At 35.1% G+C, this 72,089-nt stretch overlaps 2 protein-coding genes and 1 long non-coding RNA gene across 4 annotated transcripts; 2 read left to right on the top strand and 1 right to left on the bottom strand.

Moving 5' to 3' along the window:
* Positions 1 to 35,928: 35,928 nt before the first annotated feature.
* LOC145578085 (F-box protein CPR1-like) lies at positions 35,929 to 36,527 on the top strand. Its single transcript, XM_081635481.1, has 2 exons — positions 35,929 to 35,971; positions 36,025 to 36,527. Exons 1-2 carry the CDS (start codon positions 35,929 to 35,931, stop codon positions 36,525 to 36,527), a joined length of 546 nt encoding a protein of 181 aa, XP_081491607.1.
* A 19,332-nt stretch (positions 36,528 to 55,859) lies between these two features.
* On the top strand, positions 55,860 to 59,004 carry LOC145579256 (F-box protein CPR1-like). Its single transcript, XM_081636502.1, has 2 exons — positions 55,860 to 56,565; positions 58,489 to 59,004. Exons 1-2 carry the CDS (start codon positions 55,958 to 55,960, stop codon positions 58,511 to 58,513), a joined length of 633 nt encoding a protein of 210 aa, XP_081492628.1. The 5' UTR covers positions 55,860 to 55,957; the 3' UTR covers positions 58,514 to 59,004.
* A 3,261-nt stretch (positions 59,005 to 62,265) lies between these two features.
* LOC145579255 (uncharacterized) lies at positions 62,266 to 69,362 on the bottom strand. 2 transcript variants are annotated; one of them, XR_014099100.1, is made up of 7 exons: positions 69,231 to 69,362; positions 67,838 to 67,948; positions 66,138 to 66,207; positions 65,231 to 65,293; positions 63,703 to 63,814; positions 62,661 to 62,710; positions 62,266 to 62,519 (listed from the first exon to the last, which is right to left on the bottom strand). It is a non-coding gene; the product is annotated as an uncharacterized LOC145579255 (long non-coding RNA). The 2 variants fall into 2 exon arrangements; XR_014099099.1 differs by lacking the exon at positions 62,661 to 62,710.
* Between the last annotated feature and the right edge of the window lie 2,727 nt (positions 69,363 to 72,089).

Here is a 72,089-nt window from a genome sequence, read left to right as displayed (position 1 = left end):
ATGGTCAAATGTTTTGTAAATTATTTCCTGTTTACTACCGTAGCAATAGTCGATAAACTGCTTTGTAATATGTTTTTTGCTTGGCTAAAGCCGTTAATAAAAGTAATTAACGATCGATAATCTGAAATGCAGAACCATCCCCCACTTTCGATATGACATGCGAACAACCTAGCTAGCTGTAAACACTCATTCAAGTGAGGAGGGAGGTTGGATAACGAATGCACCTAAAGGCGAGTTGAAATGATGGTTTGATCCACTATCTTTAATTGGCCTGCAAAAGGTTGCAAGTATAATACCGGCAATATTTTGTCTTGCATAAGATCTCCAGACACTGAAAGTTTTTACAGTTAATGATTATTATCTGTAAAACTGGGGAGAATGATAGCAGTGATAGATCTTTTAAACAAAAAAAAAAAACAAATGACATCACAATACGAAACAAAGTTAAGGTAAAGAAAAAGCTTTGATAAGATCGACAACTATCACTCAAAAAAAGGCAAGGGTCAGATCGATTGTGCAAACATTATATGACAACAAAAATTACAGATTAAGTCTGATACAATAAAACACAAACACGGACATTGTTCAAACAGATAGCTGAGATAAAGAAAAAGACGACTCGCACGACGGATTTGGTGATGACTGCCTGCCCCATTAATTTTTTTTCAGCTCAACTTCCTTTTCGGGGATCTACTCAGAGTCGACTTGTTCCCCGCTGGCAGGCAAGAAGGGCGTCATCAATTTCCTCTTTCGACAGGTCTCGCGGATCCAAATTCGTCGTTACTTCAAAAGGAGGTGGCTCTTTAAAATACTCTCCCTCGTAGCTGGTAGGAGAGTGGTGCTTCTCGTCAGCATAGGCATCTTCAGCAGCCTGCCATCTTTCTGATTCCCACTCTTCGTCTTTGCACACACAACAATGTGCCGCTACCCACCCGTTGGTATAATGGTCTACCAGTTTGTTTCGGTACAGATTAGACCGCAAGAATCGGTCACTGCCCGAAACCTTATACCGGGCTTTTCACGCTGTGCTTCTTCCAGCCTCCCTTCCAGCTTTGCCCTGGCCTCCTTCTCTGCCTTCAAATTTCTCTCCAACTCAGCAATCCACTCTACGAGCTTCTCTTGATCGACAAGTTTTTTCTTTAGCTCTGAGTGATCAACAACTTGTTTTTTCAATACGGTCATGTCGAACTTGATCTTCTCACTCAATAACGGCAGCCTTGCGCTCATCATCAGCCTTTTTGATTTTTGTCTCAACTTGATCGGCGCACCGCTGGTAATACTTGTACATGTGCACGACCTCAACTGCTGAGTTGACGGTCTAAAAATAAAGAATAAAAATAGTAAATAAATATGGCAGTAATAAGTAACATGTATACACATAATAAAAGAAAAATAAAAATAAAAACTTAGCTGACGGGAAGAAGTTAACCGGACAATGTCTTAACCGAAGCATATCATTCATCATCTGACCGCATGGGGCTGCTATCCGATCAACTGGCATGTCTGCTGGAGTGGCCAAATCCTTAAGCATCCTCCATCCCATGATCCCACCAGTATTGGGGTCGTCGCAGATAATAGACTCCCCCCCGATTAACGTTAATACGGGGATGCCATGGCTCGCCTGCGAGACCGGCAGGAACCAACATCTCCTCACGCACTTCATCAGGGATCTTCACATGAGGAATTTCTATGAAATCACCTGTCAGCACCGAGATGAAAGCGTTTTGGCTGCTAGAGCCCCAACGTAGAGATGTCAAAGGCTGCCTCTCTTTTAAAGCCACTTTCTCTGTGGTAGCAGCCTTCTCAGCGGTAGCAGCAGTAACTACCTTTTTGGCACCGACAGTAGCTGAGTCGCGTAAAATGATGTTTAATTTCTAGGAAACAGGTGGTATCATCTTCCAGATTGACAACATGAGCGCTGTCTATCGAAACCTCTCTCGGTTTTCCTGCTTGCTGGTCTTTCTATTGCTGCTTAGCCTGCTCAACATCATCTTTTTTCTGCCTTTTCGATTGATCTCGGCCAGACAGCACACCTCCCCTTTTGGAAGCAGAACTGCCGCCCCTTTTGGTGGGAAGAGGCTTGGGCTGGACTCTGCAATGTTCGCTGGCCATCATATCGTGCTTCTTTCTCTTTTTTCCTTTCAATGTTGTAGTGCAATAAATCGGTAGAGTATCGTAGCTGCTCTTAGGGTTTGGAGGGCACTGATGCTTTATCCGGCCGTCAGGATACAACCCTAGCTTCTCAAAGTCTAATTTGTTGATACCTGTAGTCAGACAACATTGTAAGCTTTCGAGTGAGAAATAATAATACCAGAAACAACGACTGAGGCATACAGTGGGAACGGATTGAACAACGATGCGGCCAACAGCTATTTTAGAATAACTGAGTATACGTATAAAAAGAAAAGTAATATATAAAAAAAAAAGAGGAAGAGAAAAACAAAATCCGACATAAAAAAGGTCATACCAAATTCATCAGTCCAACAGAGACCGACATGAGACAGAGGGGTGTTTCCCAGAATATAATTATAGTTGGGAAGCCACACCCCCGGCACAGATTTGTTTTTCTTACCAGCGGTTACATATGTACAGTTAAAGAAGTTAAAAGCATACTCTTCCAGTTTACCTAACTTTCTACTTTTTATAGTGTCAAACATGCTATGGGAAGGTAGAAAACTCTACGAACCCTATAGTCGTCAGTAACACTTAGAAAATTAAACTGGTTCATCTATTTTTTACAACTTGTTACTTTCGGCCACACTATACACTTGCCAGGTGCTGTAAATATTGACCAGAATCCAGGCGATTGACTGTCCTTCTTAATCCAGCGTAACCTCCGAAACAGATTCAGTGTCAAAGGAAAATCCATAAATATCATTACCCAGACAAGAGATATCATGTTGCGTATAGTTGAAGGAGTTAGTTGCCCAACACACACGTTCCAAGCCTTGAGAATTTTCTCGACAAACGAGTGTAACGAAAACCTTAGCTCGAATTCAAAATGCTTGGCATATATAACAATATGGCCGGCAAAACAGTCAAGGGCAGTTTGTTCCTCTTCAGGTAACTTGAGATCATATCCTTTAGGCAAGTTGAAAAAATAATGCCCAATGTGACAATACTCCTTATCAATAGTAGTCTGGCGCCACTATGGATCGATAACGGTACCTACAACTTTGAAATCCTCTTTCAATCTAAGAGGTTCTTGGTATTTCGGATCATCCCCTTTCGAATCATACCCCTCGCCTAAACTTTCCTCTTTTATTACGCTACTGGCAGTAACGTTCCCCTGGTTAATCCTTATAACCCCTTCATTGACTTCAGTTTCCTCGTCATCACCACTCTCACCACTCCCATCTTTTTCCTGAGCATTACTGACACCGGGATCTTCTTCCTCGTTGGATCCCTCAAGGGATCTCTTAACAAATCGAATATCCTCGTCCCTGATATCGGACATCTCTTTTACCATCGGCTCTTTACTCTGCCGCCGCTCGAAGGCCCCGGCCGCTTCGGCCGCTTCCGGTTGGTAGCTAGTCAGTTTTTTTCTCGGCATTGATGTTGTTTTACGACCTATTTTGCCGAGATTAGAACTTGTAGACACCCAAATGTGTCTCCCCAAAACCAAACTCAGTGATGAATACTTTTCACGTCATTTGATTATCGAACGAGGTGAAAGTGTGAAAAGTCTAGTGATGAGGATGTTTTTATTAAAATATCTCTCTTTCTGTTTTTAAAAATATTTCTTTTTATACTCTATTTATGAAAACATCCAGTCTAGTTTAGTTTGGTTCATGATAAGGGTCCAATAATGGTGTAGTTGGATGGGACTTGAAAAGACCTTTCCAACGATATATTATAAGCCCAATTTCGATGAATAATGAGGAAGTTATGGCCAAAATACTAAATTGGGCTCAAACCGGATATTACCTACGGCCCAATGATCATGTGGAGGGTCCAAAGGTTTAATCCCATTCCTAAACTAATTAGGATTTAATTAGAACCTTCTATAAGATTCTAAAAGATCTTAATTATCCTTTTTGAAAAGATAAGATCATAGAATTTAAAATTGAATAAAACTTTCCTTTTTTAAGTCCTAATTCTATTCGAATTTAAAGATGTTCAAAGACAATCAGATATTATTTTCGTGCCTCATAATATTTATCCAAATCTTATATGGTTGGATAGATCTTGAAATTATCTTTCCAATGATATATTATAATTTTAATTTTGAGCTATAACGAAAAAGATATGAATGGAATACGAAACTGTATCCAAAACTAACACCCTCCCACTATTTCGACCATATATTTTTATCTACAAAATATTCTAATCTTTTTTTAATTGGGTTGGAAAGTAGACTTCAAGAGCTTTCCAACGACATATTATATGACTTTTTTGAATTTCTGGATCAAAAGATATGATAAAAACAAAATCCGCAAAAACTATCTTATATCGCTAAACGACAGGTTTGTCGCCTGGCGATAGAGAGGTGTTTTATTCCTTTTCGAACTCTGATTCATTTCTATAGATTCCAAACTATTTTCTTATAAATAGGGTCCCTGGACCTCCGTTTTTCAATAACCAGAATTCTCTAATTCTTCTCTTTTACTCTAGCTTCCTTCCCTTTGGACGCCACCATACTTAAGTGTATGATCACAGTGGGGCTCATGTGTAGGATGGCTTGAAATATTCCCTATAGTTTTTGGCGACTCCACTGGAGAGGATTTCTATTTTAATTCCTAAAATTTATTTTGGCAATGATTTAGAATGAGCGGATGAGACTCGAAAAGTTCTAAATATTTCATGTGCGTAATTTTGATTAACATTATTGTCATATGCATAAAAAAGGTTCTCATTGGAAAGACCATCCGTAATGAGTAAAAAACATTGAATTTTTACACGTAGGAAATTTGAGAAATATCTTTCACAACAAGAATCGAAATAATAATGCGAAACCTGGAAAATTCTAATAACACAGAAAGCTACTGAGTCATGTAGGAACTAGCGTCTAGAAACAGAGTGCGTCGCCTGAAAAATGGCCTCGTCGCTTGGCGACAACCTTTTCGTCTGGCAACGGAGTTAGTTTCTGGCGACAGACTCTGTTGTCTGGCGCCAAGTTCTTCCAATACCGAGCCAGAATTCTGCCTTCTTGTTTTGACAGGTTCTAGCACTATTGGCTCGATTCTACTTCCTAATTAAGTTTTTCTCTCTTTTCTGAAACCCATATGTGTTCTACATATGGACATAACCCTCTGGGAATTCATTCTCCATCTACCCAATCTAACGCTCCTGGCAACGAATGGTACATCCGAGATTGTTGAATTCACCAAACCATGAAAGCGAGTTTAACTCGCGGGGTCCCATCCACACGTGCCAACCCTTCCAAAATGGAAGAATTCCGCGCGGTGCATTCGGACTCATAAACATGGACCCTCTTTGACTAACCCATATCCTGAACTTTAGAGAACTAGAGCCATGGTTAGGTTGCAAACTCATTGCATCATATTGTGACTACTTGACTACTTGTGCATTATTTGCTATGCATACTCTATGTGTTTTTCCTAATCGTTTGTTTGACTTGTGATTAAGTCTAAATAAACTAACCAATGACTAAAGGACTTTGCTTAATTAATTGATTAATTAATTTGAGCAAATAAATATGTCTAAAATCGAGTCATAGTTCCTTTGAGTCAACCCGAATTTTTATTCCCGTGTACTGCACAAGCTTCAACTTGTTTGGTCATAGCCGGAGTTCTAGGAAGAACTGCGAGTTGTACAACCTATGGATCTGTAGCCCCGAGTTTTATCTTTAATTTGGTGTTGGTTTCGTCCCAATCAGAATCACAGATCAAAAGTTATGACTAAAATACCAAATCCTGTCCAGTTTAGTGCACCTACGTGAAGTTTTAGCTTAGTCTTTGTTTGAGTCTAGTTACATAGTCTAGTCACACGGTCATGAGACGAGTCTTGAACCTATCACTTACACTCACAAGTATTCACACACTTTGTACATACTCTTTTCACACCATGACCACGTCTTAGGTTCATGCATGAGTCGTCCTTTTCGTCATTTGAGTTGGGGTCCGTCCTATTTCAGAAATTTCTATAGCTTTCGACATTCTTTCACATCACTTCTCCATATATTAAATATCTTACACTTTTCTTTTTTCACACTTTCTACATTTATGCACCACTTTCATCTTACATGCTTCCTTCATACATCATTCATCTCATTACACTCTTTTCCCATCCATACATGTTGAGTCGAGTTTGAGTCATGTGATTGACAAACAAAAAGAAGGTAATGATGAAACAAATGCACAAGGCAAGCTTTTTACCAAGATTTCATGATTTCTTATTTTTTCAAACCCTTCCCCAATAAGTCTAGCATAGGCACCCTTCATCCTCCTTAGCTTTATTTTTTAGAGTTTGATTTCTACCCTTCACTTTTTAAATAAAATGAGCATTTCTTCTTCTTTCACATGATCATTATATTACATTGCACTAAAAAAAAAAAAAAATTCCATGTCGAACTAAGCATAAGGTATAGCAATGATTTGAGGCACCCCTTAAAGCCACATCAATCACCTTTCACCCTTCAAATATATAATCATTTCTTGATAAACCACTTTGAGCCTCACCTAACAATAGGCCTTTCTTTCTTTAACCCACATCTACCTAACATTGGGATGGGATAATGTGCAATTTATGCAATTTTCAAAGAATAAAAGCTTGAGTGATTATATAAAAATTTCAAAAGAATAAAGAAATAAAAGTGTACAAAAGGGCAAGTGTTCCAATGTCATTGACATGAACATGTCTTTGATATGAACACGTCTCAGATTGCGTCTCTTATCGAGTGCTCGGTACCATGCATGAGAAACATGAATGCCAAGTGAGTGATAAACCGCATGATCGGGATTGCCCACACTTATCCAAATAAAAAATGACAAAGCGAAAAAAAATAGAGAGAGCAAAAAATATAAAAGAAAAGAGTTCAAAAGTGAGGAAACCTCAAGCATACAAATACAAAGATTCAAAAGCAAGGTTGCACACCTTGGGGGCTTATCCAGGGTTTTGAATCTTTATCCCTTTCTTCTTCAACCTTTAGCCTAACCACGTTACAACCCTTAAAAGACCTCTTTGATATATAAACACACTTGTGCGAGGTTCGGTTAGAGCTACGTTCGGCCTGATTCCTAACGGATACGTAGGCAACCTCACATTGGGGTGCGGCCGTAATAAAAATGCATTCATATTTACATTCATAATTGATCATATCAAGGAATTTCCAATGCTCATCCTTTTCCATTTAGAGCTAGACTTGGGGGATTGATCCTTACATTATTAGCCTACCCAGCCTAAGAGTCATCACCATTTGACTCTTTTCAATATATTTTTCCACACACTTAGCCCTTGCGGCCTACCTTTAGTGTCACTATCACACACATCACAGATACATGACCAAATATACTTCCCTTAGGAACCCTTTGTCATGAAATCTTAACACAACATTGAAGCATACTTTGTCATAACAAAATCACTCATCACTCATCATTGCATCACAAAGTATGAAGTGCTTAGCCTCCATGCCTAAGTTACCCAAATACTTTCATCATTGAGTCAACAATTGAGATAACCTAGGATGATTTAATCCTTGCACCTTGAGAGATAGTATCAAACAACGTTTGACTAAGCTCATTCAACATGCACCATCAAAAACTTCTTCCTTTTTGCGTCTTTCTTTTTCGGGAGAAAGTCGGTACCCTCCACAAAAATGACGGAAATATTTATTTTTCTGCATTTCGAATCATGTACATATCAAGCTTCATGAGTCAACACTATGCACACACGAGTTACATGAAGTGAGTCATCATTAAGTCAAGTTTATACCTTGAGTCATGTCAAGTCAATGAGTCAAGCAACACTAAGTCTTAGGTCAACCCTAAAGAAAGATAAGCAAAGTCCTGTACTCCAAAATATAAATGCAGGTACATTTTAGTGAGCAAGAACATTCCCGGATTTTTTCAAAAAACCGCGAATGAAAACCTGACTTCAGCGTCAGACGACAAGGCTGTCGCCTGGCGACAAAATCTGTCACCTGACGATAGAGGGAGGATGCGGCGACAGCGGTTTTCAGCGTGCGCCGGAGCAGCAATGAGATACATGGCCCCATATTGGATTATGCGGACCTTATAAAGCAATTTCGGGTTCCTTGGTACGCCAGTTAACCCCTATAAGCAAATTGACATGGTTAGTAGTCGGCTCGATTACAATCGCAGTAAGTGATTGACCTGACGACGATCGTCTCACTTAGCTTAATCGCCTAAGTATTGGCTCATTACAAGCACCAAGGTATTGGTTCAAAAGCAAGCACTTATACGACAATTTTTCCAAGATTGGATTGTCATCCCCAACTGACAATATTTCCAAAAGTGGATTTTCGCGCATTCTTTTTATACGACAAATTTTCCAAGATTGGATTGTCATCTCTGGAAAAGTTTCCAAGCGTGGATCGTCGTGCTCCTGCTCTGTTTGGCAATTTTTCCATGATTGGATTGTCATACACATAGTTCCCTATGGCAAAATTTCCTACAGAATTGTTGTAGGTCTCTACTCATCATAAATTTCGGCAAAGGTTCCTCAACGTGGATTGTCATTCATTTTAGTAAGTGGCAAATTTTCCCAAAGTGGATTGTCGGTCGACTCTTTTTTGCAAATGTTTCAAGACGCGGATTGTCAATAGTGGCAATATTTTCCTAAAAGGATTGTAGCATAGCGTTGGCAAATTTCCAAGATGGATTGCTTTCAAGAGTTATATTCCAAGATGTGGATTGTCGATCGTAGCAAAGTTCTTATGATAGATTGTTACGAAGCATTGGCAACTTTTCCCAAAATTGGATTTTGGCAAATTTTCCGAGATACGGATTGTCACTTCATCGTAGCAACATTTCCAAGGATGGATTGTTACATGGCGTTGACAACTTTCCCTAAATCGGATTTTCATACATCATACAAGAGTCGTGTTGACAACTGTTCCTGAAGAAAAGAGGATTGTCATCACCCAAAGCATCAACAGCAAAATTCAAGCAGCATTGAGGATCAACAGGCATTGATTTTCGGTAATTTTCTTCGGAAATATTATCGCAACAACTAAGGATGGCTTCAGGCGAAGCAATCTTCGATCATGTTCCCTGGCTTGCGGAAGATGGTCACAAAGCGGTAGAAGATCGTTTTCAAGCGAAGCAATCTTCGATAGTATTCTCTGGCTTGCAGAAGACTATCACAGCGGAAATTGAAGGCAGCTTCAAGCGGAGTAGTCTTCAGGCGGTATCCCCTAGCTTGAGGAAGATCGTCACAACAAACCGGTTACCTCCAGAGACGTGTGCTCGACGGTGCAAGATACGCGTTTCTTAACTCTTTTATCTGTTTTAACTAACGCTAGTTTGCAGGTAACGCTAGTTTGCAGGTACAAGAATGATTTAGGATCACAGAACGTTTTGAATCATTCTCCGTCCCTATCGCTGCTTTGACTTTTGTTTTCGAAACTTGTGTTTCTCCAAACTCAGTCAAAGTGGGGGCTTCTGTAGACACCCAAATGTGTCTCCCCAAAACCAAACCCAGTGATGAATACTTTTCACGTCATTTTATTATCAAACGAGGTGAAAGTGTGAAAACTCTAGTGATGAGGATGTTTTTATTAAAATATCTCTCTTTCTGTTTTTGAAAATATTTCTTTTTATACTCTATTTATGAAAACGTCCAGTCCAGTTTAGTTTGGTCCATGATAAGGGTCCAATAATGCTGTAGTTGGATGGGGTTTGAAAAGACCTTTCCAACGATATATTATAGCCCAATTCCGATGAATAATGAGGAATTTATGGCCAAAATACTAAATTGGGCTCAAATCGGATCTTATGTACGCCCCAATGATCATGTGGAGGGTCCAAAGGTTTAATCCCATTCCTAAACTAATTAGGATTTAATTAGAACCTTCTATAAGATTCTAAAAGATCTTAATTATCCTTTTTGAAAAGATAAGATCATAGAATTTGAAATTGAAAAAAACTTTCCTATTTTAAGTCCTAATTCTATTCGAATTTAAAGATGTTCAAAGACAATCAGATCTTGAAATTATTTTTCCAATGATATATTATAATATTAATTCCGAGCTATAACGAAAAAGATATGAATGGAATACGAAACTTTATCCAAAACTGACACCCTCCCACTATTTCGGCCATATCTTTTTATCTACAAAAGATTTCAATCTGATTCTAATTGGGTTAGAAAGTAGACTTCAAGAGATTTCCAACGACATATTATATGACCTATTTGGACTTCTGGATCAAAAAATATGATAAAAACAAAATCCGCAAAAACTGTCTTGCATCGCCAAACGACACGTTTGTCGCCTGGCGACAAGCCCTGTCGTTGGCGACAGAGAGGTGTTTTATTCCTTTTTGAAATCTGATTTGTTTCTATCAATTCCGGACTATTTTCTTATAAATAGGGTCACTGGACCTTTGTTTTTCAATAATCAGAATTCTCTAATTCTTCTCTTTTACTCTAGCTTCCTTCCCTTTGGACGCCACCATACTTAAGTGTATGATCACAGTGGGGCTCAAGTGTAGGATGGCTTGAAATATTCCCTACAGATCTATATTCGTAGACGTAAATTTATGAGTTAACTTGATCACAGATGCTTATAGACTCAATGTCAACAATATCAACGTCTTTTAAAATACGAGAGAAAACAAGCTGACAAGACTTTCAGCTTCTTTCTCGAGTGATGAGGACAAGGGTGCAAATGGGTTAGCATCGCTGGCCTTACCCGCAGTCGAGTTTTTCACAGACTCTGGCATAAACTTAATGCACAAAACACAACAACAAACCCACCTTAAACAGTAAACACCGACTGACAAATTTAAAAAAGAAAATTCAAAAGTTAGGGTTTTTTACCTCTTGAAGATTAGACTTTTTCTTGGAGAATCTTAGAAAAATAAGATCTAAATCAACGAGAACACAGAATTGCTTCTTTGACTTGAGATTGTGAAGTCCGTTGTTGCAGAACAGGATCGCTAAAAGCAAGTTTTTGAGGAAGGGTTGGGGAAATATTTTGAAAACTAAATCGCAAATTATGAGAATTGCTCATTTCCAGGTATTTATATCTCAGTGAACAGTGTCGATTGATTTGACAGTTCCTGCATGTAAATCAACGGTTGGGAAAAAACGCCTTTTGGGCGACACTTATTCGATGATTGACGCGTGTCCCACCTATTTGGAAGGGTTGGCGCGAGTGGATGGGACCCCGCGAGTTAAACTCGCTTTCACGATTTGATGAATTCAACATACTCGGATGTACCCTTCGTTGCCAGGGGCGTTCAATTGGGTAGATGGAGTGTGAATTCCCGTTATGGCTAAACATGGGCAACGGGTCGTGTCGTGCCGCCGCGGGCCGTGCCTGGCCGTGCCGCGGTGGGGGGCGTGCCGTGCCGTGCCTAATTTTGGCATACCCCAGCCCACGGCACGACACGGCCCACGTGCCTGGCGGGCCGTGCCGTGCCGTGCCGGGCCGCGGGCCAAACCGTGCCACTTAATTTTATATAATTTTATTTAATTTTTCTTTTATTTTTTTAATAATAAATGTAAATAAAAAACGATATATATATTTTTTAGTACAACTTAATTTTATATAAATAATGTGATTAATTTATGTTTATGTTAATGTTAATATATTTTGTTTTGAACAACTTTATTTTAATTAAGGTTATATAAATTATTTATCTAATTATGTTTAAGTTTATATAAACAAGTAAAAACAATCTTATTAATTTAGCAAAAAACAACAATGCATATAATAAAAAAAAAAGTTATGAGTGCGATAATCTGAAAACACAAAAAATTGAAGAATAACTTATTTTATTATATACCGGTAGCCGATACGATAAATCGATAATACAAATAATTAATGATAATTAAAAATTGTATAATATTTGCTGAATAACTTCATTTATTATACGGAATACGAAGTTCGATAATACAAAAATTGTACAATAGTGTATAATGTAAATATGTAATAATGTAATTATTATTGTTCGTCTCTGTCTTCGTTTTCGTCTTCGTCTTCTTGTGGTTCAAGTTCATTGGCCAATTGAGTTGATTGAGAAGTATGAGAACTAAAAGAAGTCGACGTTCCTTCATCGTCGTCGTTTTGTGCATAAGTACGATCTTGAGAACGAGTTTCGGCATCCAACCAATCCTTGAAGCAAACACACATTTCAAGTGTTTCGGGTTTTAGTCTTGTTCTTGTATCGTCTAAAACCCGTCTCGACGCACTAAAAGCTCTTTCGGAGGCAACGGAGGAGACTTGGATAGCAAAAATATCACGAGCCATTGCCGACAAAATTGGATGTTTCATGGTTTGTGATTTCCACCAATCAAGGATGTCGAGGCCAAACTTCTCTTCATCGTCCATGCCTTTCATGAAGTCGTAACTTAGGTACATTTGCAACTCCGAAACATCGCTTTGTGTTCTCTTAGTTGATGATGATTCCGTACCTGAAAACTTGGACATCATGTTAGCAGCTTGTACAAATAAACCTTTGGTCCGTTTACTTATATTTTTGGATGTTTGAGAAGGGGAAAATCGAGACACGGTTCCATATTTACTTTCATAAACTCTATATAAAGAGAAAAACTCATTAGTCACCTTATTTTTAAAAGTTTCAACATCATCTTCAAAATTCATGTTACTATAATAAATATCAATTAATAAAAAAGTGCCTCATATTTTTGCCAAGGATCTAAAATAGAAGCAAAAATATAAATCATAGGAATATTAGTGTAATATTTACGCCATTTTTCCTCCATAGCTGGAAGATATCCATGATAATCATGTTGTGATCGGAGTTCGGCAAAAAGTTGTGCAAGTAAACATGCATTGCTAAGAAAAGAATAGGAACAAGGATTATATACAGAAGAAAAATAATGTGTCATACTATATAGTAATTGTAAAAACTGCATATATTTTTCACAATTAGCCCTATCATCTTCTAGTAAAGCACATTGTGGAAATTTCATATTATAAAAAAGTGTTAAATGAACCTTGTACTCGATTGCCCGACTCAACATTTCATAGGTGGAGTTCCACCTAATTGGACAATCCGGTGCTATTTTTATAGTCTTTATTATCCTTAGTTTCCTGCAAAAACCTTTCCATTCTTGATATCTCAAGTTAGAGCTATTAATAGACATAATAGCGTTCCTTATTTTGTGATAAAATGGACCAATTGCTTGTATTCCATCCTTCACACACAAGTTAAGAACATGACAAATGTATCTAATATGAAGTGCTTCTCCATCTAATACTAAATCGGTCAATTGGGGTTTAACCAAATTCGCACTATATGTCATAGAAGTTGCATTATCGAAAGTCATAGACATGATTTTATTCCTAAGACTATATGCATCAATGGCTTCCATTAAATGATGAGAAATGTTAAGACCGGTATGAGAGTATTCAAGCATTTTAAAACGAATGATGCGTTTTTGTAAAAACCAATCATTATCCAAACAATGACAAGTAACACATAAATAGTGAAGTCCGTATCCACTATCCCATGCATCGGCGGTTAAAGAAACTCTACTAGGAAGATTAGCCAATTCATTTACTAATTTCAATTTATACTCTTGATAATTCTTCATGGCAGTAGATCGAACGGTTTTTCGGGAGATTTTTTTGTGTTTGGGTTGTAGTGCTCGGTTAATGTAGTTATTAAAGGCATCATTTTCGGCGAAAATAAAAGGTTGTTCGGCATGTACAATCATTCTCCCAAATTCATCACTATCTCTCTCATAACTGTAAATGAAGCCTTGTGGATGGAATTGAGAAATTTTGGGTTGGGTTGGATCAATAGATGGTCCACCACATCTTTTTGAATGTCTACTAAGGTATCCCGTCCCTCCCTTGGTATCGGCCGAGAAAATTTTACTACAAGTCCGACACCGGGCTTTGGTTCCATTTTTACTCAATTGATAATGTGCCCAAACTTCACTCTTTCGGTTGGTTTGAGAAAATTCCTCTTCGGTACACCACTCTAATATGTTAGGATTTTGGGTGTTAGGCATTTGGGTGGATTGTTCACTCGACCCGGAGGCTTGTGTTTGGCTACCTTGGTTACTAGGAATAGAAAATTCATGTCGTGATCCGTATAAATGAGGTGAGAATTGGGTTTGTTGAAATCCCGAACTAGGCATAGTCCAAGGAGCCATATCATCCATTTATTCGTGCCCTTCCGTGGTTTGGGGATGAAAGAAAGGGGTGGAAGTGTTTGGAAAGGGCATGTTAGGGGAGTGAAAGGGCATGTTAGGGGAGGGAAAGGTGTTTGTGGGGGTATTGAAGTGTTTGAGTTTGGTGATTCCCTACGTTTTGACTTGGCTTTTCTAGAGAAGGAGAAACTGTTCGGGTTTGATTCCATGATATTTAATAATAATAACAACAACAATAATAATACAAATAACAAATTAACAATAAAAATAATAATAACAATTAACAACAATAATAATAACAAATAGCAATAAGAATTAGTAAGTAGTTTTTATATAAATTAAGTTTTCAAAAATAATTATAATAATAGTAGATTACTTAGGTCAATGAGATCCCATTTAGGAGAGGTTAGGAACGACGTTGTCCTGAGCCCAAGTCCCGCCTTAGACAGATTTCACTAACAATCTTAATTATCCACAATAAAAATAGAAAGTAGTTTTTATATAATTAAGTTGTTCCAACTTCCAAGAAAACAATAATAACAACAACAATAACAATAATAATAATAATAATAATAATAACAATAATAACAACAACAATAACAATAATAATAATAATAACAAATTAAAATAAAGTTGAGTTAGATCTTACAATGACGCTTCAACTGCTTTCCCAAATTTATAATTTCCCGAACTTATAATTTCCCGAGTGTAAATATAAGAATTTTTTTTTTTTGTAGTAGACTAATAATAGAGAGTAGGAATTTTTTTTCTTTGCACAAAAGAGAAAGAGAGTAAGATTGTAGGAATTAGAGGATAAGAAAATTAGAGAATAAGAGAGAAGAAATGAGTTGATGAATTGTGAAAATATTGGAGGAAGAAATGGGGCATTTATAGGGATTTTGGGTGGGAAAAATGGCCAAAAACTAGCCATTTTATAGTCGTTTTAGAGCTGTTGGAAAACGGCTACTTGCAACGGCTAGTTAGCACGGGCCGTGCCGTGCCGGGCCGTGCCCCTGGCGGGCCTCGTGCCGTGCCGTGCAGTGCCCGGGCGTGCCACGTGCCGTGCCGCCCCACGTGCCGGGCATCGTGCCGCCCGCCGTGCCCCGTGCCATGCCCGTGCCAAATCTTGAATTTGTGTTCACGGCACGACCCATGTCCCACAGGTGGGCCGCCGTGCCGGCGTCGTGCCAGGCCCTTGCCGCCCGCGTGCCGGCACGGCCTGTGCTCACCTTTAGTTATGGCCATATATAAAACACATATGGGTTCAGAAAAAAGGAAAAAACTTAATCAGGAAGTAAAACCGAGCAAACAGTACTAGAAACTAGTTGAAACAAGAAGGTAGATTTCTGGCTCGGTATTGTAAGAATTCAACGTGAGATAACAGTGCATGTCGCCAGACGATGGCACCGTCGCCAGATGACAATTACTGTCGCCAGGCGATAGAGCCATCGCTTAGCGATGGTGCTGTTTTCTCAGCGCTAATTCCTACATGCCTCGGTAGCAACCTGTTTTTGAATTTTCCAGTTTTTCGCAGCGTTATTTCGACTTTAGTTGTGAAAGATATTTCCTTAATTTCCTACGTGTAAAAATCCTATGTTTTTGACGCATTATGGATGGTCTTTCCAATGCGGATCTTTTTATGCATATGCCAATAATGTTAATAAAAATTACGCACATGAAATACTTAGAACTTTTCGAGTCTCATCCACTCATTCTAAATTATTGCCAAAATAAATTTTAGGAATTAAAATAGCAATCCTCCCTATTGGAGTCGCCAAAAAACTGTAGGGAATATTTCAAGCATCCCACACTTGAGCTCCACTGTGATCATACACTTAAGCATGGTGGCGCCCAAAGGGAAGGAAGTTAAAGTAAAAGAGTCGCCAACAAGTTTTAGGAACTCGTAAAGCGTTCACAGGGTGAAGGTTACACCCCTTAACGATCCAGGAGATCGTTTAATCTTGCCGTTGTTGATGTTGTGGTCGTGCTTCGTCGCCGTTGATGTTCACTTGTCTCTGAACAAAAGAGCTTATTTTTGAGGAATGTTCACTCGTCTCTGAACAATGGAGCTTTTAGAGGGATGTTCACTCGTCTCTGAACAATGGAGCTTTTGGAGGGATGTTCACTCGTCTCTGAACAATGGAGCTTTTAGAGGGTTGTTCACTCGTCTCTGAACAAAAGAGCTTTAATAGGATTCCCACGCGTCTCTTAGCAAAAAAGCTTGAAAAGAAATGTCCACGCGTCTCTGAACAAAGAGATTTGAATGATATGCCCACGTGTCTCTGAGAAAAAGACCTTTTTGATATGTCCACGCATCTCTGAACAAAAGAGTTTAAATAGGATGCCCATGCATCTCTGTGCAAAAGAGCTTGATAGAAATGTTCACGCGTCTCTGAACAAAAGAGTTTTGATACTTGAATGTTTGTTGAGATCGTCCGATTGGCTGCGAATAGGAGCTTTGCTGAATGGTTGTATCCTATAAAAATCAAAAGATTGCCAAAAGACTTTGCTGGTGTTTTTCTTAGGATTGACCTAAGGTGATTGACTGATTTGAGGTTGACTCAATGTGTTTTGACACGTGTGTGACCCTTGTGTAACTTAATGTGTTTTGACACATGTGTTAGACTCAATTCAAGGTGACATGACTCAATGTACATGACTCGTGTGTGCATTATACTGTGATTGTGTGACTCGAAAAATGTAAAAAACTAAAAAATTTCCGTCATTTTTTGTGGAGGGTACCGACTTTCTCCCAAAAAAGAAAGACACAAAAAAGGAAGAAGTGAAGTGTTTGAGTGTTTATGGTGCATGCTGAATGAGTTTAGCCAAATGTATGGATTGATGTTGTATCTCATAGTGCAAGGATTAATTCACCTTAGGCTATCACGATTGTTGACTTGACGATGAAAGTATTTGGGTAGATTAGGCACGAAGGCTAAGTACTTCATACATTGTAATGCAATAAGAATTATGATAATGAGTGATCTTGATATGACAAGGCATGCTTCAACGTTGTGTTAAGATTTCGTGACAAATGGTTCCTAAAGGTAGGATTATTTGTCTATGTATCTGTGATGTGTGTGAAAGTGACACTAAAACTAGGCTGCAAAGGCTAAGTGTATGGAATTTTTTTTTGAAAAGAGTCAAATAATAGTGACTCTTAGGCTAGGTAAGCTAATAATGTAGGAATCAAGCCCCCAATTCTAGCTCTAAGTGGATAGGGATGGGCATAGGAGATCCCTTGATATGATCATGCATGAATGAATACATTTTTATTACGGCCGCACCTCAATGTGAGGTTGCCTACGTATCCGTTAGGAATCAGGCCGAACGTAGCTCTAACCGAACCTCGCACAAGTGTGTGTATACCTCAAACAGGTCTTTTAAGGGTTGTAACGTGGTTAGGCTAAAGGTTTGACAAAGAAGGGGATAAAGGCTCAAGACCCTAGATAAGCCCCCAAGGTGTGCAACCTTGCTTTTGAAATCTTTATATTTTTATGCTTAAAGTTTCTCATTTTTGTTTATTTTTTTTCTCTCTTTTTGCTTTTGCATTTTTTATTTTGAACCTTTTTTGATAAGTGTGGGAAATCCTGATCATGTGGTCTATAACTCACTTGGCATTCATGTTTCTTAGAAACGGTACCGAGCACTCGATAAGAGACGCAATCTGAGACGTGTTCTTATCAAAGACATGTTCATGTCAATGACATTGGAACACTTGCCCTTTTGTGCACTTTTATTATTTTTTGCTTTTTGCTATTTGAATCTTTTAAAATCACTTAACCTTTTATTCTTTGAAAATTGCATAAATTGCACACTATCCCATCCCAAGGTTAGGTAGATGTGGGTTGGAAAAATAAAGGTCTATCGTTAGACGAGGCTCAAAGTGGTTTATCAAGAAACGATTTTATATTTGAAGGGTGAAAGGTGATATGATATGGCTACAAGGGGTGCCTCAAATCATTGGTATACCTTGTGCTTAGTTCGACATGGATTTTTTTTTTTTTAATTTTTTTTTTATGCAATGCGATAATCATATGCAAGAAAAGAAATGCTCATTTTATTAAAAGGAAAAACCTACAAAATAAGATCCAAGAAAAATAAAAGGTGCCTATGCTAGACTTATTGGAAAAAGGATGAATAAAAGAAATAGAAAAGGAGGTCACGTAATCTTGTCGTTGAAGCTCGTCTCGTGTCTTGTGCCTTATCATCACTTGGTCTTCTTGCCGGCTGGAGGTATATTGGATGGCCTCCCTTAGCTTCCAACAGCTCTCAATAGTATGACCCCTACCTTGATGGTATTTGCAGTGTGCATTGAGGTTCCAGCTAGCCGTCCTCCTTTCGACTGGTGGATCTTCAAATGGTCCAATAGGAGTTATGAGAGCTTTAGCATGAAGGCGATCGGATGTTGTGTCATAACTTATGCCAATAGGTGTGAAGTTTCTCTTTTGCCCTCATTTGTTCATGGCAAGGATCTCATCCAAGTTAAACGTCCTAATGTTGTTTGAGTGGGCAGTTTTGGAAGAAGAAGGATTGTCGTTCTTCTTTTCTTTCCAGCCACTGTTATTATTGTTACTATTCTTGGCCTACCTGTTTCTCAAAGGAACATGAAGGTGATTTGAATCAATGAGATCCTTGAGAGTAAAACACTTTTCGGTGATGTGACCATGGCCTCTATGATATTTGCAATAAGAGTTTGGATCCCAATTGGGAGATCGTTTCTCAGGCGGTGGATCTCGACTGGGGCCAACGGGATGAATGACACCTTGATCGTGAAGATAGTCAAAAGTTTCATCATAAGTCATTTCTATTGGTGTGTATTTTTCAATGGTCCGTTTTACCCGTGGCTTAGGAGCATTGAGTTTTTTATTAAATCCTTGGTGAGAATTTTGTTCGATAACCATCATCCGATTTGTTAGTTCTTCTACCACATTCAAAAGCATGGTAATGACATCTTGCAATTTTCGAACGTCTTCTTTTAGACTTGACAAATATTCCCCGGTATTATCTAAGAAGATTCTTTCATCCTCCTCAATCATGGCCACTTCATCAATAGAGGTTATATAAGCTATCTCGATCATGGGCTCACCTACAGGTGTGATAAGGAGTGAAGGATCGAAGGATGTTCGATCTTCTGCGATGGCTAGAGTCTCGGAAGTTTTATTGTCATCGATCAGGTCTTGAATATTTTCTTTGAGTTTCCAACACTCCTCAGTGTCGTGACCCTTTCCTTGGTAATACTTGCAGTGTTTATCAGGATCCCACTTAGGTGGCCTAGCTTCTAAAACCGGGTCTTTGATGGGTCCTATAGACATGACTAGTCCTTTGTGATGTAGTTTTTCGAAAGCTGCCTCATAACTCATACCGAGTGGAGTGAACACTCTTTTCGACCTTTGGACTCGTTGTTAGAGGTGTTTGTAACATGTACTTCATTAATGGGGGAGGAATAAAAAGGATGGTCGTTCTTCCTTCCTTTCACATTATTATCTTTCAAAAGATCGTCTTCAATGTCAATGCCTATATTATACACAACCTTGAAAGTATTCAAGTTGTGTTGGTATTTTAAGTGCTTTGCATATTTTTCTTGAAGATTCTTGATGAACATCCTTACAGACTCTTTTTCAGTATGAACCTTAACCATATTAGCAGAAACTTCCCTCCATTTGTTGAAGAAAGAAGTGAACCCTTCGTTTTCTTTTTGTTTTAGCATCTCAAGTTGTCTATGATTTGTTTCATCTTGAATGTTGCACTTGTATCTATCAATGAAAGCGTTTACAATGGCATCCCAACTAGAGGTTTTCTCTTTATCAAGGAAAAAGAACCATTGTTGATAAATTGTTTCGAGTGATAAAGAAAACAGTGAATGAAAGATTTTCCTATCTATCCCCTTAATGTTCATTATTGTCTCGAAAACTCTTAAGTGAAAGTAAGGATTGTCTGTTGCCTTGAATTTAGGGATGTCATTGGCATTGAATTTCTGCGAAAGAAGTTCCTTATCCACTGAGACCCTTTGGGAGGTAATGCCCTGCAATCTATAATCATTGGATATTTTGCTCAAACTTTCTTGCATAAGCTCCATTTTTTGTTGCTTCACAGGGTCCTTGATTTGAAGAGCCATAACCTTCATCAATTCAGTTAAGTTGGCCACGTCCTTCCTGAGTTCATTGACGTCATCCTGAGACGCCATTATCTTCTTAGCTTTTCTCTTCCGACTAATTGGTTTGTCAAAAAGTAGTACTTGAACAAAGGTGTTGTCCTTGATTAAGCGCCCTTCTCTCCTTGACCAAGTGCTGTGGAAAGGAAAATTGGGGATATTTACTGTTAATTATTTGACTTAAACTCTATTCAACATGCAATAGATGGAAGGAGGTTGGAAGAATGAAGATTGTGATATGGAGAAAGCGTGTAGAGAATGGAAAGATGATGTAGATGAAGAGATATGAAAGAATTAGGAATAGAATGTATCCCCAACTCAAATGACGGAAAAAATCGACTCATGGATGAACCTAAGACATGATCATGATGACATATGCACAGAGTGTGTGCTAAGGCTAGTGAGTGTAGGTGACATGTTTGACTCGTGTCATGACTATGGGACTAGACTTAATTAAGGACTAAGCTAAGACTTCACGTATGTGCACTAAACTGGACAGGCTGTAGTATTTTAGTCATAACTTTTGATCTGTGACTACGAATTGGACGATACCAATTCCAAATGAAAGATAAAACTCGGGGCTACAGATCCATAGGTTGTACGATTCGTAACTCTTTCTAGAACTCTGACTATGACAAAAACTAGTTGACATTTGTGCAGTATATGGAAATAAAAATCCGGGTTGACTCAAAGGAACTATGACTCAATTTTAGACATATTTATTAGCTCAAATTAATTAATAAATTAATTAAGCAAAGTCTTTTAATCCTTGATTAGTTTATTTAAGCATATTCATAATTACAAGTCAAATCAAACGGTTAGTTTAATCACATGTAGGTTATGTACAAGCAAATAATGCACAAGTAGTCAAATAGTCACAACATGATGTGATGAGTTTGCAAGCTAACCATGACTCTAGTTCTCTAAAGCTCAGGATATGGGTTAGTCAAAAGGGGTCCATGGTTATGAGTCCAGATGCACCGCGAGGAAGCCTTACCTTTAGAAGGGTTGGCGCGAGTGGATGGGACCCCGCGAGTTAAACTCGCTTCCATGGTTTGGTGAATTCAAAAAACTCGAATGTACCTTTCGTTGCCAAGAGCGTTCGATTGGGTAGATGGAGTGTGAATTTCCAGAGGGTTATGGCCATATGTAGAACACACAGGGGTTTAGAAAAAAGGAAAAAACTCAATTAGGAAGTAAAACCGAGCAAACAGTATTAGAAACTAGTTGAAACAAGAAGGTAGATTTCTGGCTCGGTATTGGAAGAATTCAGCGTGAGATAACAGTGCCTGTCGCCAAATGATGGCATCGTCGCCAGACGACAATTACTGTCGCCAGGCGACAGAGCCATCGCTTGGCGATGGCGCTGTTTTCTCAGCGCTAATTTCTACATGCCTCGGCAGCTTTCTGTTTTTGAATTTTTCGGTTTTTCGCAGCGTTATTTCGACTTTAGTTGTGAAAGATATTTCCCTAATTTCCTACGTGTAAAAATCCTATGTTTTTGACGCATTACGGATGGTTTTTCCAATGCGGATCTTTTTATGCATATGCCAATAATGTTAATAATAATTACGCACATGAAATACTTAGAACTTTTCGAGTCTCATCCACTCATTCTAAATTATTGCCAAAATAAATTTTAAGAATTAAAATAGAAATCCTCCCCAGTGGAGTCGCCAAAAAAATGTAGGGAATATTTCAAGCATCCCACACTTGAGCCCTACTGTGATCATACACTTAAGCATGGTGCCGTCCAAAGGGAAGGAAGTTAGAGTAAAAGAGTCGCCAACAAGTTTTAGGAACCTGTAAAGCGTTCACAGGGTGAAGGTTACACCCCCTTAACGATCCAGGAGATCGTTAACTCTAATAGGTCTGGAACCATGACTGGAAGTTCGGGGATGAAGGTACAAATCCAACCTAAAAGAGATTGAACCTGCCCTTAAATAGGCCTCTACTTTATTCTTCTCGTATTCATCTGCGCTTTCTGGCTAACATACAATCAATAGCTTAACCCTAAACCTGTTTAATCTATGTTGGTTGAATATTAATGCACAAACAAAACTATTATTGGGGATCACTTGAATTATAATCATATTAACCTAAACAAGATTATTAATTATCTTATTAAGCGTGATTACAAGTAAAAATTCCCTTTAAATCTGCAAGAGAGGGCGTGATCAAGCAATAACAATAAATAAATATAATATCAAGCAACATAATAACAATCATCATCATAATAATAATCTCAATAAAGCATAATAATATCAGCAAGATTCTAGGCATGATACTAACAAGATTAATAACAAACCCTAGCATGTCACTAAGCATTAAAGATCAATTAGCCTTAACATGACACTAACATGATATTAGGAAAGAAATAGGAAGCATCATAATAATATACATGATATTAGAAATTTTGTTATCCCTAAACATGATACTAGGAAGCAACAAAAACATCCTAACATGATACTAAGAATCAACAAAATAATCTAAGCATGATTTCTATATCAAAAGATCAATAAAGCAATTAAATTACTTACTTCGATGCCTCGTATCTCTTTCTAATAACAAAATACACACGTTAGTAATTTCAAGGAAAATATAAACAAGCAATTAAATTAAATAATTGAAATAGAGATTTGGGACCAAACCCTCAGAAATTATCAACCTTTCACATCTAAAGCGAAGGCAACTTCGAACTTGGCTAGGTGTGTCTAGAACTAATGAATGTGGAATTTTGTGAGAAGGAAGGTTAGAAAAAGAATAGAGAGAGAGAGAAAGCTTCTAGCTTTTAGAAAGAGAATAGAGAGAGAGAATGGTTGATGATGAAAACAGAGGAGATACGACCCCTATTTATATAAAAAATAGCTCGGAATCAAATCAAGTCCCATTAGGATTAAAATACCTCCTGTCGCCAACGACAGGATTTAGCGCCAGGCGACAACTTTCAGCGCCAGATGACAGCTGTTAGCGCCAGGCGACGGATTTGTTATCTCGCGCTAAGTCAAAATTAAACGCACTTTGTACGTAGAATCATCTTCTTAATATGATTAAACAGTTAATTTCGTGTTAAGCAGATTAAAATCATATTTGTGCCAAATCACATATTTTATTCAAATAAAACTCTTTAAAATATAATTATCACTCCTAATCTCATTAGAATTAAAAAGAACCTTCTAAATATTTGTAGAAGATTAAAATCAATCCTAATAACTTTAGGAATAATAATTAATAGGCTATCTTCTAGATCACTGGACCACATATAAAATTCATTTCGAACCCAATTTAATTTAAGCCATAACTTCCTCATTATTCATCGGAATTAGGCTTATAATATATCGTTGGAAAGCTCTTTTCCATCCCAATCCAACTACACTATTATTGGACCTTTATCATGGACCAAACTAAATTGGACTGGATATTTTTATTAATAGAGTAAGAAAAGAAATGTTTTCAAAAATAGAAAGAAAGATATTTTAATAAAGACAACCACATCACTAGACTTTTCACACTTTAACTTCGTTCGATAATCAAATGACGTGAAAGGTATACATCTCTGGGTTTGGTTTTGGGGAGACACCTTTGGGTGCAGTGTCTACATCTTCCAATAAATACCCAAGCATATTTTCATTATAAGATACAATCTCTCTCTCTCTCTCTAGAAATATTTTCTTACTTTCTCATTTATCTTTCTCCTCAGATTACTAACTTTAGCATCGGAGCAGTTATCCCCGGATAATCCCCCGGGTTAGCTAATTTGTGCTGACTGTGTAGGTGCTTAATTGGACGGTAAACCTTTACCAACCCTCAAGAACTTACGGTATTCCAATTTCTTATAGTAGGACTTATACGTACTTTGGTGTAAAATAATTATGATCTCCATTAGAATTTAAAAGTATAGAAAGCAGATGACATTATTGTACATTCCCTCAGCTCACCATAGTAGTCTAATTTTTTTCTTGAAGCTAAAATCATTTGAAGATTCAGTATGGAATATGTTCAGAATCTTTTTTTAATTTGATTTTGTGTGTGTTTTTCTGCCATCTTTTGGATTCAGATTTCAGAACTAGGCAGTTTTATACTTTGTATTTTGTATTTTTGTAATTTTGCTTCTAGAAAAAGCATTGCTATCATTATGTAATACATTTTTTTTTAATGGAAGTAATAAACGTTCTGAACCTCTCCCTTATTTTCTTCAGAACTGTTGATTAATTTCTGTCTAAGGAGTTCAAGCTGAGGCTATGAACCTATCGAAGACGCTACTGCTGGGACTTTGTTCATGACTTTAATGTAAGTATGAAGTCTTCTCGCAAGCATTAATTTGACTTTTCACTTCGCGTAACTACTCCATTATCATTTGACATCAACTGTATGTGTTATGCCCTTAAGTTTGAAAAGAATAATATGAGTTTTTGGACTAATGTTGGCTGAATGTTAAACAGAGAATCTGAATTTTTATCTTTTTTATCGACCTGTTTATGAAGAATGTGTATTCACGGGCCAGCCAAACATAGACCTTCAGCCTTTTCTCTCCTTTTTTGGTAATAAACGTTCAACCTAGATGATCAAATGATTTTCATTGATGCTTCTTTGAACAATATTGCAATTGGCTAAGCAGGACGATAATTTAGCTTAATTTGCTGAAGAATGAAAAAGGCTTTAGGTACTTAATTTTATTTAAAATTATATTAGTTGCTCAGTATGTTCAATTGATGTATTAATCAAAGTATGTGCACATTCAATTTACAACTAATATTAGTTCACATATGATAAATAGAACACATCCAAAAGATTGATTATTCGTATATTAAAAGCATATTTGAAGTACCTGAGAATGTAAGGGACAAACAAAGCATCACAGCACATCCATCGAATCAGAAAATTAAAATAGAATGACTTCACCGCAAATTTAAATAATACCTAACCTAATTTTTGAACTGTCCACTTGTAATGAAGAATTTGAGTCATAAATATCTGAATTAGATCTTGTAATGATGAATTTAAGTTGTAATAGGGTGGATATTTCTTCATGCATCTGGATTTTAATGGTTTGAACATTGTTTTTTTTACTGAAGCTAGTGATCAACTGATCATTGATGTGGCATTTTGGTTTTAATCACGAGTTTCTGTCATTGCCAAATTCATTTTAAATGCTGCATAGTTCATTCAGAATCTCACTTAGGATTTTGTTACACTTTCTTTCATTATCATTAATCTGCACATCTAGAAATCCTTTTGTTATTGAAATCTTTGCAAATATAAAATCCGTCTTTTGATTACTTCGCATTTAATTTTTGTAAATTATGTTCCCTTAAGCAGAAGTAGCTTCGTCAAAGTTGGAAATTTTGACACTTCTAGTTGAAATTCTAATTTTTTAGTACTGAATCAAGTTCTCTTCTCTGATTATCTATATCTACATGTAAATGTGCAGCTTACAAGCTACTATGCATATCTAACTGATGAAGAGAAGAAGAAAGCTCAAGAGAGAGCTAATGCATTGGATCACGGCCTTGGCAACTTGAGCTTCAAACTTCATAAAACTGATACTGAAGATAAAACACTCAATTCCTGGAAAAGTGAAGGAATATGATCTTGATGAAGAAGTTTAGGTTTCTGTGTTTTGCTTTTTGTGCATGCTTGTTGAAAAAAGCTGTTCACCACGCTGCTTGCTCTTGCTGTTAGAAGAAGCTCTACTGGTAGTTTGATCATATGGAAACCCATCAAGTTGTGAAGGCTTCCCTTATTCTACAGTGTTTGGTTTCTTTCTGTCTTTGGTTTAATTAAGTAGGATGTTGAGACAGACTGGCTGACTTGTAGTTTGATCCAAATTCATTATTTCCATCATTTTGTGTTGAAAAAAATGCAGGAGATATGCAACAAGTCTATGATAAATAGCTGGACTAGACCCTATAAAATGAACATTTACGATGTGTTTGGATAGAAGGAAATAGAGGAAAAGGAAGGAAAATAGGGTATGGATATTTTTCATTTGGATAACAAATAAGGAAGGGAAATTGGAGGGGAGAGAAATGGAGGGATTAAATTGAAAGAAATTAATCCCTTCAACAATGAATAGATTTGGAAGGAAGACTCCTCTTTCTTTCCTCCCCTCCTCTTCCTCTTCCTCTTCCCCTCCCCTCCCTTCTTTTTTTTCCCCTTTAAGCACACTGTTATTAAATAAAAAAAAATGAACGTGTAGGATATTAAAAATGAAAATGCTTATCATACAATTATGAAAATGAAAATGAACATTCAATTTGAAATGTTCATTTTATATGTACTAAGTTTTCATTCTATATTATAAATCCTTTTTGAATTATCTAGAGTCGAACAAAGTCTTTACAAAAATTGATATTTTGAAAAATTCAATAATCATTTTCAAAAAATATACTTGTATGTTCAAATTCAAATAATGTCATGTTCATATTTATTAATGTGTTCATTAAAACCATTAAAACCGTTCACAAGTTCATTTACAAAATTCGTTCATACTTACAAATTCAAAGAGGTTTTAGGTTGGAAATTCAAATTTATTTCTTCTCTTTTTTGTAATAGTGGAGATTTTGCTAAATCTTTTCTTTTTATATAATCTGTAATTGTAGTTATAACTGTCAAATTATGAGAAGAGAGAAAGAGGATGAGTTACTTAAGACGTGTTCGACAATAGATTTTATTTAGTGGTTTGACCAAGACAAGCCACTACTTTTTTTTTGAAATAAAATTGATTCATAAATAAAAGTCATATGACATATACAAAGAGATTTAGACCTAACAAATACATAATAATTGAATCAAATAAAAACATCTTGTAAGCAAAACTACGATCGTTGTTGCAAATTGTACATTATTCATACTCTTTTTCATATCGATGTGATTTACAACCTTCTTCGGTGAGGAGGTCTATCGATCTGTTGTAGCCGTGAAGAAAATTTGTCTGATTCGCTATATTGTAATAAAAAAAATTAACCTTTTTTTCGATCACGCTCAAAGTTTTACCCATGAAACAACTCTATACCTATTCATGAAAAAAAACTGAGAAGAAAAACCCGGTTTTTCGAAGGAGCCAAAATCCTTCTAAAGAAGAAGAAAAATCATACCTTTCGAGGGAGGAAAATGTTCCTATTAGAAGAGGAAGAGTTATTATAAATCTAAAAAAAAAAAAAAAAAGGAGAAAAAACACGTAAAAAAACATCGATTGGGGCTTTCTACCGGTAAAAACCAATGGAATCCCCTCCAAAATTCAACAATGGAGACTAGGGTTTTAGAGACAAGAAAGAAAGGCTAGGATTTTAGACAAGCCACTACTTAATAAAAAAATATATGAGTATATGGCAATGTAGTGGCTAAGTTTGTGTTTAGTGATGGAAGCATCTTTTATTAAAAACTAGAAATACTAGCTTTTGAAATTAAAGGTTGTGTTGAAAATTTAATATATAGTTTTTTAATTAGTCAACCGCTACTTTACCAGACACTCATACCTTAATTATATATCTTCATAACCAGTAGCTAGTTGACAACTAAATTACCTTTACGGCTACATAACTATTATCACAGCTAATAACTACCTTCACGGCTATATTTTGCCGAACAAGCCCCTAGCGTGTAGAAGAAAAATAATTTGCAACATACGAAGAAAAATGGTTATAATTTTTCATCATTTCATCATAAAATGAATGATAAAGAATAAATTGCAGCAAAAAAAATACACCAATTATATTGTTTCCTATATGTATAGTTATAGAGTGTTGATTGATAAGTATTATAATCATAAATAAGTCAAGGAATAATAAACATATGTAATGTTTACTTGATATTTGCATTTCTTAAACCCTATTCTATTCAGCTAAAAAAAAAAATAACATTTTGTAAAAATAAGTTCAGTTTTGTATAAATAAGTTATGTTCAATAAAAATGGTTTTAGTTTAGTAAAAATAATTTTAGTACAACAGAAATAAGATGAAGTGATGAACATGACCTAATAGTCAAGATTTTTGTGAAAAGATATATGTGAAATCTTTTTATCTTAAATACACTTAGTGGAATGTATTAATATGGAGTATATAATATATAAAAGTAATATAATTTTTAAAAAAGATATATTTCTCTAATTTATAGTATTTTATTTTAAAAATTAAGAACACACCAGGATATAACATGTGTTATTACTGATAAGTCTTTTAATATACTCTGTATATGCACTACTAAAGTTCGGTGAAATTGCAACCATTTTTTTACGACCGTCATTAAAACGGTTGCAAAATATGAAATTTGCGACAGATTTTTACACAATCGAAAAGTTGCGACTATTTTTAGGCTATAAAACGGTCACAAAGGTGTTTGAACAATTTAATAATAATTCTAAATAAAAAAAAACCTATTGTGACCGTTTAAAATGGTCATAAATAGCGTAATTTGCGACCGCTTTTTAGCGGTCGCAAAATAGTTTTTTTTAAAAAAACAAAAAAAAAGGATATAAAACGGTACACATACACCCAACTCTAATCTTAATTCTCACGCACGCCTCTTTTTCTTCTCTTTCCCCTCTTTTCTCTCTTTTCTCACGCCTCTTTTTCTTCTCTTTCCTTTCTCTTCCTTCTCACGCACCTCCATCTCTGTTATTTCCCTTCTCTTTTCTATTTCTTTCTTCTCACGCACCTCCATCTTCACCGGCATTTCTTCGTCAACTAATTTTTCCGAGGCCTCGCTTCTCCATCTTTCAGTTTTGTTTTTTTTCTTCTTTCTTTCTATGTTTTGTTCAGATTTTGGTCCAGCATGGTATTCATGGTCAAATTCGACCATAAAAATTCCAGATCTAGAGTTTTTATGGTTGAATTTGACTATATAAACCCAAATAGGAAGCAATATTTGGTAAGGTACTAAGGTATGTTGTTTATCTGATTTTTTTTGTTTGTTTTTATTTGTTTTCGATTTTTGTAGTTTTATTTCGATTTTTGTTCATATTTTTTAAAAAAAAAAAATTCGAATTTTGTTGATTTTAGGTTTGATGATTTTGAGTTTTCGTTGGTTTTGTTCAAATTTTAAGGGTGGGTTAAGGATGTTTTTGTTGATTTTTTTTTGTCAAATTTCCTTGTTCATTTATTTTTTTGTTTGAGGAATTTCTTTATAGTGTTTTTTTTGTTTATTTTGTTTGAATTTTGTTTTCATTAATTTTGAGTTCTCGTTGGTTTTGTTCGAATTTGTATAGTGGGTTTGAATTTCGTTAATTTAGTTCGAATTTCAACTTTTTGGTTAATGGTTGGTTTCGGTGGACGACGGCGGAGATTTTAAGGGTGGGTGGTGGATGGTGGTGGTGGTGGGTAGAGTTTTTTTTAGGGTGAAAGGGCGGTGGGGTAGAGGTTTTAGTGGGAAGTGGTAGTAGGGCAGGGCTGGGCGGTACAGGCTGTGATGTACAGTCGTTCTATTTTTTTTATTTTTTTTAAACATTTAGCGACCGCTTTAGGCCATCGCAATTTATTAAATTTGTGAGCGCTCCTTATCCAGTCGCAATTACTAAATTTTGCGACCGTTTTACTACCGGTCGTTGAAAATAAATAAAATGGTCGCAATATAATCTATGACCGTCATTCAGTCATAATTATGTTTTTTTGCAACCATGTAAATTACGACCACCATGTTACAACTGTCGATGGTCGCAAATACTTTTAGCGACCGTTTTCACTATTTTCAGCGACCGTTTGTGGCGGTCGCAAAAACCTTAATTTTTAGTTGTGATGAAGGAAGGGATATTTGCTCGTTGGGCAAACACCCTATAGTCAAAATACCTAACTAACCACTAACCTAAGCATAATGGTAAGTAAGGGTCATTCTTCCATAGGGACTAAGGGGAATCACCGACAAGTGTTTATTATAATAAGCTAGACCGAATCAAGGATTTGAAGTTTATGGACTAACTAGTTTAGACTAAAGAAATGAAAAAAGAAAGAAGTGCTAGAGATAAATTGGGTTCAACACCAACCAAACCAAATAATTGATAACTATGGTAAATCATGAACATACATGGGTGAAAGAATGGGAACTCAATGTTTCCTTCTTTCAAAGCACAACACTAAGAATATTTAAACCAAACTCAACTAACAAGATAGGCCAACCCAAGTATTAACGATGGAAAGTAGACTACTAACTCGGGTTTGTCTTTCGATCGGTCAAAGATAGCATTAAGGCACAAGTAATTTGAATTTCTCACCTAATTATCTCAACTAAAACTACTACATCATCTAAACAAGGAACCGTAATCAAGATAGAACTTTGGTCCAATCATACAAGAAAAGACTCACAACCAAACTTCATCTTTCAATGCAAGTATAGAAGTGAATACATGAGCAGTAAGTGACCATCCAACTACACATGCAATTAACCAATTCTTTAAAAATCAAACATCAACCCAAAATTGTGTCCAAAAAAAAAAAAAATCAACCCAAAATGAACATGCAAGCACTATTGTCAATCAACCCATGCCTTGGTTGGGTCTTCACCCAACCCCTAGCTAAGTAACTACTCACAAATCATGGACAAGAGTAACATTCTAACATTAAGCATGCAAGAACAATGAACAAGGATTAAGAGAAAATTAAGATTCACACAGCCATACAAAAAACATAAAATTAAGAACAGAAGAGAGTAAGAGATTACTACTTAAAGCTTCAAAGTTAAGGAGTAATGTTGAAATTGAGAGAATAAAGGCTGAAATTATCTTATAAGACGTAGAAAACAAGGAAAAAACCCGTCTCCATGTCTTCACGGACGTGCCAAAGGTTGCACGGACGTGCAAACCTGTTAAAAAAAAAAAAGCAATAGCTACGATCTGACCTTGCACGGACGTGCCACTTTTTGGCACGAACGTGCAGGGCCTTGCACGGACGTGCCACTTTTTGGCACGGAAGTGCAGCCCTTTTCTGGCGAAATAACTTCGTTTTGGAAGGTCATAACTGTTAGTTGAGATGAACACTACAAGAGGGGGGGTGAATTGTATGTGAGTTCCTATTGACTACTTTTGCGGAATATAAAAAGAACATAAAAGAAACTTGCAATGCACACAGAATTTTACGAGGAAACCTTCCAGGGCCCAATTGGAAGTAAAACCTCGACCCTCTAAAGGATTTCCAACACCAAACCAATCCACTATAATAGGGAAAACATACAAGTTACAACCTATTATACTCAAACCTTTACTCACAAGTTCAAGACTGAACTTGCTACACAGTAGAACCCTATTCTACCCAACCTAAGTCCCTAAATTAGATTCACTCGTACTCCCTGAGTACTAGAACTCAGCTTCAATCTCGAAGCTTATAAAACTGTATGCAAAGATATAAATCACTCACCTAAGAACCCAACCAATACAAACAATTGACCTCTAGTATATGAAAGGAAAGCTACACATGAAATCCGAAACTAATATGACAAAATATGGACTTGGCAAACTTACACAATTAAGCACTCTTCGAATTCTTCACGCATAAACTCACAAAAGAAATGTGAACTGTGAATTCTACTATTTATACAAGACTAGCTCATATAGAAAGTAGGGTTTTACAAAAGGTAGAAATGTAATCTTACCATGACTCATAAAACACGGTTTGTGAAAATCTTTTAGAAGAAAATCTCTTTAGAAAACTTATCAAAGATAAATTATGAAAAGAATAATATTTTTTACTATAACCGGATTTTATGAAATAAAATCTTTTTAGTGAGTCTTTTCATAAAACTTATCCTTTTTAATCTTTCCTAATTTAAGCTTGCCAAGCTTTTGTCACATTTCTAATGGATTTCATATATAAACCTACCAATCATATTTACAGCAACACTAAAGAATAGAAACTTAACAAAACTAAATTGCCTCGTCAAATATTATATTCCAGGTCGTCAATTATTATATTCCAGGATACTTGGTCTTCACGCAATCCAGGACTAAGTTCCTGTTGTCATTTGTTTTCCAGCTCTTAATAGGAACTTCGCAGGCCAAGTTCTTGTGAAACTTGTTGTCTTCAACGCAGACCAAGTTAAGCTTCTCAACTTGTTGTCTTCAAGTTCCCGTTAGGGAACTCAGTTAGTTCTTGTAAGAGAACTCTTCTTCTATCTTCTTTAACTTTTCTTGGAATCTCCTCGAGTCTTCATAGTTAGGTTACTCTTCCACTTCCAAAGTCCACTTCCTCTGTTCTAATCACAACACTTAGAGAATTCTTATTAGTTGAAGTTTGCTCTTTTTGTTCATCATCATCAAAACTCTTAAGCTTCAACGATAACTTCTTCATTTCTCATCAGAATAAGGCATGTGACCAGTCGTTGGAAAGCTCTTGAGATGAACTTTAATCTCCATTTGAATCACTTCAAAATATTGATTAAAACAAAAAAAGTTATAGTCATTTGAGGTTGACCTTAATGCAAAAATCCTTCCAAAAACCCTTCCAAATGCTCTTATTTAATTTCACTCTTGGACTCTTTTCCTTGCTTCTTTCATTCTTCCATGGCTCCCTTATTTCCTCTTCTTGCCTCCAACTTCTTTTCTTCTTTATCTAAAATCTTAAAAGTGACATCTTTACCTAAATATGCACAAATACTAGCAATCCCGTGAAGCATAGTATTCACAAAAAATGCATAAAATAGAGTAATTAGTGAAATAAGACATTGATTTCTCACAATTCTAAGGCTCAAAACCACTCTAAAATCATACAAAATTACAAGCTATCAGTATACAACTTAGTTATTGATTGGTATGTAAGCATCATCTTCCTTCATAAGCAAGGAACAACATATTTAGGTTTCGTTTGTTTTGACGGTAAATGTATTCTAAGAAAATGATTTTCGCATTTTCTATTGTTTGGTTAATAAATGATGGAAAACATGTTTAATTTCCCAAAGTTGGAAAAAAGTTCTTCCAAGAGTTGTTTTCTTTTTCAAATGAAGGTATGTCACATTTTCCTCCTTATTCCTTACGTCTCATATCTCTCCTCTCATCCATCCTTCCACCTATATTTCCCCTTCCTCTATAATTTTTCTTGTAAGGATACAAACATTGTGTTTTCCTAAAACACTAGTTTCCAAAGAGAATTAGTTTCTCAAAAAAGTGTTTTCTGTTAAAACAAACGAATCCCTGATTGGAATTGACTTTCCCACGAATGAATAGAACAAAATAAAAAAAGTACACAAATTCTTATATGTGGCTGGCCACATGGTGTAGCCAACCATAATAAGGTTAGTGTTATTGAGGTTACCTGATGAGTATTCAGGGGTTACTTTATTAGTGTTATAAGGGTTACTTGGTCGATGTTTTAGGGGTTACTTTATTCTTTTACAAGCGGCCACACGGTGTGGCCAGCCGCACACAAGACGTGCTGAAACAAGTAACAACTAACAAATTTTTTGGGATGTTTGTTCGATTTTCAGTTTGGATTTAGGCCAAACCCAATTCAATCCAAAATATAATTCGGTTTTCAATTTTCAAATCCGATCCGATTCGAATTTCTCCCCCAATCCAAGGCCAATTGACCAAATAGGTAAATAAAAAAGACTCTTAGTGACAATTTGGTAAAAAAAATTAACTCAGGCAACAATTTGGTAAAAAAAGTTAACCCTAAGCGACAATTTAGTAAATCAAATTATCTCAGGCGACATTTAACCCAAAAAATATAAAAATTTCCGACAAATTACTCGCGAATACTTAAATTAGTTCGTTTTTTATGGTTTTTTTTTTTTTGTACCAACCCTTTTTATGGAAATAATAATTTCAAGAAAAAAAAACTTGTTAAGTATCAATTTTCACTTAAGTTTCATACCTTTTACTAATGAAATGTTTTTAAAAAGGGGTTGGAAATAAATTTGGTGTCGGAATTTAGCAAAATAAAAAGGAGATAGCATTTTAATTTAGAATTTTAAAAGGGAAAAATAAATTTAATAACACAAAAACAAATTAAATTAGGATTTTTAAAGAGTTTGTCGAAAAAAAAATTAGATTTATTGGTCTTAATGTCACCGGAGTTTATTATTTTTACCAAATTGTCGCATATGGTTAGCTTTTTTTACCATATTGTCGCTAAGGGTATTTTTTATTTACCAATTTGGTCAATTGGCCCCCAATCTAATCCCAAATAAAATTCGGTTATTTGGATCCCATTTGAAAATCCGAATTTAATACATCTAATTTTAAAGCCTATGCAATTATAAAATAAAAATGCAATCATAAAAATTAGATTTGTTCAAGTCTTAATATTAATACAAGTATTCAAAATCATGATTAACAATAAATAGTTCAACATTAATTCATTATTTATCTTCAAAATAGTCAACATCAAGTCAATCATTTATTTATTTTTTATTATAAGTATTTGGGTAATTTAAAAGCCTAATCATGAAATAGAGTAGTTCATATTCATACCAACTTAATTATACAATTTGATTTTCAATTTTATTTGGTTTCAATTAGGGGTTAAATCAATCTAAACCGAAAATCCAATCCAATTCAATTTTTGTAAAAGTTCATATCTAATCTAAATTAATAATTTGGTTTGGATTGGATTTCAGTTTTAATCCGAAGAATTATGGACCTAGAAAAAGGGTTTTAAAGAAATTAGATTATTTTCCGTTTTAAAGGGCTATAGTTTTGTGATTTTATGATACTTGTATTGTATGAAATACGTATGCTTGCTGTAACCGCGGTCATAAACCCGCTAAAGCTTGAGCTGAAGCAACAATGGCAGAATTCCCAACTGAGATAATCTGTTTTTAGTGATATGCTTATATATTAAGGGACGGATTTAATGTGAGTATGTTGAGAAATGACTACCACATTATTTTAGTGATATATAATATGATTGGCTTATTTTTTTTTCACCTTATAAAATGGTCACAATTAATCTTATTATATCTACAATGCAAATATATTTTTTGAAATTTTCAATCTAATATAAAATAAATTTTTTTTTCGAGAAACTATAAAACAAGAATAAAAATTAAATAAATGAAACTAAAAAATTGATAAATCAAAAAAATGTTGATAATAGTATTTTATACCTAAAGTAAAGTAATATAATTATCAAGAAAAAATATATCAATTATGAACTCTATAATCATGAAAACATTATGGTAGTCATATTTCAAATAAAAATTGATATATTTTGAGGGTTGGAATACTTAGAAATACCACTAAGAGCAACTTCAATGGTTATAGCTAGGGACTTGCTTGCAATTTTCAAAATTTTCTAACTATTAGCTTGACCATTGGAGTTAAAAATTACAATTAGCTTGTTTAAGCTAATTTGCTTGAGAAAAAAGTTTCCAAAATTTTTGGAAATTAACAAATTAAAATAATTAAATTTATAGCTAATTGAGAAAATCAAGCTTATTTAATTAACAAGCTAGTAGCTAACCATTGGAGTACAAAATAGCTACAAAGACAATTACCTAAAAATCATATGTGGCATGGCAAGCTAATTTACAATTAGCTTACCACTGAAGATGCTCTAATAAAGCTCAAGTCTATAGTTGTAATGATAAATCCTGGAGATGTATTGAAGGAATTCCGTACTATCTGTATTACGGTTATTATCATGGTGTTCTTGTTAATGAGGGTTTACACTATGTAGTTACTCAGGAGTCGCATTCTAAGCGTCTGTTTATTGCTAGGTTTGATCTTCGGACTGAGTGTTTCTCGCTTATTGAATGTCCGAATTTTATGAGTTTGTTATTGATTGAGTTAGGTGGGTGTTTATGTCTGATGATTAATTCGTGTCGCTTCAATGGTAATTTGTTGGATGAATTCGATAATAGGGTGCTTGTAAATGCTGAATTGTGGGTAATGAAGGAGTATGGAAACAAAGAGTCTTGGGTTAAGTTGTTTTGTATTTCACAGCCGAGGATTGTTGGGATTCGTAAATGTGCTAGGGCTCTTGTTTACTCTAAAGATGGTAGACGAATTTTGATTGAGATAGACGGTTTGGAGTATGGTTGGTACGATTTGGAGTCCGAAAGTGTTGAAAGAATTACAGCTCATGGACTACCAATTCAAGGTTTCACAGCAATTACTCTTTTGGGAAGCCTTGTTTTGCTTGAAGAGAAGATGGTTATTGAAAGGAAAAACAAGAAGTAAGCAGGCTGTTTAACTATATTGCTTTTATTTCTGTATGTCCAATTTCCAAATGCACTTTTATTTTTGACATAATGAATTTTAATCCTGTTTTTTCAATTGCTTATTCTGGATTGTTGCTTGGATTGTTTGGTTCATGGTTGCTATGCAGGGGGAATTACTATAGACTTAGGGCCTGTTCTCATATGTTTATTTTCAGTTCAGTTCAGCTCTAATCAGTTCAGTTCAGTTCAGCTCTAATCAATTCAGTTCAGCTCTAATCAGTTCAGTTCAGTTCAGCTCTAATCAGTTCAGTTTAGTTCAGTTCATTTTATGTCTAATGATATTGCTAATGATATAAAGCCAAATTTCATTCTTTTAAGCTCTTAATACAACAACGACAATAATAATAATAATAATAATAATAATAATAATAATAATAATAATAATAATAAATTAATAATAATAATTAATAATAACATTGTATTAATTAGAATTATAAAGAGAGTGTTATACAGTTGGGGGGGGGGGGGGGGGTTGGCTCTGTTTAATTTCGTTCCAGCTTTTTTTTTTTAATTGTGATAATTTTTTACTAAGTGTTTTGTGTTCTTTTGTCATAATAATATTTTATTTTTTAATTTTAATTAAATAGTATATGTTTTTTAAAATACTTTGGGGTTTCATGTTTTTAATATATTTTCCATAAATACTTTAATTATATAGTATATTTTTCTTTAATATTTTAATATGTATATTTGTACATACACATACGTATAATAATAAATAATCAAAGATCACTAATCCGTAGTTAAAATTCACTAATTAATAAGTTTAGTTTAGTTCAGTTCAGCTCAGCTCAGTTCAGTTCAGCTCAATTCAGTTCAGTTCAATTCAGTTCAGTTCAGCTGAGTTCAGTCAATGAGAACAGGCCCTTAGAGTGATACCTTAATGCCTGTAGCCCAAATCTTTGCTAGGTGATAGTCATAGTATATTTGAGTGGATTATGTTTTGTTCATTTATAATATTGTTGTAATTTGCAAGCTTTCAATTTCTTATGTAGTATTATGATTTACGTGACTGACTATATTATCATTATCTCCATTAGAATTCACAAGTTTAAAAAGTAGATCACATTATTGTACATCCCCTCATCTCACCATAGTAGTTTAATTTTTTTCTTGAAGCTATATAATCATTTGAAGTTTTAATATGGAGTATGTTCAGAAATCTTTTTATAATTTGAGTTGTGTGTGTTTTTCTGCCATCATTTTTTTTTTTTACAAGGCCATCATTAGAGTTTAATATGGAGTATGTTTAGAATCTTTTTATTGTACATATCCCCTCATCTCACCATAGTAGTTTTATAGGCAGTTTTATACTTTGATTTTTTTGTAATTTTGCTTCTAGAGAAAGTATTGCTATCATTTTGGAATACATTGTTTATGGAAGTAATGAACGTTCTGAATGTCTCCCTTATTTCCTACAGATCTGTTGTTGATAAATTTCTGTCTAAGTGGTTCAAGCTGAGGATATGAACCTATCGAAGACGCTACTGCTGGGACTTTGTTCATGACTTTAATGTAAGTATGAAGTCTTCTTGCAAGCATTGATTTGTATAAACCTTCAATCTAGATGATCAAATGATCTTTCATTTATGCTTCTTTTTATCAATATTGCAATTGGCTAATGCTTATAAGTTCCATGGAACCCTTTCTGTCCTCCTTTCCTTGGGGCAGGGCAGGACGATAATTTGGCTAAAGAATTAAAAAGGCTTTGGTACTTAGTTTTATTTAAATGATTCTTAGTTGCTCAGTATGTTGAATTGATGTATTAATTAAAGTATGAGACCATTCTCGTTTAATAAATTCAAATAAGTTCCAATACGGGTTAAGTAATGCTGTGCACATTCAATTTACAACTTATATTAGTTTGCATAAGGTAAATAGACTGCATACAAAAGATTTATTCGTAAATCGAAAGCATATTTGAAGTGCATGTGATTTTGTGAATGTACATCCACCTTATCAGAAAATTAAAATAGAATTACTTCACTGCAAATTTATATGGAAAATTTGTCAAGAATAAGTCAATCTTTGCTTGGTTAGCTCAAAATAAACCAACCTTTCGATAACTCAGAATAAGTCGACTTTTATAATATATTTTCTCAAAATGAGTGAAAACCTGTTAGTTTAGAAAGTAACCAGTTGTTAAGGTAAAAACGATACGTGTCAATATGTCGTTGGTTTTTTTATAAAAAAGTTAATTAAGATTTATTTTTTGATTAATTATTAAAAATTAAAACTTTTTTTCAATTAACAATTAAATAATATAATAAATAAACAAAAAAATCTCAGCCACCCACTGCTAACCCACCCACTGCCAGAGGCCGGCGACTACCTCTCCCTCGGCGCTGGAGACCCCACCCCCTCCATTTCCCCATTCAACCATTCCCACTTCCCCCAGCTCCATTCCCTGATTAGTCCTTCCTCCCTAATTCGACAACCCTAGTAGTCCCTATTCCTGTCATACCCCTTTCCCTTCTCACCGTTTCGCAACCCTATCCATCTGGTTCAGTCAAATTTCACAGGTTTGTGGGTAGTCAAGTGGGTTTTCGAGGTTGTTACAAGGTAGGGATAAGGGTTTCAACGGTGGTGGATCTAAGGCTCACCATCCACAGTGAGGGTTTTCGACAACGGTTTTGGTAAGGTTTTCGTGTCAAGGCGGGGAAGCGACAATGGGAAAAAGGGAGGGGTGGGGTCGCCCGGCGCCGAGGGAGGAGGGAGGTGACCTGCCACCGACTGCTGGCAAGGGGGGCTGGCAGTGTGTGTCGGGAAGGGGTGGCTTGGGATTTTTTTAAAAAAATTTTAAAAGTCTTTATATAGTAATTATAAGTATAATGTTTAATTATAGTTACACATTTAATTAAAATCAATAAATTATTGTTAATCAAATCAATGACCTGTTTGGTAGGTTGTAGGTCATTTGACCTATTAAAATAAAATACCCCTTAAAAGTTGACTTATTTTGATTTAATCGAAAAGTTGGCTTATTTTGAGTTAACCATGCAAAGGTTGGCTTTTTTTTGACAAATTTTCTAATTTATACACTCTGTAATACCTAACCAAATTTGAGTTGTAATAGGGTGTTATATTTCTTCATGCATCTGAATTTGGTTTCGATTATTTTTTTTCCAGATAGTTGAAGCTAGTGATCATTGCTGTGGGCATTTTGGTCTTAAACATGAGTTTCTGTCTTTGCCAAATTCATCTTGAATGCTGCATAGTTCATTCAGAATCTCACTTTGGACTTTGTTACACTAGCTTACATTATTATTAATCTGCACCTCTAGAAATTCTTTTGTTATTGAAAGCTTTGCAAATATTAAATCCGCCTTTTAATTATTATTACTACTATTTTTTTTAATTTGTATTCCCTTAAGTAGTGTTAGCTTTGTAAGAGTTGGAAATTTTGACACTTCTACTCTCATTCTTGGATTAGTCAGTAGTTAAAATTCTAATTTGATACTGAATCAAGTTCTCTTATCTGGTTATCTATATCTACATGTAATTTGCAGCTTACAAGCCACTATGCACATCTAACTGATGAAGAAAAGAAAAAAGCTCAAGAGAGAGCTCATGCATTGGATCACGGCCTTGGCAACTTGAGCTTTTAACTTTATAAAACTGATACCGAATATAAGACATATCCTGAGAAAAGTGATGGAATATGAATATATGATCTTGATGAAGAAGTTTAGCTTTCTGTGCATTTTGCATTTTGTGCATGTTTGTTGAAAAAAGCTGTTCACCGCGCTGCTTGCTCTTGCTGTTTAGAAGAGGCTCTATGGGTAGTTTGATCATAGGGAAACCCATTGAGTTGTGAAGGCTTCCCTTGTTCTGCAGTGTTTGGTTTTGTGCTGTCTTTTGTTTAAGTAGGATGTTGACCGACTGACTTGTAACAATAAGTTTGATCCAAATTTATTATTTAAATCATTTTGTGTTGAAAAGAATGTATGATCAGGCCCTCTAATCCCAGAAAGTCCAGGCTTTTTTTTTTTCTTAAATCATGGAGGTATGCAATAAGTCTATGATAAATAGCTGGACTAGATCCTATAAAATGAACATTTACGATGTGTTTGGATAGAAGGAAATGGAGGGAAAGGAAGGGAAGGGAAACAGGGAATGAGGTATCTTTCATTTGGATAACAAATAAGTAATGAAGGGAATTGGAGGGGAGAGAAATAGAGGGATTAAATTGAAAGAAATTGATCTCTCCAATACTTGAGAGATTTGGAAGGAAAACTCCTCTTTCTTCCTTCCCCTCCATCCCCCAACCCCTCCCCTCCTCTTCCCTTCTTTTCCTTCCCCTTTCTTTATCTAAGCACACTGTTAGTAATAAAAAATGAATCGATTAAAAATTAACGTTTAGGATATTAAAAATGAAAATGAACATGTACATTCAATTTGAAATGACCATGTTATATGTACTAAGTTTTTATTTTATATTATAAACCCTTTTTGAATTATCTAGAGTCGAACATAGTCTTTTAAAAAAAATTGATATTTTGAAATTTTCAATGTTCATTTTTTAAAATATATGTTCAAATTCAAATAATGTCATGTTTATATTTATTGATTGATGTGTTCATTAAAACCATTCACCAATTCATTTACAAACTTCGTTCATACTTGCAATTTGCAAATTCATAAAGGTTTTGGGTTGGAAATTCAGATTTATTTCTTCTCTTTTTTGCAATAGTGGAGATTTAGCTAAGTTTTTTCTTTTTATATAATCTATAATTGTAGTTATAACTGTTAAATTATCAAGAGAGAGAAAGAGGGGGAGTTACTTAAGACGTGTTCAGCAATAGCTTTTATTTAGTGGTTTGACCCGAACAAGCCACTACTTAATAAATTTTTATTTTTTTTAAAAAAAAAAAGTATGAGTATTTGGCAATGTAATGGCTAAGGTTGTGTTTAGTGGTGGATGTAGTTTTATCAAAAACTAGAAATACTACCTTTTGAACTTAGAGGTAGCTTTTGAAAATTTAATATATAGTTTTAGGAAAAAAAATACAGATTTTTATTTGTAACAGTTAGTCAACCGTTACTTTATCAAACATTCATACATTAAATATATATCTTCACATCCTGTAGCTAGTTAACAACTAATATTACCTTTTCGGCTACACAACTAATAGCTGCATTCACATCTATATTTTGTCGAACAAACCCCTAGCATGTTGAAGAGAAATAATTTACAATGCACGGTGGAAAATGGTTATAACTTTTCATCAATTCATCACAGAACGAATGATATAGAAAAAAACTGCAACAAAGTTGTGAAATATATATTAACTAGTGTGTTGACCCAGGCGTTGCCCTGGGATGTTGATAGTTTATTATTATTATTATTATTATTATTATTATTATTATTATTATTATTATTAAGTGTTTTAATTTTTTAGTATTAATAATTTAGAACATAATGTTAAAATATTAAAAGGAATTGAAAGATTATTATGAGTTTCATTTGATTTTAGTTTGGATGTTTTTTTTTATTCTACATTTATATACATTTATGTGGATTCAATAAAACATAAATTATTGCTAGTTAAGATGGCAAGGCGTGTGGTATATGTTCCATGAGGTTAGGGGTTCAAACCTCTTTCTATGCATTTTTAGTTAACATTGCTTTGAAATATTAAATCGTGACGTGGCACAATGCCATTGATAATTGAGTGATAATGTGGCACGATGTCATTGATTATTGAGTGGTGGCGTGACACACGTGGCGCATAAACGTTTTTAGGAACGCTTTTTAATATATAAAGTATAGATGTATGTCCATTATACCTATTTAACCTATTGAACTTTATTACCTCCCTTTGTAACCCTCCTTGTAACTCCCTTAACCTTATTACATCCCTTTAATTTGTAACTCTTCTCATAATGATGGCTTCTTATTGTTCATTAAAAAGTTACAATTTCAACGTGCATATATATATGTTGTATTGAAAATGGAATGGACAATGAATATTCACACTACATTTTCATCTTTTATTCTTTTTTTTCCTCTATTTTATAACAAGATTTAGCTAAATTTTTTCTTTTTATACACTTCTTGCGTTTCTTATTAGTTGACCTGTTTCATTTTGACACGTATATTAAAGAGTGGTAGAGAAAAGGAAAAGACTCATATACCCTTACCCAACCTTATGCTACCTACCCTTCTCCTTGCCAAATAACTGAACCAATGGCCAAGTCCCACAACCGTACCACCCCTAGCTTTCGTTTAACCTACTGCCACCGCTGTTATCAACTCCGACTACACAGCTTCGGCGCTGTTGATGCTTACTTTCTCTCTTCTTTGAACCTCCTCGTGTTTGGCGTGCTCCTAGGTAAAGCTCCTGGAAATACATCTACTCCTACTCTTTGTCCTATTGGTGGCGCTTCATCTCCGCCACAACCAGATCAAAAGCCACCGAGTCATATGGTGGTGGTGTCGTAAATCAAATTCTTAGACAATCACGGTGCTCATACAAAGTTTAATTTTAGGCAACGTGAAGGTGAAATTAATTAGACCAGCAGACAGCGTTGATTGCTCCTTATATGATGCCGATTGCAATGGTCTTCATGGTGATTGTGTGAGTCATCATTAGTTAGAGAGTGGGAAAGGAGAGAGAAACTGAGATGTTATCCGTGGTGAATTGGTTATGTCATAAGGGCATGAGGCCCATGACAGAGGAGAGAGAGAGGAAGGGTAATGAAGGAGAGAGATTGGGTATATTGTAGGGAGGAAAGTAAAGCAAAGTAAGGGTTAAATTGTAATTTAACATTACAAAGTTTTCCCTAAAAGGAAATATGTAAACTAAAAAAAACTTTCCAAAAAGGAATACGTGTCAACTAAGAAAAACAGAAGTAGTAGTATGTAATTGTAGTAATAACTGGCAAATTATGAAGAGAGAGAAAGAGGGGGAGTTACTTAAGACGTGTTCAGCAGTAGCTTTTATTTAGTGGATTGACCCAGATAAGCCACTACTTAATAATTTTTTTTTTTTAAAAAAAGGTATGAGTATTTGGCAATGTAGTGGCTAAGGTTGTGTTTAGTGGTAGATGTAGTTTTTATCAGAAACTAGAAATACTAGCTTTTGAAGTTAGAGGTAGCTTTTGAAAATTTAATATATAGCTTTAGGAAAAAGATACAGATTTTTATTTGTAACAGTTAGTCAACTGTTACTTTATCGAACATTCATACCTTAACTATATATTTTCACACCCAATAGCTAGTTAACAACTAATATTACCTTCACAGCTTTACAACTAATAGCTACATTCACATCTATATTTTGTCGAACAAACCCCTAGGCGTGTTGAAGAGTAAAAATTTGCAATGCACGATGAAAAATGGCTATAACTTTTCATCATTTCATCACAAAATGAATGATAAAGAAAAAACATCGGCGAAAAAAAAAATACTAACTATACTACTATATATATATATATATATATATATATATATATATATATATATATATATATATATATATATATATATATATATATATATATATGTAGTTATAGAGTATTGATTGAAAATTATTAGGTAAATTCTCTTTGGTAACACTACAGTATTTATTTTTCTCAATGATAAATTGCAAAAAACTTATTACCTTTAGTAAAATTTAATTAGTTATAATTTTTCAATGATAAACTTAATGAAACAATTTAGTTAACTCTTAACCATAGTTAGGTTTTTTTTTTCTTTTTTACATTTAAATTATTTTAAAAATAATTTTTTTTAAAGTCACCCCTTTTCCCCACCAAACTGCCATCACTCTCCCGCCCTAACCCAGCTCCTTCCCTTGTCGGCCTCCTCCGCCCGTGTCAAGACGGCCTTTCTGCCGTGCCGGCCTCCCTGCCGCGCACACTCCACTACCCCGTCCCCTTGAATCACGACCCCCCTTCCCCAAAACCTCGTAGCAAGCACTTCGATGACGAAGCCGGAGAACACTGCCATAGCAACAACTAACTCCTACCTCGATCGTCTATTTTTGTCTTCTTGCTTGACAGCGAATCCTCCGCTCTCTTTGTCCCTTAATTTCCCTTCATCTCCTCCAATTAGGGTTAAAACTTAACGCCAATTTTGCCATTATTAATATTTGAAGGAGAAATTGCATAAATTAAATAACAAATCATTCAAAATTGCAGAAGAAATTAGGCTTTTGGATGGTCAAATTAGGGAGGTTTCAAGCCAAATTTAGGAATTTCGTTTGAGGAGGAGAGATTGATCAAGGATTTGAGGGATTGTTTGGGGAGGGGGTACAGTGGTGGTTCAGGGGGAAAGAGAGGTGTGGTACGGGTAGGGAAGGTCGGCGCACGGTGAGGGAGGGGTTGGGTGTGGGTGCATGCTGGCGCGGTGGGGGCTGGGGAAAGGTAGCTGGCTTTCGACGAGCGAAGTTGGCGATTGAGAAAGGTGAGGAGGAAAAAAGAAGGGAGGATAAAGATGATGATCTTGATGATTGAGGGCATTTTAGGAATTTAAGTGTATTAACTGAGGATATTTTAGAGATTTTAATTTTTCTATTTTAAAAAAAAAATGTTAACCATGGTTAGGAATTAACTAAATTGTTTTATTAAGTTTACCATTGAAAAACTATAACTAATTAAAGTTACCAAGGATAATAATAATTTTTAAAATTTATCGATGAGAAAAATAAAAACTATAGTGTTACCAAAGAGAATTCTCCAAATTATTATAATCATAAATAAGTAAAGGAATAATAAGATGTTGACTTGATATTTGCATTTCTTTGACCGTATTCTCTTAAGCTTAAAAAAAATATTACTGTGGAAAAATTAGAAAATAACACCACAAATTTCACAAAAAAATGGATTATAACACCACAAAATTTAAAATTTTTATTATAACACCACAAAAAAAATCCAAACATTGGATTTCACCTCCATGTAACGAATTGTTGGATGAAAATCGTTAGTGGGACCCATTCTGGACACCTGTCAATACCACATTGGTTTAAAAAATAAAAAGATAAAAAAAAAATAAAAAGAAAAAAAAAACCAAAACCAAAACCCTAACGAAGCCCACAACCACTACCTGCAACCATACACTCCCTTGCTGGCAACCCCAATGCCGGCGACAACCCCTTCTACATCGTCGAAATCACTGGCCGTCAACCCCTTCGACCCACTCATCCCTTACCCTCACCCCTAAACGGCCGAAATCGACCACGAAAGCCCTTGATCTTGCGGCTGTGTGATGGATAATGGTGGTTTGTGCGACTGCCGCTGCGAGAATGTAGGAGTTAGTGATGTTGAGGGGTTGCGTTGTTTTCGTGGTGGTTCAAAGTGGCTGGGATGAATTTCTGGGCGTCGAAAGGAGGTTGATGCCGAATTGTGGCCGGCAGCTTTCTAGGCGGTGGATGTCGATTTCTAGGCGATTGAAAGGAGGTTTTGAGGAGGGAGAATGGGGGAAGGCCGGAAGAGGTCCAATCGCCGGTTTTACGGGTGGTGGTGTGGGTGTTTTTGACGATTTTGGTGGGACAGGGGTGTCGCGGCTAGGGATTGGCAGCCAGCGGTGGGGGTAAGGGTGGCCGGTGGTGGGCTAGTAGCTGACTTAGGGTTTAGGTTTTTTTCTTTTTTTTTATTTTACTTTTTATTTTTATTTATCTTTTTTTAAAGCCAATACCTTATTGACACGTTTCCATAGAGGTCCCACTAACGTATTTCATCCAAAAATCCGGGTGGTGAAATCCAATTTTTGGATTTTTTTGTGGTGTTATAATAAAAGTTTGAGATTTTGTGGTGTTATAATCCATTTTTTGTGAAATTTGTGATGTTATTTTCTAATTTTTCCTAAAAATAAATTCAGTTTTGTATAAATAAGTTAAGTTCAGTAAAAATAATTTCAAATAAGTAAAAATAATTTCAGTAAAGCAGAAATAAAGTGCAGCGAACAAGAGCTAATCGTCAATATTTTTTGCGAAAAGATATATGTGAAATCTTTTTATCTTTTTTTGAAACAAAAAATATTTTTATCTTAAATACACTTAGTGCAACATATTAATATGGAGTATATAATAAAAATAATATAATTTAAAAAAAAGATCTATTTCCCTAATTTATTTAATTATTTATAAAAAAAAAAAAAAAAAAAAAAAAAAAAAAAAAAAAAAACTAAAGATACACCAGGAGATAACACGTTTATTGTTAATGGGTCATTTAGTACTTAGTACTCATATAGTTATTGATTGATATGTAAGAATTGTCTCCCTTCATAAGCAAGGAACAACATATTAAGGTTTTGTTTGTTTTGACGATAAAAGTATTCTAAGAAATTGATTTTCGCATTTTCTATTTTTGGTTTGTAAACGATGGAAAACATATTTAATTTCTCAAAGGTGGAAAAAAGCTCATCCAAGAGTTGTTTTCTTTTTCAAATGAAGGTATGTCACTTTTTCTTCCCTATTCCTTACATCTCAAATCTCTCCTCTCATCCATCTTCTCCCTTCCACTTATATTTCCCCTTCCTCTACAAATTTTCTTGTAAGGATACAAACATTGTGTTTTCCTTAAAAAACTGTTTTCCAAAGAGAATCATTTTCTCAAAAAATTGTTTTCTATTAAAACAGTACAAATGGATCCCTAATTGGAATAGACTCTCTCACAAATGAAGAGAACAAAACAAAACAAGTAACAACTAACAAATAACTGGTATCAGTTCAGTTTTCGACCAGTTTGGATTTAAGCCGAACCCAATCATATCCGAAATATAATTCGATTTTTAATTTTCAAATCCAATTCGATCCGAATTTCTCCCCTAATCCAATTCGAAATAAAATTTGATTTTGGATCCGATCCAAAAATCTATATTAAATACATCTAATTTTAAAGCTTATTGCAATTATAAAATAAAAAAAAATGCATTTTGCGGCCTGTCAATATAAGAATAAGGAACTTGACTTAAGGATAAGTCCCTGCCTAGGGTGAGTAAGTCCCGAGTTAGGGTTCTGAGAGTGAGTTTCCCTGTGATTGTTTACTGTTCTTGTTCGATTTTTAATCTTTACTCAATCAATTCCTCTGTTTTTTCCTGTTCATGTGATATGATCAATGGGGGACGATTTAGTAAAAGATTGGGAAAAGTTACGATTAACAGACGAGGAAGGTGTGGTTTTAGGAGGTGATTACGTAGAAGTTGTGAGTGAGAATACGAAAGCAAAAATCAATCTCACTTTGGTGGGAAAATTATGGACTGTGAAACCATAATCTGGAAGCAATGAAAAAAACCTTGGCGAATGTTTGGAGGTTGAAGGAGAAATTCGCGATTAGGGTTGTTGAGTCAAACTTGTTTGTTTTCCAATTCCTTTGCGTGGAAGATAAGGAGCGAGTTCCTGAAGGGCGACCATGGTTTTTTGATGAGAAATTACTGCTATTGCAAGAGGTGATTGGTGATGAGCAACCCTCTGAAAATCGAATTCAAACAGACGCCCATGTGGGTTCGATTACTAGATGTGCCACTAAACAAACGCTCCCTGGAAGTCATGTATGATACGAGGGAGTTCTTGGGGGGCTTTCTTGAGGCTGATGAATCCAATCCCCTTGGTTGGGGTGATAGCTAGCGAATAAAAATGCTGGTGGATGTCAATAGACCCTTGCGTAAGGGTCTTTTCCTAGCCGCGGGGAAAAATCAGTCTCGTTGGGTGGATATTAAGTATGAAAGGTTGGCAGATTTCTATTTTTTCTTTGGGAGGCTCCAACATACTGAAAAAGAATGTTAATACAAGGAGCAAGAGAAAGGAGATGAGGCGAAGATAGTGTACCAGTATGGACTGTGGCTTCGTGCGTCCCCAAAAAAGAGAATTAAAATTGATATGGCCGAAAGAGAAGTTGAGAAATCGTGGGTTGAGCGTTTTAAGAGCTCGGAAATGTCAAAGAAAATTCCCACTTATAATGACCCGGGGGTCATAAAATTTGGACCTGTTGGGGCTACTAGAAGATTAGCTTTCTTTTCACCGTCTGCTCATTGTGAAGGAGAAAAGCACGCACCTATAATGACAAAGGAAGATGAACTTCTTGCGGTGCTGGATAGTGTAGACACCTACTTTTGGCCTCCTGTCCCGACAGGAGGTGCTATGACGATAAATAAAACCATCTTTATGTTGAATCAATGTGAAGAATACTTATGAACAACTAATTAAATCACGAGAATGCAAAATGACTAGCCTAACCCAAAACAAAATGAATTAAGGTCCAAAATAACTAAGCCCGATCATAATTAGGCTTAAACCCGAGGTTAAAACCTAATTATGACGAATTTAGAGGCGCCTAGGTTAAAATCAATGATGCCGCAGAGAAATCTGCGCGCATCTCAATGAGTTGCGCTGGTCTGATGCGCGCAACTTAATCAATTGCGTGTGACATCCAGCTCAACTACTAGTGATGCGCTTGCAGAAGATTCAGTATTTCATAAAAATATAAAATCGAATCTTACCATAATGCCGCGCGCAAGACATTCAGTTGCGCTGCCTAAAGCAGCGCATCTAAATCACTTGCACTGGGATGTCACGCGCAACTCATTCAGATACACGCGACACCTGCTGCGACAGAATACTCAAAACCCTAAACGTATCCATTCCCTATAAATAGAGGCTTAATACGAGGCTTCAACCGACAGAAATTAACCTAAAACTCTGGCAGAAACTTTGTGAACTTGTGTACTATCAAACCCTCTTGTCCTAAATACTCACCCCCTCAATACTTGTTACTACAGTAGAGGTTCCCGAACAAGAAGGAGTCCATAAGTGTTCTAAACGAAGATCTAGCAAGGAAAAGTGGTAAATTCCCGAGCACTTAGATCAATCACCTTTATTTTCTTGTTTAAATAACTATTAATTAATTAATTAGTGTTGTTTGATCGCTTTAAACGAACTTTTAATTAATTAATTCCACATAGTATCTTGTGTTAAACAAAGAATAGAACTGAATAAATTTATTGTTGATTGATCACTTAAGCCAAGGCGAATCTTGTTTATTTTGGTTCTTTTTACAAATATTGATTAAATAAAGATAACAACTTTTGCAATGTAATTCCTACATGACTGACGCGTGTAAATAAAATCAACTAACTTAGTTTTTAGGTGTCACGTTGCATGTATTGTTTGGTGATGAAATTGTGAAAAAGGAAGAACTAGTAGAGGCCGCACTAGGGCTAGAATAGCAATTCTTCCCTAAAAGGAACGTTATTTTAGTACCCTCACTCCTGAACTCATCTCTGGTACACATAGACCAATTTGGGCATGGGTAAACTTACGATTCGTGCTAAATATCCCTTGAACTCTACTTGGGAGAAAGGCATGAACAAGGTTTATGAGTTTTCCTAAAACTCATTTGCGACTCCTTACTTGTTTCTTATAAAAAAGCGTGATGATAGGATCAACTCTAATTCAAGGTCCCCCAAACAGTCAGGAATTCAAATCCTAATACACTCTAACAAGTGTAAAGTCCTAGGCTTTTAAAGGGCCATGGGCATTTAAGGAGAAGGATCCCCTACGATGGGCACACCCTCCTTACAAATAGTAGTGGGAAAAATCTGGTGCTCAGAACAGTAGGAAGAGTGAAATGCAGTGATGGTGAAACAGGGGAGGATTCAAAAAAATTAATGAATGTGATAAAAAGTGGGGAGAATGAAGTAGTGAGTGAGGAGAAAAAAGATAGAGTGGGGTTAGAAGATGTTTACAGTCAAGAAGGAGTAGTGAAGATGGACACTAGGGAGACACATGATAGGAATGATAGTCAGAATATGACAAATGAGATTAAAAAATATGAGTGGGACACGAAGGGGGAGGGTGAGTTAATGGAGAAAGCTGCTAAGGTAGGAGAAAAGGGGAGAGGACTCAGCACGGTACTTATTAAAAAGGGTGGTAAAAAAGGAGATGGGGAAGGTGTGTTATTGAGTGGAGACAAAAGGGGATTTCAAGACAAAGGAGGAGAGGAGTTTGAGATGGTAGTGGATGGAGAAGAAGCTAACAGTGTTGCGAAGAAGAGGAAGGTCGAAAATTCTACTGATAAAGTGGCGGGCCCCACACAATGGGCTCTCGGTGAACAATGAATTACGCCCTTTCATGGAATTGTAGAGGTTTGAGGAGTACCACGGCGATTAATGCGGTTAAAAATGTTGCTATTCTTGAAAATCCCCAAAATATGTTTCTGTCCGAAACAAGGTTGACAAGTCATGAAATGGAAAAATTAAAACATAAGTTGAAGTTCAATAATCTGCTTGCTGTGAGTTGTGTTGGAGAGGGAAGAAAGAAAAGTGGTGGTTTGGCCCTATTATGAAAAGATACTTTGGAGGTGGAAATAAAGTCATACTCCTTGCACCATATTGACTCATGGATAAAAATTCCTAGCATGCAGGGTTAGAGGTTTACAGGAATTTATGGCTACCCAGAAGCTGGGTTAGAGGTTTACAGGAATTTATGACTTGGGTTTTGTTGGTCATGGCTTTACTTGGACCAATAATCAAGGGGGCGATCGAAATCTTCAAGAGCGTTTGGATCGTTTCTTAGCAAACAAGACATGGAAAGACCTTTTCCCTGGATCGTTTGTGTCTCATTTATCAAAGAGAAAGTCGGACCATTTGCCCATTCTTTTATGTGTTAATGAGGGAGTGGGGAAAATAAAAAAAAAATATAGATTTGAAGAAATGTGGCTAAGGGATTAAACGTGTGGTGATATTGTGAAGGAAGCTTGAGATTGGGGAAGTGATATTCGTTCGAAAATTGCTCACACCTCAGGTAATTTGAGTGCTTGGAGTAAAAAGAAATTTGGTGATTTTAAAAATGAAATGAAGGATTGCAGAGCTAAGATGGAAAGCCTTACGGGGGAGACACAAACCGAAGAGATTATAGCTCAAATTCGGGCTTTGGATGATAGAATGGATGAGTTGGAGAGAAGAGAAGAGTCATACTGGAGGCAACGGAGTAGGAAGGATTGGCTCAAAAATGGTGATAAAAACACTACATTTTTTCACACGAAAGCTAGTCAAAGGAAATCAAGAAATCACATTAAAGAGGTGAAAGATGCGGCTGGGAACATCTTTCAAGATGAAGAGCAAATATCAGAAATTTTTGTACGCCACTTTGATGATTTATTTGCTTCGGGTGGGCAATGTGATCTGATATAGATCCTGTGATCGAAAAAGTTGACTCTAAACTCTCAGATGCTCAAGTAGCCGAACTTGCTGCCCCTTTTGATGGTGAGGAAGTCAGTGAGGCACTTTTTCAGATGCACCCTACTAAAGCCCCTGGTCCAGATGGTATGTCTGCTATTTTTTTCCGAAAATTCTGGAATGTTGTCGGTAAAGATGTTATTAATAATACTTTGAGCATTCTAAATAATGGTAGTGATGTAGGCCTATTAATCAGACGCACATTGTTTTAATTTCGAAAAAAAAAAGTGTCAATCTCCTGTTGATTATAGGCCTATTAGTTTATGCAATGTCTTGTATAAAATTGTGTCAAAAGTTTTGGCAAATAGACTGAAAAAAAAAATCCTGCCATGTATTATTAGTAAGTCTCATAGTGGCTTTGTTCCTGGTAGATTAATTACTGACAACATTTTGGTGGCTTATGAGTGTTTTCATTATCTGAGGAAAAAGAAAACTGGAAAAAAGGGTACTTGGGGTTGAAATTGGACATGAGCAAAGCCTACGATAGGGTGGAATGGACTTTCCTGGAAAAAATAATGATGAAATTCGGTTTCCCGGAGGATTTTGTGAAGAATATTATGAAATGTGTTTCATCCGCTTCTTTTGATGTCTTAGTGAATGGGCAACCGTCGAGAACTTTTAGCCCGAGTAGAGGTCTGCGACAGGGAGACCCCCTATCTCCCTTTTTGTTCATTATGTGTGCTGAAGGATTATCTTCTCTCCTACGGGATGTAGAGAGGAAGAAGCTTATTCATGGGGTGAAAATTGAGAGACATGTTGAACCAATTTTTCACCTCTTTTTTGCTGATTATAGTCTGTTATTTACTCGGGCCACTGAGGAGGAAGTTGATAAAGTTCTTGATATTCTTTCAACCTATGAGGTAGCGTCATACCAGAAACTGAATATAGAAAATTCAGAGGTGTCTTTTAGCCGAAACATTGATCTTGAAAAGAAAAATATGTTTCAAATGAAGTTAGCTTTTAAGGCTGTCGATGGACATGACAAATACTTAGGTCTTTCGACTTACATTGGAAGCTCTAAGAAGAAAATTTTTCAGAATATTTAGGATAGGGTTTGGAAGAAGCTCAAAGGTTAGAAAGGAACCTATCTATCTCAAGCGGGTCGAGAAATTCTCATCGAATCAGTGGCGCAAGCTATCCCTACATATGCTATGTAATGCTTTTCTAACCCTGTTAGCATTCTAAACGAGGTAGAAAAAATGTGTAGGAACTTTTTTGGGGTCAAAAAGGTGAAGAGCGAAAGATGAGTTGGATAGGATGGGACAAAATGCTCCGGGCAAAAAATCAGGGAGGATTGGGTTTTAGAAATATGAGAATTTGTAACAAAGCTATGTTAGCAAAACAAGCGTGGAGAATTCTGAGTAACAAAAATTCGCTTATGTCCCGTGTGCTTAAAGGCAAATATTTTCCTAACTCGTCGTTCTTGGATGTTAAAACTGTCCCTAGTATGAGCTTATGTCCCGTGTGCTAGGGAGGTGATTGTGAAGGGTGCTATAAAAATTATTGGAGTAGGAAATAGTGTGCTCATTTAGGAAGATCCATGGGTGCCTAAACTTCTAAACTTCCGAATTTTGTCACCTAGGGGAGATGGAAATGATACTCCGATGTTTGTGAATGAATTATGGGAAAATCAGAGATGGAATCTGTCAACCTTCTCTGGTTTATTTTCTTAGCGTGAAATTGAGGAAATTTGCAGCATTCCCACTCCTATGTTTGAGGAAGCTGATGGATGGTCATGGCATCATTCGAAAGATGGTTTATATAGTGTAAAAAGTGCCTACAATCTGCTAGTTGAAGAAGAGGAAAGAGAAAAGGCAACCTCATCTAATGTGCATCCTGTTTTCAATTGGAAGCGAATTTGGCATGCCTGTATACCCCTGAAGATTAAATTGTTTGCGTGAAGAAGTGTGAGAGAAGGCTTGCCTGTGATGAGCCGATTTATGGTTAGAGGTTTGAATGTAGATCACCACTGCCCTATGTATGGTGAAGAGGAAGAAACCACTGCCCATATGATTATGTTATGCCCAACTGTAACCCCTATATGGAGATACTCAGTGCTGCGTCTTAATACAAGCTCTACTGTTTCGGCTAGCTTTAGAGAGTGGTGCAATGTGATGCTTGAAAAAATCAAAGAGTCGAAATGGTGGGACACTTTCTGGTGTTTAGCTTGGGGCATATGGTTAAAACGAAATGCATGGGTGTTTGAAAAAAAAAGCGAAGAGGGAAGTTGATGTTTTGCACAAGGTTGTGTGCTTGGTTGGGGAGTTCGAAGCAGCCAATTCCAGAAATACTGAAGCGAGGGATGTTCAGCAATTTAGCACTAAATGGAAAACTCCTGCTGTGGGTTTGTACAAGCTGAATACAGACGCTGCATTCCAGGGACAGGTGCTGGGTATTGGAGGCGTCCTGCGTGATGAAGAGGGGGATACTGTGGTTGTTTTCTGCTCAACTGAAATGGGACAGATAAATGTTGATGTTGGTGAAGCGCTTGCAATGCGAGATAGCCTGAAGATAGCTATGGAAGCTGGGTTCAGAAATTTCATTCTGGAAACCGATAACATCAAGCTTTTTCATCATGTTAAGAAGGGATATTCTCCTCCGTGTGTGTTTGGTAATTTGGTGAGGGATATCCTTCTGCTTGCTCGTGATGTCAGAGCTGCTTCTTTTCGTTTGTTAGAAGGTCGGGCAATGTAGTTGTCCATAGCTTAGCAAAGTTAAGTTTTAATTATAGTGAGTATCGTGTTTGGCTTGAAGAGTATCCCACTGAAATTCAGGGGCTTTATGTAACGATATTGAACTCTTGGTGAATTAATAATATGAGCTAAGCTGCGGTTTTTGTCAAAAAAAAAATTATAAAATAAAAATACAATCATAAAAATTAGATTTGTTCAACCTTATTGTCTTAATATTAATACAAGTCTTCAAAATCATGATTAACATAAATATTTCAACAAGAAGTCATTATTTAATTAATACATATCAATAATTTTTTTTTTTTAAGTATTTGGGGTAATTTAAAAGCCTAATCATGAAATAGAGTAGTTCATATTCGTACCAGCTTAATTTTACAATTCGACTTTCGATTTTATTTGAATTCAATTAGGGTCAACCTGATCCAATCTGAAAATCTGAATTTTAAAGAAATATCAATTCGATTTAGGCCCTGTTCACTTCACCTTAAAAAAATAATATTAAGTAAAAATAATTTCAGTTCAGTAAAAATAAGTTCAGTTCAGTAAAAATAATTTCAGTTCAGTAAAATTAATTTCAGTTTAATAAAATTCAGATTTCTTAAAGAAGAATTATAATAGAAAATCAATAAAAAATAATTTCAGTTCAACAAAAATAATTTCAGTTCAGTAAAATTAATTTAAGTTCGATAAAAATAATTTAAGTTCAGCAAATATAATTTTATTTCAGTAAAAAAAAAATTCAGTTCAACAAAAATACGGCGAAATAAACAGGACCTTAATTAGATTTTTTTAAAGTTCGGATCTGATATTTAATTTGAATTGGATTGGGATTTCAAATTAAAGAAATTAGAGTATTTCCGTTTAAAAGGGCTATAGTTCGGAACTTCGGATCAAATACGTATGCTTGCTGTAACCGCGCTCATCATAAACCCGCTAATCCCTGAAGCTTGAGCTCAAGCAATAATGGCGGAATTCCCAACTGAGATAATCGCCGAAATACTCTCACGATTACCAGTCAAATCACTTCTCCGATTTCAAATCGTCTGTAAATCCTGGAATTCCTTAATCAAATCCCCCAATTTTATCAAAATTCACCTCAATCAAACCCTAATTTCCAAATCCGACCGTCATCTCCTCCTCTCCTACACGACTCTTCAATGGTCCGAGCTCGACCTCGATCTCCGCCATAACCAACTCTCTTTCTCGGAGCTCCATCACCCCCTTAAACCCAACCAAGGGGTCAAATTGATTGGCTCCTGCAATGGCGTCATTTGCATTTCCACTATCTCTAAAACCGAGGTTTTCTTGTACAATCCTCTTACAAATCTCATCGTAAGCTTCCCTCCAATCCAATTCCAGTTCTTGATCTTACTTCAATGTTATAGGGTTTGGATACGACAGCAAGAACGATGATTTTAAGGTTTTGAGGATTACTCAGGGGCATGGATACTTGATTCCAAAAATAGAGCTCAAGTCTATAGTTTCAATGATGATTCCTGGAGATGTATAGAAGAAATGCCGTACTATCTTTATTATGGTTATTATCATGGTGTTCTTGTCAATGAGGCTTTACATTATGTAGTTACTCAAGAGTGGCATTCTGAGTGTCTGTTTATTGCTAGATTTGATCTTGCGACTGAGAGTTTCTCACTTATCGAATGCCCGAATTATGATAAGCCTAAGATTAAGTTCAATTCGACGTTCTTATTGACTGAGTTAGGTGGGCGTTTATGTATGTTGATTAACTCATATCCAGACATAGTGGATGGTGACTTGTTGGATCAATTGGATAATACGTTTCAAAATGTTGAATTATGGGTAATGGAGGAGTATGGAAACAAAGAGTCTTGGGTTAAGTTGTTCTGTATTTCCCTGCCGGAGGCGGTTGGGCTTTGTAAATTTACTGGGGCTCTTGTTAACTCCAAAGATGGTAGAAGAATTTTGCTTGAGATAGACAGTTTGGAATATGGTTGGTACGATTTGGAGTCCGGAAACGTTGAAAGAATCACAGCTCATGGGCTACCAAGTGAAACTTTCGCGGCAATGGCTTTTATAGGCAGCCTTGTTTCGGTTGAAGATAAGATGGTTTCTGAAAGGAAAACCTTGCCGAGGAATAACAAGAAGTAAGCAAGCTGTTTAACTATATTGCTTTTAATCCTATTTTTTCAATTGCTTATTCTGGATTGTTGAGTGACTTGTTTGGTTTATGTTTACCTTGATATTGTTTTTAAAAGTGATGCCTCTAGCTCTTATATTTGCTAGGTGATAGTTATAGAGTCTTATAGTATATTTGAGTGGATTCTGTCTTGTTCATTTATAATCCTAATTGTAATTTGCAAGGTAGCACATTTCAATTTCTTATATTAGGACTTATACATACTCTGGTGTAATATAATTATGATCTCCATTAGAATTTAGAAGTATAGAAAGTAGATGAAATTATTAAACATTCCCTCATCATTTGAAGATTTAATATGCAGTATGTTCAGAATCTTTTCATAATTTGATTTTGTATGTTTTACTGCTATCTTTTGGTTTCAGATTTCAGAATTGGAAGTTTTATATTTTGTATTTTAGTAATTTTTGCTTCTAGAAAAAGCACTGCTATCATTTTGGAATACGTTTTTTATGGAAGTAATGAATGTTCTGAATATCTCCCTTATTTTATTCAGAACTATTGGTGATAAATTTCTAAGGGGTAAAAGCTGAGGCTATTAACCTATTGAAGACTCTACTGCTGGCCCGTTGGGACTTTGTTCATGACTGTACTTTAAGTATGAAATCTTCTTGCATGTATTGATTTGAATTTTCTCTTTGCATGACTGCTTCATTATCATTTGAAATCAAATGTGTTATGCCCTTCAGTTTGAAAAGAATAATACAACTTCTTGGACTAATGTTGGCTGAACGTTAAACAGAGAATCTGGATTTTTAATTTTTTTTTTTTTGGACAATAATGTATATTTAGAAGGGCCGAAACATAGATAAACATAGATCTTTAGCCTTTGAATGGTATTTTTAAAACCTTCTATCTAGATGGTCAAATGATCTTTCATTGATGCTTCTTTTATCAATATTGCAATCGGCTAAGGCTTATAAGTTCTAGGAACCCTTTCTGCCCTCCTTTCCTTGGGGCAGGGCAGGACGATAATTTGTCTTAATTTGCTGAAGAATGAAAAAGGCTTTGGTACTTAATTTTATTTAAGTGTTTCTTAGTTGCTCACTATATTCAATTGATGTATTTATTGAACTGTGAGACCGTTCTCTTTTATTGAATACATATTAGTTCTAATATAGTAATATGGGTTAATTAAGGCTGTGCACATTCAATTTACAACTAATATTAGTTCGCATAAGGTAAACAGAACGCATCTAAAATATCCTTTATTTGTATATTTAAAGCATAGTTGAAGTACCTGTGAATGTAAGGTACAAACAAAGCATCACAGAGTATCCACCTAATCAGAAAATTTGAACAAAATGACTTCACCGCGAATTTCAATAATACCAAACCAAATTTTGAATTGTCCACTTGTATTGATGAATTTGAGTTGTAATTATCTGAACTAGATTGTAATGATGAATTTGAGTTGTAATAGGGTGTTACATGTTATATTTCTTCATGCATCTGAATTTTAATGGTTTCGACATTCTTTTACAGATAGTTGAAGCCAGTGATCATTGCCGTGGGCATTTTGGTTTTAATCCTGAGTTTCTGTCATTGCCAAATTCATTTAGATTGCTGTAGTTTCTAGTTCATTCAGAATCTCACTTAGGTCTTTTTTTCGCTTTTTTACATTATTATTATTTATTAATGACCTCTAGAAATCCTTTTGTTACTACCAGCTTTGCAGATATTAAAGCTGTCTATTAATTCGTGTTCCCTTAAGCAGAAATAGCTTAATAAAAGTTGGATTATTTTTTTCTCTTCTATTTTCTTTCTTGGAATAGTCAGTAAGTGATATTCTTATTTAATGAGTCCACTGATATAGAACGAATCAAGTTCTCTCTTCTCTGGTTTTTTACATCTACATGTAATTGTGCAGCTTACATGCCACTATGCACATCTAACTGATGGAAAAGAAAAAGATGAGAGTGTGAATGTGTTGGATGATAGCCTTGGCAACTTAAGCTTCAAAGTAAACCTCTTGGCACTATATAAAACTGGTACTGAAGATAAGACACTCAAATCCTGGGAATAGGTGATGGAATATAATCTTGAAGAAGTATAGCTTTTTGAGTATGCTTGTTGGAAAGAGTTGTTCAAGTTGCTGCTTGCTCATGCTGCTAAAATTCTGCTCTATCAGCAGTTTGATCATATGAATGTCCGATGGATTAGGAAGGTTTACCAGCTTTAACATTATCTAAGTTGTAAAGTACTTGCAAACGAACAGTGTTTGATTTTGTGTTTTCTTTTGGTTTAAGCTAGATGCTGACAAACCAACTCACTTGAAACATTGAATTCGATTCAAATTCATAATTTCCATCATTTGTGTGCTGAAAAAGTGCATGTTTATGACTAATATAGCATATCTTGGCCCTTAAATCCCTGAAGTTCGGCTTCCTTTATTGTGGATATGTGTACTTGTATTAGATTAACTAGGTCAAGCTTATGTTGTTTTAAGGCCCAAGTTTTACAGATAATGAAATCATTTGGAACATCATGTATCATCAGAACTTTGTTACGAATTACTTCGTATTACTTATCATCAGTCATCACTACAATATCCACAGGTCACAGGGTATAATAATACAGTAGTATACACCCTCAATCTTATAAGTATATGAGACCGTGAAAAGCCAAATAAGGCAAAAAAATAGGGAGAGAGGGAGTATAACATAAATATTTTAAGTTGTACGACATTCGTTGTAAAAATTATAAAAGGTATACGATTATGAAAGTATATTTAGACAAATATAAGATCTTATATTCTCATGTGAGTGTATTTTTTTTTAACATATAAATCACAAAGGTGATGTAATGAGTATATGCGAATAGTGTAAAATTTCAAACATTGCATTTTAGGAAAATACTAGTTTTTTTGGCCCGGGCGATGTCCCGGGTCATTGTTTGTGTATAAAAATATTAGAACAAAATAAAGTAAAATATATTGGTGGTTTTATAAAAAAAAATTATCATTTGTTAATTTTTGTAAATATAATTGAACATCAAAATTCATTATTTAATGTGCATTAACCTAAATAATGTTATATGGCATCAATTTGTTTTATTTGTTAAAGGGATTTTTTTTCCAACTATATATCATAAAAAATTCATTCAAATGAAATTAATTTATATTTTAAAACCTTAATCTAAAATTTGGGTTATATATTTTAAATACTTAACTATAACCTATATAATCAAGGTTGAGTAACTAACAGAAATGAAATTAATTTTATAATCAATTAAAATGTACATATATAAGTTGGCAATTAAAATTTTAGAATTTATGAAAATGAATAACTCTTTTTAATACAACTTGATTGTCACTAGTTGTGGATCCGCGCACAATGCGTCCAAGTTATCGGTATTACTCATTAGCTAATTGTTTTGGCATCGGTAATAGTTATATAGTTTTGATATGTTGTGGTTTTATAAAATGTGTAATCAATTATTATGATTTATGAATACAATATATCAAATACTCTTATACTAATATTGTACTTCTGACCAAAATTCATAAACTTTGCCTATCATATTTAATTTTACAGATGCTGACCAGCGCCTTTTGGATTGGATTACTAAAACCGAATCTAAACTTAATTTGAATCCAATCCAATCCAATCCAATCTAAATCGAAATCGAAATAATTCGGTTATGGAAATTGAATAGTATGACTCCTATAGCTTATTTCACTTACTTGTCTTAGTTGTATATCTATGACATATTAGTTTCTCTTAACTATCAAAAAATAAAACTAACACTTGTTTTTTGAAACTTTATATTGTGAGATTTGTGACACGACATGCTAATCTAAGGTGTTAGGAGATCTGTTCTTTTACATTGTGTTGTGGCTAAGGCTCATTCATTAAACTTCCAAAATAAATTGCTTGGGACGGAGTGAGGGACAGTGCAAAAGAATTAATAATTCCTTCATTCATACAAAGACTTGATTTATTGCAAAATTATCAGTACATTATGTATTAATCTTACAATCAATTATACTATGTACTTAACTATGTATTAATCAATTATACAACAAAAAAAAAAAAAAAAAAAAAAAAAAAGACTAAAGAATGGTTTCCTGCAGCACCAAGGATAGAGGAGTGATCAACAACTCTATCTCTCTTTGGCAATTAAATGACCATATCTCTCTTTCTCTCTCCTTTATTTCATCCCTATCTCCCTCCTCTACTTTATAATTTTGCAAAATTTATAAACTTTACTTGCGTTCTCACTTGCTCTCCTCTAATAAGGTTTTGACGATGCACCATGATCATCCTGTTTTAGCACGTTTCTTTTCCATTTTCCTCCACATGTTTACACTTAATTATATGGTTTATTAAATTTTAGTTACTTTTCAAAAATTACTATTTATCTCTTCTTTGATTACATTTTAAAAAATAGTCTTCTAATAAAAGTGCTCTTTCTCCTTCATTTGTAGCCGTTGTGTCTTTTCTACAATTAAGCACTAAGAATTGACTCTTCACGTGTTTTGTTCTCACCTATTCCTTCCTTTATTGTCCCAAACCCGTCCTCTCTTTCTCTATTTCTTAAGTTAATTGCCTTGATTTCTTAAGTAATTTTCTTAAATGGTTTCTCTCTATAGCATTTTAGAAAGCCTTTAGTTTCCTAAGCTAATTGTGTTTTCCTAATATTTTTTTGGTGCTCTGCGTTTTCCTAATCTAATTGCCTATTTTTCTAAAATGGTCTCTATCTCCCTCATCTTTCTCTTTCACTCTCTCCCTTTCTCTAGCCTTTAGTAATTCATTTTCCTAAGCAAGTACAATAATTCAGAAAACACTCACTTAGAAACTCTTGACAAACTATGACCTAATTCTTAAATGGTCTTAAATGATTTATCACTTGACAAACACTCTCTCCCTTTCTCTTGCAAAGTGTCTCTGTTTTTTAAGCTGGTGTTTCCATTATTCTTAAACGGCTACTTAGACACAGAATTAGCAAGAGTCCTTGGAGCATCAACAATCACAGTAATTTGCCTATCATCCCTAGGTGGAGTTGTTGGAATATCTTCAATTAAGAAAGGCAAAAGGGCAGCATTATCCTTCTGCCCTTCCAGAAATTGATCAAAGCAAGATGAAGAATATAAAAGTTTATATAGACTATTATACCCTATGTATTAGAAACCAACCTTTGAAATCTAAATCCACTATAGGTATATAATCTAGTATGAATTTTGATTGCCAAAATCTGAATTGTAGTCCTGAAATAATAATTTCACATCAAACAAATCTATCCGTTTCAAATCTTGTGTTTACAACATTACCTTAATAAAGGCAATGTATATAAAAATTCAATATAAAAAGCTAAACTATTTAAATAATACTTTTAACATAGTTTATTTGCAAATATGCAATATCATAAATCTTTGATTTGTCCAACTAAAATATGTTAAAAGCAAACCCATCAAACTATTATTTCATCAATCCATCTCCATAACTTGAAAATTTGGCTCTAAAGTGTACTACAATAAAGCATTTTTCATAATAGTTACAATTAGAAATTGATGAGTAAAATTTAAAAAGAAGTTACTTAATACTTCCTTTTTTTTCTTTTTTTTTTTTCCAAAGTTGAACATCTTGACTTAACCACTATTCAAACACTTCTCTTTGACCGTGTTGTGTAAACTTACATAAAAAAATTAATAAACTTGCATAAAATTATATCAAAATATTAGTAAATTTACATTAAAATACACATTATTGAAGTTTGAGAAATGGATAGAAATTTGAATTAAAAAAAAAAAAAACAAACAAACAAACTATTAAGGAGTGTGTACAAGGCAGCATATGTCCATATCAATTGTGCCCATTGACGACTCTTTCTAGAACAAGACATCAAGTAAGAGGCAAACCAGTAGAGAGGTGGGCTAGCAAATAAAAATCGAGTTCCAACCTGCAAAGAATTAAAGCGTTAAAATCAAATCAGGATTCCAAAATGAAGTCTAAAGTAGTCATCCTACTCATCCATATTATACAAAAGATTCTAAAGTTAATCCATAAAAAACGACTATGATACAATGAGAATAACTATCACCTGAACATGCAGATAACCAAAATAACTATCACCTGTGCATGGGATTTTGCCTAAAATGAAGTAGCCTCATTAGTAAAATAGCAAAGAGCTAAGCTGCTTCAGAATTTCAAATAACCAAAATATATGCAACCAAAAATCGAAGTCTGCATTTAAGAAATAACTTAAGGTGTTCATTTCAGTCTGGAAGTTGGGACACTTATAGAAGAAAGAGAACTATGCAAAATCCTCTTTGGGACAACCAAAGAGTAATGATGAAAGTGATGGTAACTGTAAATTGGATAAGGCCAGTGACCAGTAGAAGGCAATTTGAGTAACCGAGATGATGAAAGAGGTCAGCGAAATGGGATAAGGCCCCTACAGAAGACAGTTCAAGTAATTGGAATGCTAAAAAAGGAGAGTGGAAATCAAAATTTTCATTTAGACAGCCAAGTGATTCCCACCCTAAAGAAGTCTGCACTAAGTGTTGTTCAATGGTGTTCTGATAAGCCAAAGTAGTATGTGAATTCATCTAGTTGGGGTTCTAAACAGGTCTACTTTGGAAGGACAGTAACAAATAGGGCTCTTACTCTCTTAGGGAAAACCAAATTCTCCAACTTGGAAGAAGGAATCTTGTGAAATGCCTCACGGATCTGATGATTCACAATCACCTTGGGGACAACCTGGAGGGTCTAATTTTCGCAAATAGACATGTACTTAGTATATATCTAAAATCTTCCTCTCCCAAAATTGACCCATTGATATCACAAGTAAACAGCCAGCTTATAAAGAAACAAGAACAACATACACAAGATTTTAAAACTATAGATCATCTCTAACTATTTGGGTACCCGCACAAATCCCTCTCCTTTTTTAATTACACACAACAAAAGCCAGCATTCACACACTACAATACACCACTGGAAAATGTTTAAGAAAAAGAACATTAGAATAACCAGCACTACATAGTATTGCAGACATCAGGATGAATGAGATAAAGTTAGTAACCAATTTTATAGTAGATTTAACAATCACTTAAACAGAGATTCTGGTAACAAAATTATACCTTACACCAATGAAAATCAAGGCCTTTGGCAGATGAATGAGCTATGTTGTGTGAGCTCTTCTAGCGTTTTGGTTGACATGCTCAGCATTCATTTGACATGCTCTTCCCCCTTCTGTTTTGTTCATCATAGCCAAGATGCATGAATCAGAAAAAAGTTCAATAACAATTTTAAAAAACACAAATATAATAAATACGAACAAAAGAGGAATGAAATGCAGATAACATAAATATGATGAGAATCAACCAAATCTAGAAATTTGATCCAAGAGATTCCATAGAACAAAAGGCTACTAAAGCACTTATCATTGACATAATCACCAAACAGAACACTGTAGTACATAGCAAATTAACTACAAGCCTACAAAAACTTAAACTAAGGTAAGGGGCAAAAAAGGCAGAATGAATTACTTTCAAAAATAGTGGCAACTTTTGCCTTCATCATAAAAAGCAGAGTTTTACCGGGACAAGAGAGATGGTGGTGAATTATTATGTAGCAATCATATCTTTAGACCTTTTATAACCTAAAATATATGACTCATATAACTCCTTTAAGCGGTGGATTACATTTGAAACATAAGATCAACTAATAACTATTACTAACTGATTTTCAAACCATAATTTCAATAAAGTCAATCAGTGTAGTCTATATACTTGAAATCCAAAATATTGAATCAATAATCAAAAGCATGTAAAGCAGTCTACTCTCAAATTGCTGATATCAAGTTTGTATAATAATATTGAGCCAATTTGCAGGAGTTTGCTTTGTGCAAGGTATTGAAAAATTACAATTGAAACCATAAATGAACCTCAGTCCTCTCAGATTCAATTTTTATCAATTTTTTTATCAATCGGAGTACTTTTCAGAATTTAAAAGCTTGAGGTGAATCCTTAGGCAAAACATAACATGTGTAATCATCTAAGAAAGTCAATTAAATAGCTCTATAAGTTTGAAAAGAGACTGCCTATTATGGCAAAGAGAGTTTTAGCCCTATCTTATCCAATCTTAAAAAAGGAGTAGCAACTCTAGCAAAACCCCTTTTAATTGATACCAGTCTAGTGTCTCACCCTTTTGACATCTCAAGTTTCATAAATAGTAGTCAACTCAACTTATCTCAGTATCCTCACGAGTCTCACCCAAATTAATGGTGGTAATGGAAATAGTCTTGTATATAAATATGCAGAGGAAGCACTATAATAATGCAGATTTATTTTCAATTATCTCCCAAGTATGTGTTTTGCTTTGTAAATTACCATCAACACTTGTTACCTTATTAGAGGTGGTTTCGAGTGCTAATGAATGGAAATTTATGAAGAGAAAAACATAGAAGTTGAATTGTTATCATGATCATCGTCACAAGACTTTACTGGCAAATTTACTTATAAACTCATTACCATTATTGTTATTAATTATCACCTATAGATAAGGCCCTATAGAAAATAACTCATTCACATTCAAACAGATTGTATTAAATAAAGACTTTCCTATCAGATATTAATATGAACCAAATCGGGGATAGAAAAGGCATACATGGAATTTAGCATTGGACTGCCACTGAAGTACTTGCACATGGATGGCTTGTCAATCCAGGAGCTGCCACAAAGTGATAAACTTATGGGTGAGAGACTAAGCACTCATATGTGTGCCTCTGTGTATAAGAAAGACAGAGAGAGAGAGAAAGGGAGAAAGAGAGATATGGAGAAGAAGGAAGACTGGAAGAATATGAACCAGGGTTAATGGGGGCAACTATTGTCACCGAAATTTTATTAGTATTGAAAACAACATCAGCTTGCAAAATTTTGCCTACATTTAAGAGCTATACAAAACAAACCTAATCGATCCCAAACTGCTAGAGCTATAGACCAAACCTAAAAACATAGGACCAAACCTTAGGAGTCACAAAAGAGGGAAGTTAATAGACAAATTCAAAACAAGTCATACCAGTAAAACACAATCAACATCAACAACCATTGCCTCAAACACTCATAGACTGCTGTATTCCAAAATGCAATAAGACCATGCACAACCATGAATACTTATTGTATTTATATGATGCATAATGAACCCCTAAATCACACATGCTGCAGAAATAAAATCACAAGAGGTCACAATTTAGTAAAAGATAATCACAACTTTGACAAAGATATATACGTTGTAAATCCTTGTGTTCAATCCAATTGGAAAGCAATCCCAAAGTTTACTAATGCATGATAAAACCCTTCTTTCTATTTTTCTCTCTTTCTAGTTTTGTCCCATCAAATAGCCTTTCAACTGTCACTTAATCAATTAAAGCAACAATAACATATAACCTAAGTGAAAATTAAATAGATCAAACAAAGTAAGCAATAAATCTGGCAACCTAACAACCATTTTCTAGTAAAATCCAAATTACAAACAAACATAATTTTTTTTTCTATAAAGTTGAGATATTGCTCACCTTTACACATACAATCGGCTTCTTACTCTTCAATTATGTCAATAGATTAGCTTCTCACACTTCCAAAACCCTAAAAGCATGAAAAATAATCAACAAAACATCACATCCGAGTATCCGACCCAAATTTCTCAAATCCAGAAAAATCTAATCAACTTTAAACTGAAATACAATCCAAAAAAATAAAAAATGGATCAAAAATAAAAAAAAATAGATCAAAAATAAAACAAACCCTACTTAGGGCCTGTTCACATTTATTGAACTGAGCTGAGCTGAACTGATTGCAGCTGAACTGAACTGATTGGAGCTGAAGTGAAATGAGCTGAAATGAATATTTTATGAGAAAGGGAAATTAGGAGCTGAATTGAGCTGAACTGAGCTGAACTGATTGGAGATGAACTGAACTAAACTGAAATGATTGGAGCTGAACTGAACTGAAATGATTGGAGCTGAACTGAATTGAACCGAACTGAAATTAAGTAAATGTGAACAGGCCCTTACTATATATCAACTTAATTTAAACCAAATTGCATCAGATCAAGCAACCGGGTCATAAAAGTAATAAGTGGGGCATTGAAGATACACCCAAATAACAAAATCTAGGGAAAAGCAAAGGGTTTCAGAACATGAAATTAGGTAAATTTGACAAGAAAATTGGTACAATACCTTCAAAACATAACCAACCAACCAGCACACAACAGCTCAAAATCAAAATAATTCTATCTACAAAGCACTTAATTAAATCAATAACGAAATATCCACATAAATATCCTACACATAATCAAATACGAACACGGCAAATAAGGTAACCCAACTCTCCCAACCCAAGTAATTACGCCTTTTATTTTTTCCCACAACAAAAAAGATGACCTATAACAATAATAATACTAATCATCACTAAAAAAAAAAAAATCACGCATAACCACTATCAATAATGAATTCACTAAATACCTTAAGTAGTTAAGTGCAAATATAACCAACTCACCACCACCACCAGAAACACAACGAAGAACAGCATCCAATAGAAGATATAGACAACTTTATATATGAATGAAAAACTTACAAGATATTATGACTTAAATGGTCCCATTTTGGTTCCAACAATAATTTCATACTTTACCTACTTTAAATTATACTAATTGAGGTTATATGTGAATCAAAAACTTGTTTACAAGATATTAGGACCTACAAAAAGCCACATCCAATACCACCTATATATTGAACACACTAATTAAAATTCTTGAAAAAAAAGAAGAATAAGAAAGAGCTAAATTCATTTTTGCAAAATGTAATATCTATCTCATTTATAGCTTTTATCCCTCAAGACAATCTAATCTTACATATAATTGATTTTGTGAAGACTATATAGTTAATTACTTGTAAGAAAGAGCTAAGTGGGTGACAGAAGACATATTTAGAGGAATGCTCAACAAGAGTGAATACTTCCTCTCTAACTAAAACATGTGATTTATATCATGCAATGAGCTGGATACTTGCATTTAACTAAAAGTTCAAAGCAGTTGGAATTTTGAGTAATAATGTGCTTAGTTTGTATTTGGCCTTGTATAAATGCAATTTTTTTCATGATAAAATAGTAAATTTTATACCCGAAAATAATTGAAAATGTTTGAAGGACCTAAATTTTATACTGAAAGCACATTGACTTTAAGGGGGAAATGTAGATGCATGGCAATAGAAATTACCTCTTTCATTATAGCAATTGACAGCTGCTGCCTTTCTTCCTTCTCACATTAACACTCCCACACCAGCTAGAGAAATTCTTGTGATATTTCTTCATCTCGCAGGACATAAGACTGCATCAACAATCAGTGGTAATTGGTAAATAATATGTAATACACAATTCTTTATCAAATATGCACCACATTTCACAATTCTCTTTATTAAGCAACCACACACATGATTTGACCAATACTATACGAATTCAAGTATATGGTCATAAGGGGTGAAAGCTCTTAACTTTATAACCACTTTAAGCAACTCATGAACCACAATAACAACCCAAAATTAACAAGTAGTGCAGCAATATGATCCACATTCCATTAGATTCCAATGGCAATATGAATACTTTCTTGATAATTTATACTCAAGCTTTCTTATAGAATAGAATGACAGCATAATTCTTTAGTTATATTACAAGGGATCTTCTTAGACATTTATATTGAACACCTGAAGATCAGGCTTTGATTAGGACACTCAGAAACTTAAGCTTAGGCGAAAACAATTACGCGTTTGGAAATTGGCAGCCTTAACAAGTTTGGATACATAACTGTCGTAAATATTTACATCAAGGTCACCCTAAGACGACCCACATAACAGACTCTATAAACCATAATCAACCGAGTTTCATTTCTCCAACTACCCATTATTCATTTGTTTGAACATTTAATCATAACACAATAATCCAATACCCAATATACCTTAGAAACATAAAGCAATAGAACTTTATTCCGATATAACGCCGAGTCATAGATACCCTGAATTTTTACTCCGCCTTATCGAAAAAGAACTCAAATTGTCAGGAATTTGTTACAGATTTTGAGTAATCCCATTGTAATAAGAAATCATCAAAATTGTAATATATGGCATCAACTCAGGAACAGTGATTTTTAATCAAGTTTCAAATTTTGTACTACAACAAACCATCACAAATTATATAAAAACAACAGACTTAAAAATGATGCACTAATAATTTCCTAATAAGAAAATCAAAACTACTAAGATCCAAGGTAAACAAAATAATTGGAACCACAATAATACTGTATATTTTTAAAAATTAAATCGATAATCAGACAAACAATCACACAATAACCTCATGAAAAAAAAGAAAAAAGAAAAAAGAAAAAAAGCTATGACTTGATAATATTACTCATCAATAATGATTTTGTTAATGTTATCTGATAATTCAATAAGTGTAAACCCAAAAAATCCAAATTTCCCTTTAAAACCCCAAAAAATCCATATTTTCATTTTCAAAAACCCTAAAAACATATTAATAGCAGACCAATTCATCAATACAATTCTTTGGATTAGAGGAAAGATAGCGGCATGATACTCATGATCCCACCATAATCTCACCTTAAACCCACCATCACCAAGACCGACGGCGGCGACAATTTCCTCCTACACCTCGTCCAAAATGTTACTTTAGAAGAATACTACAAGAGGGGGGGTGAATTGTAGTTCAAGAGAATTGAGCTAATTTTTGCGGAATTGAAAACTTATTAAGCTAAAGGAACTTAAAGTGAACACAGAGAAATTTTACGTGGAAAACCTCTTGGCCCTAACAAGAGGGAAAACCACGACCACTTGGGATTTTAGGAAAGATTCTCCACTATAACAGGGCAAACAACCTATTACAAGCTAAAGAATCAATCTTCAAGTTCCTCTATGAACTCGAAGTTCCCAGTAACAAGTCCCACTACTTGCTACTCTTCTCTTCTCTAATCTCTTCTCTCTCTTTCTCAACAAACTTCTCTAAGAGTTCACTCAAACTCCCAATTCCCAAATTACAACTCAATGACAAACTCTAATGAAAGTAATTAAGAAAAACACTTAGTGGAATGCGACACTTGACTCCTTAAAAAAGATGGATAAAAGTATTTGAGCAAGGGTGAAGTTATTCTTAAAATAACTTCGATATTTATAGAAGAATGTTGCTTGGAGAAAACGCCATAATCTCCACTACTTGCACCACCTTCGTTTCATATCCTCTCCACTACTCAATACCACTTCCAGAGTTCTAAATCGTGTCCTAAAAACCAGGGCACGTTTATTACTTAAGGAAGCAGTATCTTTGTTAGTGGGGAGGACTTAATCAAACAACCAGTAGCGCAAGTTTAGGAAATCAGTTTTGCAAAGATATACTTTTCAGAAAATAACTTAGCGTTTAAAAGATAAAATCAGTGAAAGATTATCTAAAACAGAATCTCCTATTTTTTTTGCAAGTCAATAATTATCTTTTTCAAACGCATTCCACTAGGCATTAATCCCAATTAATTTTCACTTACATAAAATCTAAAATAGAAAAATACTTCAGACTTTATGCTTCTCTTAGAAGTCTCTTCTCCGAGTCTTCTTTCCTTAGCTTCTACTCCGAAGCTCCAGTTCCTTTCCAGGAACTCTTCAGGTAATCTCTTGGACTTTTAGCTCTTTGTTTCCCTTGGCTTCAGTGAATCCTGTGACTTATATACAAACTGCAAGACTCACAACATTTATCAATTTCCTTGTTTGACTTGTGTTATCATCAAAACATCAAGGGCAACAATATTCCCTCTTTTTGATGATGACAAACAAGGCAAACACATTAGAGCAAAAATAAACCAAGAGATAAGAGAAACTACTATAAATTTCCTAAGAGAAAAAAACTTAAAAGAAGACAAGCTTTATACCTTACTGAGATCCAGAGAGACACAAAACTTTGAAGCAGAGATGGATGATAAGTGTGTAAGTAGTTTGCCTGTATACTTTCCCCCTTTTGGCATTATCAAAAACATAATGTATATAACAAATTATCTCAACACAGCACCATAGCATGGTCTAATGATAAGGCAGAGATCATATAAGCAATTCAAAGTAGAGAATGTGCACAAAAATATATAGATAAACCATCATCCAAGACCAATGAAGACATCGGCCAAAAGTGCATCAAATCCACAAGTTCACAAAAAATATAATCCCTGTTTTAAGTTACAGACCCAGAATAAAAGGAAATTGTTCAGGCATAGCAAAAGAAACATAGTAGCATTATCATCATAAAAGGCTGGGCAAAGAACAGGATCAGACTTCTTCAGCAGTCAGATCATCAAGCTTGAGAGCAATCTTCTCCACTACCTGCTTGATTGCTTCATCTCGGGCTTGAGCAACCTGGAGAAAAAATGACTTGGCATCACCAGCACAGCTTGAAACAGCTCTCTCTAGAGTCTCCACCTTCTCAAAATTTGTCTTTACTTCTGAGACAACATCCTTCAGCATCTTCTTAATCTCTTGAAGTTCAAGAGTGACAGCTTCATTCAGCATAGCTGGGGAACTCATCTCAGGAAATCCAGTTCCCTTAGGTTCTGATTTGGGTGACTCTGTAGGAGTAGGAACTGCTGGCTCTTTCACAAAGTCCTGTTCCCCTAGATCAAGGAAAACAGGTTCTACTTCCTTAGGAGCCTGCTTCTTTGACAGCCTTAAACTCTTTCTCTTCCTTCCCCCTGTTTCTAAGCCCTCTTCTTCCTGCACACCAGATTTTTGTCCCTTCTCCCTCTCTCTCTTTTTCTTTTCTCCTCCCCTTTGTTTACTTTCCTCAATCTCCACTTCCCCCTCAATTTTCGCCTCTTCTTCACCTTCAGAAACTGCAGGCAGTACTTCTAAACACCCATACACCACATGCAAACCCCTATTGTCAAGAAATGTGCTTTGAATGTACTGGTTGTTCTGTAGGTACAAGGGTTCACAGTCAGTGAGGTCTATTTTGAAGCTTTCAAAAACAGTGGTGAGGAGGTTACCATACCCAATTTTCCAGTTTCTAGGTACGCAATGGGCTAGGTTCTGGATCATGATTGAAGGAAAGTTTATGGGGATTTTGTGTTCGAGACAGTACATGAAGATACAGTCAAGCTTGTTGGCTGAATCTCTTTTCTGGGTTTTAGGAACAATGTCATTGTGTACAATTTCAAACAGCAATTTTTGGAGAGGGGAGAAATTATTGTGATTGACATAGGTGGTTTTAGGGTTTCCATGGAAATGCTCAACAATTGACTCAATTGATATGTTAGGAAGAGGTTTCTGCACAGATCCTTTAAAATACAGCTCATACCCAGCATTCAGAACTTCAAACAACTCCCCTAAATACTCAGAATCAAACGAAATAGACTTCCCTAACACAGTGCATGTTATTTTTCCTTTATCACACGAAAAAGATCCATGAAAATCTTTCAAAGCATCAGCATA

Source organism: Chenopodium album, chromosome 14, assembly GCF_948465745.1.
Source record: "Chenopodium album chromosome 14, dcCheAlbu1.1, whole genome shotgun sequence".
In the NCBI taxonomy this organism is placed as follows: Eukaryota; Viridiplantae; Streptophyta; class Magnoliopsida; order Caryophyllales; family Amaranthaceae; genus Chenopodium; species Chenopodium album.
The sequence above is the reverse complement of the archived record's forward strand: the minus strand, read 5'-3'. Positions and strand labels throughout refer to the sequence as shown.

Excerpts from the sequence above, each read along its gene's own strand:
- LOC145578085 (XM_081635481.1), top strand. The coding sequence starts at position 35,929 with ATGATAAATCCTGGAGATGTATTGAAGGAATTCCGTACTATCT. Across the intron at positions 35,972-36,024 it reads GAAGGAATTCCGTACTATCT|TTACTCAGGAGTCGCATTCT; the intron begins GTATTACGGTTA and ends TACACTATGTAG.
- LOC145579256 (XM_081636502.1), top strand. The coding sequence starts at position 55,958 with ATGCCGTACTATCTTTATTATGGTTATTATCATGGTGTTCTTGTCAAT. Across the intron at positions 56,566-58,488 it reads TTGCCGAGGAATAACAAGAA|CTTACATGCCACTATGCACA; the intron begins GTAAGCAAGCTG and ends GTAATTGTGCAG.